This window comes from Tamandua tetradactyla, chromosome 2, assembly GCF_023851605.1.
Source record: "Tamandua tetradactyla isolate mTamTet1 chromosome 2, mTamTet1.pri, whole genome shotgun sequence".
Taxonomy (NCBI): Eukaryota; Metazoa; Chordata; class Mammalia; order Pilosa; family Myrmecophagidae; genus Tamandua; species Tamandua tetradactyla.
The window spans coordinates 19,764,159-19,836,247 of NC_135328.1; positions in this window are offsets into that span (position 1 = coordinate 19,764,159).

Sequence of the window (72,089 nt, forward strand, 5' to 3'; positions counted from 1 at the left end):
CACATTGCAAAATGTGAAGGACTGTGCAGTTGTATTTATCTATGTTAAAACTAGCCACACAGGAGTGGTTTATAGTTTGAGCTCTCTGAGGGAAGGTAGAGGAGTTAAGAGCTAGCCAGAGAAAAGTAAAAGAAAATGGGGCCTTCTGAAGAAGCTTTTGTGTACTGATGTGAGTGCTCTCCACTTCTTCGAGGATGGTTCTGACCCCTGCTTGTGACTTCCCAAATGCCCTTGGCTTCCCACCTCATGCCCATGACTCAGGGCCTTGCCTCTGTGTGTTTATCCTCAATCTCATTCTTCATGCACCTCGTCTCTTCTCAGCCTTGCTTAAAAGAAAACTTCTAGGTGAAGTCTTCCTGACCAGTCTAAAATAAGGCCCTCCTTCCCATTGTTCTGAAATTTCTAACCTTATTTTTTTTTTTAACTTAATAGCATCACTTACAAATACAGAAATTTCAAGTAAATTTTAACTTCTTTACTCTCTCTCCCTCAATAAAATTCAAGCTGTATTTTGAACATGTCTGCCATGTTGAAGTTTACATCCTCAGAATAATGTCTCTCACAAAAGTGCATCTTACATTTTTTTACTGAACAAATGAATAATAGAGTTTCTGGGTAAATTTGTGCAATGGCAAATTATCTATGATTTTTGATGACCTATGTATAGAGTCACCACAATCTTCCTTTCTAAAATGAAATGTCATAACTATATTGACTATGGCAAGAAATATTTGCATCTCTTTTGTCTCTTAAGACACTTATCCTTTGCTGTTCATTACTGTGTTTTAGTTTCCTTGGCTGTTCAAGCAGCTACCATGCAATGGGTTGGTTTAAGCAATGGGAATTCATTGGCTCATGTTTTTAAAGCTAATAGAAGTCCAAATCAAAGCATCATCAAGGTGATGCTTTCCTTCTGAAGACTGGCATTCTTGAGCTGGCTGCTGATGATCCTGCATCCTGTACTCTTCTATCAGATGGTAGCCCGCCTTTCCTGGCCTCTTCCTTCCCTTCTGGATTCTGTTGGATTTCAGGTTCTGGCTGCTCTGTCTATGACTTTCTCTCTCCCTGAATTTCATTCTGCTTTTAAAGGACTAGCCTCTAGTACTGGTTTTAAGACTCTTCCTGATTGAGGTGGGCCACACCTTAACTGAAGTAACCTCATCAAAAATCTCACAATATGTTCATGCCCACAGCTATGGATTAAGTTAAAGAACTTATTTTTATCTAGGGTACATAGATCCAAAGAACCCTACACTGTGTAAAGAATTAAAAAGTATGAAAAGAGGGTGAGGAAGAATAAAATGGATGCAGAGAAGCATAGACTGGAAAATTGCTGGAAATTTTGACATGGAATCAGCCAGTAATTTAATATGTATGTTGCAGTAATCATTTGACTCCCATGGACTAATATTTATTTGAGTGTCAACAAATCCTAATTTTCTTCCATCCTAAGAATTAGTAAAACTAAACAAAAATGCTAATTTTGAATTTTAGATTCAGAGGTGTGTGTTTATGTGTGTTTGAAAGTGGTATGATCTGTATGTGTAAATGCATTTATCTGCCTAAGAAAAATATGCTTACACTTACAAAGTACATTTTTGTAGGTATTCTATAAGTTTGGAATGGTGCAGTAAAGTTATAGTAAATACATATCATTTAAATAGCTTGTGATATACTAGAGAAAAAGGTGTCAATAAAAATCACATTATAGAGCACATAAAGTAATACTACAAAAATATTCGTAATTTAAAAGTATAACAATTTTTTCAAGATGTTTTATTTTCTTATTCTGACTTGCTGTCTTCTATTGGTTGGTTTGTTAATTCTAACCAAGAAACCAAGAAGTTTTTAATGGGCTGATATGAAACGGATTTTATTAGTTCAGCCCTCTGTAAGTATTCTCATGCATCATTAACATTATACACTGCAAGGAACTGCTTTCCTTAAATTGTAGATCTTTGGATACAAATTCAAGATCGTAGTAAATAACTGACTAGTGAATGAATACTTGTATGTGCACCGATGAGTTAGGTGAAGTGTGTAATTAGGATACACATCTTAGAATGGTTTATTAAATCACAGAACACAAAAGAGCCATTGGAATTTGAATGATTCTAAGGAGTGTGATCAGAATTTGATGGAACTAATGTAAAATATCATTTAATTTTGATATTTCAAGTTCATTAAAATTGTACTGTATTGAGTATTCTAAATGTCCTACACACATAAGCAAATATAATAGCATTTAGTTAAGAAGTTCTATACTTTTGTGATATCCTTTAGAACAGCAAAGAATGTGACTAACAAAGTTGAATGAACATTTCTATTTTGTGTATGTGTGTTTGTTATACGTGTGTGTGTATGTACACATTTATACATGTGTAGACTGCATGAGATACAAAGGAACACTTTCTTTTCTTTTGTCTATAAACCTTAACTTTCTTTACTTCTGAAAGATAATCTCTCCAAAAGGAATCTTCTCCTTTCTCCTGCCCCTCCAAGTCTAACTCATATTGATGCTATGTTTATCAAAATAGCTCTAATCTGTCCACTTCTTTCCAACTGCACTGCTTCCCCTATCCCAATGCCCTTCCAAGTCTAACATCTCTTACTTGTCTCATATATTATATTAACTCCCCCATTATTTAATCAGAAATAAATATGATCTTAATATAGCTTCAAAATGGCTCTTCCTAACTTTCCTGTGTAAGGATTTATGTTTAGCATCTTGGACTAAAATATTACAATTTTGAGAACAACAAATGGAGACTATGTAGAACTCCCCTAGCTCTGTGGTAAATGGCACATCAGGCAGTGTAGCGTGTAGCTTAATTTGCACAGCAATTTTGTGAGGTTGATGTTGTTAGCCCCATTGTGTAGATGAGGAAATTGAAGTTCAGAAAGCTGATGTCTCATGCTTAGTCTCATTGAGATAATGACAAAGCTGAGATCCAAGCCTAGGAAGGTGGTGTCCCCAAAGCACACATGAGCCCCCCCCCCCCCAGTAAATCAGAAGAGGGAGGTTTCTCTTCCTTCAACCTCCAATACTCATCCATGTCAGCTTATTTGAGAATCTGTGGCTCTAGGCAGTAGGTAATAAATCACAGACGAAATGGAAATCCAATAGATAGCAAAGTAGGTCATTGCCCCTTTTATCTCACCCTTGCTTACCATCCTGTGATGGCATCCTTATCTTAAGACAGAACACAAAGCTTGTTGCGCCATCAAAATCATGGGGACATTGGGGATTTATTACTGCAAAATTTGCTAAAACAGGGGAATAGACCTTCATTTCTCTTTGATATTTGGTGGTATATGCCATTGTTTTAGAGTTGTGATTGAGAGTAGTAAGTCTCCAGCACTTAGAATCCCACTAGTCTGCTGGAGAACCTGGAGGGCCCATATCCGGTTTCCAGTGGCCATACTAAGCCTCCCAAGAATAGTGAGTTGGCTCCCTGACAGAACCTCTCTTTGGGCTATAGTAATATTAGTATGTTAGGAATGCTGTTCTCAGACCATTGTGATAACTGAAGGCTAGAGAGCTAAGTATTTACTCAGCCCCTTCCAAGTGCCCAGCAAGAGTGACATACAGAAAAAGACCGCTTCTTGCTTTCAAATGCCTACCAGTTGTAGAGTATCAAAAACACAAGGCATTTGTGATTTTTGTGGCCCATGTGACCAAAAAGTGTTGAATTGAATTGAACTCTGGGAAGACTTGCTCCTTGTTTGGTTTAGGAAAGTGGATACTTAGGTTGTGCCATGATTGTCAGTCTTTTCTCCCCTTTTGGGGATGGAATCATGTATGCTACAAAAGAAATGTTAAAATCTTCTCTGTGTTCCTGAGGGTGTAAACCCATCTGTTAATAGGGACTTTGAAGATGTTATTACTAGTTAAGGAATGGATTCAATTGTGGTTAGATATTTGAAGATCCTATTTAGAAGAGGCCTAATTGATTCATACAGGTCTTAATCCATATGATAGCAGACCTTATAAGACAGAGTAAATTTGGACTCAGCCAATCAGTAGAAGCCAGAAGTCAGAGAAAGCCACAGGAGGAGACCAGTGAGACAGATTGCCAGGCAGGGCAGAGATGCAAGCCAAGGAAGCCCAAGGATTGCAATAAAGTAGAATGAGTACCTGAACATTACAGATTCCAGAAGAAAGCATGGTCTGGCGGGACTTTGATTTTGGACTTCTCACCTCCAAAATCATGAGATAGTAAATTCCCATTGCTTAGGCCAAGCAGTATTTGGTTTTTGTTATAGGAGGCCTGGCAAACTAAGATATTCCCAACGAGTTTCCAGGCCCATCCTTTGGGACTTTTGTGTATGCTAATCATATCATAGATCAAAGATAACAATATGTTCTGTAGACTGAATTAGGGGAAATAGCCTTGCAGGGCAGACTATGATGAAGAATCAAGAAATGCACTTAGGTGACACCTATGGAAGCATCTTCCCTTGTTGCAGAGGAAATGCTCTTAGTTTGAGTAAGATTCTAATGTCAGGGGCATAAATGCCACAAAGCTTATGATAGTTTGGGGCCATTCCGTTGAGTTGCAGTATTGAAGCAAGAATCTCCACAGTTCATGCCCAGATCATAGAATATCTTAAAGACTCCATCCCATGGACTCCATGATCCAACTTTGCCAGATCACGGTCTTCCAAAAGGGAATGTTTGACTTCTGATGCAACCTGTCAACTTGTCCCAACCCTAAGGCTTTCCTTTGGGCACTCACTATGTTCAGACTTTCCACCTTACTTTATGCTTCTGTCCTCTATTTCAAAGTAAGCCTTTTTGTCTCCATTTAGGGGCTGGATTAGGGTAGGGATGCTAAACCTCTGTTGCTACTGTGGAGGAAACACACAAACTGTGGACACAGTTACAGGGTATAGTCTTTTTAGATTATGTAGTTTGTGGGTATCAGCTGCAGTAGAGATGTGACACTTTTTGCTAATAGGCAACACTTCAGATTACTTTATACATACACGAGCTGTAAGGCACAGTCACTGTTTCAGATTTCAAATTTTTACTATGTTTGTTTGGTCCAGAAACAGACAATCACATAACAGTCACCATGAAGAAAAAAATTAAATAAATAAAGAAAAACAAAAACCAAAAGCCTATTTTGTCCTAATATAGTGCCATAGATAATAGCCTTAGTTTCATGATCTTTAAAAAATGTTAAAAGAGGGTGATCTCACCAAGCTTCAAGCTTATTGCAACAGCAAAAGAAATTTTAGTGGAGATAGCATATCCATATTTCATATTAGTTTATATCTGTTTACTCTTTTCTCCAGTGTAATTAACAGTAGTATTACTTTTCAGTTTCAAAAATATGATGATAAGTCATGGTCACATTATCTACAACCCACTTCGAGATACTAGACCCTTTTTTACCAGTCTCTGGGTACAATGGATTCTGTAACAAGATATTCTCATCATCCCTTTCTTTTTATAGAACAAAATTAAAGACTTCTGATTATATATATAGGCACTTAACATACACCCTTGTTTTAGTTTCTCAGCTACTAAAATAAACACCTCACAGTGAGTTCACTTAATAACAGAACTGTATTGGCTCATGGTTTCAGAGGCTAGAAGGCTTACTTTCTCTTAGAATCAGTATCTTCTGGCTGGCTGGCAATCTTTTGGGTTCTTCAGCTTTTCCAAAACATGGTGGCATCTTCTTTCTCTCTGGGATTCTGTTGACTTCCACTTCTGGCTATTCTCCATAACTGCTTTTGTGTCCAATTTTCTTTGCTTACAAGGACTTCAGCCATACTGGGTTAGGGCTTACTCTCATTAAGTTTGTGCACACCTTAACCAAAAACATCTTCAAAGGTCCTATCCCTGCTTACAAATGGGTTCATTCTTGCAGGACCAGGGGTTGGGAGCTGAACATGCTTTTTGTAGGAAACATGATTCAATGCTCAACGACCATCAGCATACAGGAAAATATTGATCATTGATGTTTCCTTTTATTTCAAAAACATTTATGATGTATGTATATTTAATTAAGAAGAAGGAGTGATATGGACTCTTTCTCTCTCTCCTTCTCTCTCTCTCTCTCTCTCTCTTTCTATCTATCTATCTATCTATCTATCTATCTATCTATCTATATATATATATATATATATTTTTTTTTTTTTACATGGGCAGTTAGACAGAATTGAACCTGGATCTCTGGTGTGATAGGTGAGAATTCTGCCACTGAGCCACCATTGCACTGCCCTAACTATCATTTTAGACTATTGACTTAACCACTAGATATTTTTTTCTTTCACTTTTTCAAATAAAAAGACTGAATTGTAAATTCAAGATTTATTGTAGGAAAAAACAGCCTGGATCTAGTCCCCTTGCACAAAACCCTTTATGGCTGCCCATGGCACCCAGTCTGAAACCAGTCCACCTAGTTCTACATAATCTGGCTCTTACCCACTTCTCAAATCTCATTTTATGAAATCCGTGTCTTCAGTCTGCTCCAGCAGCAATGGTTCTTTCAGTTTCTTCTTGCATTGGGCTCTTTTCTACCTCAGAAAAATTGTTTCTCTCCTACTCAAGATTCTATTTCCTTGGGTCTTTTGCCTAGAAGGCTATTCAGAGAAGCCTCATCATTCTCCTTTATCATTAATGATTCTCGCTTTTCCTCTTAATTCTTCTAAAGCTTTCTTTCTTCCTGGTATCTAAACTGGGTTTCCAGAAAGGTGGAGAGAAGGGCCCTGAATAATGAGGGTTCTTCAGAAAAATAAAACCCACAGCATATGTAGTTGTATGCATGCATGTGTGTGTATGGTTGTATATAACGTACATATTATAGGAACTTACATTACCATTGAGATTAGCAAGTCAGAATTCCTTAGGGCAGGCCACAAGTTTGGAACTCAATAGTGACAATGAATTCCCCAGGAAAAGCTGGCCAGGGAGAGAAATTATTCTTTGTGACTGCTGTAATCATTAGTTCTCCCTTTAAAGCCTTCAACTGATTGGATGTGGAAACTTTTCTCATTGAAAGCAATTTCCTTTGTTGATTATAGATGTAATCAATCATAGATGTAATAAACTGATCAATGATTTGAATCTGTCTGTAAATTCCTTCACTGTGGCCATCAAGTCAGTGCTTGCTTGATGTAAATAACTCAACATCGTAGCTCAGCTAAGTTGACAAATGAAATTAATTATCACAGGCCTGCTTGAAAACTGTTGCTTTTCAAATCCTGAGTGTTATAGTAGGAATATTGTCCCCCTAATCTCATGAGGTCCTTTTTGAACAGTACTAATAATTTTTGGCTCTCAGCCAATAGGGCTCAAACGAAGTCCACATGGCAGGAATGAAAATAAATGCCACATCGCTTTCTATATCATCCTCATTTCTTCCCTCCATGTGAATTCTCCCACTGAAAGCACACCCTCCCAAATCTGGCTATAAAGTGAAAGCTTCAGTGCATATGAATGGAATTCCCTAATTTCTGTGTGGAATGTGGAACTCTCTGTGGTTGATTATTGAACACTATTATTTCTAATAGTGTTTTGGATTTTTCTGATTCTGATCATCTCACCACTACCCACTCTCATTTGAAAAGACAACATTGACAACTTATTGGAATTGATTTTTCTGAGTTAGAAGAGTTTCTCTTTCCTCTTTCCTCTCTCAGGTTTACAGTTGAACCACTAGGACAGAGATACAGACATATAATTAAGTTATCTCCCTTAACTTAATTCTTTAGAAGAAGTAAGAGGAGGGCAGGCCACGGTGGCTCAGCAGGTAAGAGTGCTTGCCTGCCATGCCCGAGGACCCGGGTTCGATTCCCAGTGCCTGCCCATGTTTAAAAAAAAAAGAAGAAGAATTAAGAGGAAAAGCGAGAATCATTGATGATAAAGGAGAATGATGAGGCTTCTCTGAATAGCCTTCTAGGCAAAAGACCCAAGGAAATGTGTTCAGTGGATGGTGGTTTATATGTGGCAAAAATGTTTAAAGAAGGATGCTTTGAGTCTTCTAAAAAGCCATACAAAATTACACCATTAGAATTTTTTCCTCTGCTAAGTATATATACCATGTACCAATCCCTTTGGTCTTTTGGTAATTCCTGGTCTTTGATCTTGAAGTTGCATGTGCTTTTATATCTCCTTGATAGGAGTTGAAGTCTCCTTATGTTTCACACAGACCTCATCTCTGTCTCATTAACTAGATCTTAACTTTGCCAATCTTCTTAGGAAGCTGTTCAATGGTCTCATTTTCATGCTGACAGCTCACATAGATCCTGGCTTGGTGCATGATAAAGAAGGATACCTGTAATGCACCAAGGTGGTTTTATTTAACTTTGAATTCAATTAAATATTAAGGTTATTTCCTGTAATGTGAGTCTGATTATTAACTGCTAAGCACCTTCATGTGAGCAGAGATCAATAAATTATTACTGTTTTCCACTTAAAGTTTCAAATTAGAATCACATTTGAGTGATAAAATAAGCTGTTTTACAAGGTTGACTGCTATTATTAGATTGATGAGTTTTAAGATGTAGATATTTGTGAGAGGCTTAAACAACAGACTTCCCTGAATTTAAGGCAAGAAATGACTGTTAAATAGGGAAACGGCATTATTTAAAATGCATTCGTTATGTTGGCTCTCATTTTGTGTTCCAAAATAGTTTCAGGCTTTTTACTCAATGTTTCTGTAAAATAATTTATTAAATGCAGAATGATTAAAATAAGATGAGATCATATGCTCAGTATTGCCATGAACTATCAAAATTTTGTAATTATAAATCTTAGCCCTACCCATTTTCATTTTGGTTTCTAGTTTAATGATCAGACAGTGTACCTTAACCTATTCTGAGAGAGACAAATCCACGCAAAGATGCATAATTTAGAAAGGTAATCTGCTTTAGCAAGTACTGGTTAACATCAATATGCAAGATAACTTAAAAACAAAGTTCTTCTTTCATAGAAGAAATCAATTCTTATTTAAATTGGAGCAAAATATTGCATTTTAGCATCAGCTTTAATTGTTACCCATAGTGCATTGACAATAAAATGAAACACAATGTTTGCATTCATTTATTTTATTATCATGTCATTTTTTTTTTTTTACATAGGCAAACACTGGGAATCAAACCCAGGTCTTTGGCATGGCAGGTAAGAACTCTGCCTGCTGAGCCTCCATGGCCTGCCCTCATGTTAATAGTCCTTCGAAGAAATCCTCTATTACTCATGTAGAAATGATTCTTAGAATTTTTATTTTTTTGTTTTAATTTATCCATTATCCATTAAATACTAACAGATTATGGTTGGGTTATAAGAAAGTTAAAAATTTTTTTTAACAACATCTTTATTGGATTATAATTTACCTTCAATAAAATGTATGCATTGTGAGTGAAATGTTGGATGAGTTTGACAAATGTATATACTCATATATCCACAACCAAAAACAATTTATATAAAGTGTTTCTGTCATTCAAAATGATTCATTGGGCATCTCTGCAGTTCATTTTCCCTCCTCACATTCCAGGAAATCACCGATCTAACTTCTATCAATATAGGTTAGCTTTTCCTTTTAATAATGGAATAATTCAGTATATGTGGTGTGTGTCTTTGTCTTTCACTCAGTCCATTTAACTTTAGAATTGCCCATATCACATTTATTAATAGTTAATCCTAAGTAGAATTCCACTGTATGGCTATACCACAAATTGTTTGCCCATTCACCTTTCAATGGAAGTTGAGACTATTATAAAATAAAACTATTATAAACTATTATAAAATAAAGTATCTATGAACATTCATAGTCAAGTATTTATGCAAAAATATTTCAGTTGTCTTCATTAAATAGCTAAGGGTGAACATGTGGATTACACGGTAAATATAGATTTAACATTGTTAAGATGCCAAAACATTTTCCAAAATTATATATCATTTCATACTTAACGCAGATGTGTATTGGGGGTTCTGGTTGCTTTACATCCTTGTTGGTATTTAGAGTTATCTTTATATTTTTTGCCATTCTTGTAGGTATGAAATTGTATCATTTTTTGGTCTTAATTCGCATTTCTTCCCCATGTCTAAAGATGATGATCATCTGCTAATGTGCTTGGTCATCAAGGTAGTGTTTGTCCAAATCTGCTACTGATTTTAAAATTATGTTGTTCATCTTATAAATGAGGTTTTTAATATTCTGGATATGTCCTTCCAGTGATATATGTCTTGAAATCATTTTCTCTCAATATGACTTACATAAAAATCATGTATTTTAAAGAGCAGACAGTTTTAATTTTGAAGAAGCCTCATTTATTATTATTATTACTGCTTTTTGTGCCTTTTCTAAGAAATCTTTGTCTACATATAAGTCATTGTTTTGGTTTGCTAAAGCTGAAGAAATGCAATATGTAAGAAATGGACTGGCTTTTAATAATGGGAATTTATTAGCTTGCAAGTTTACAAATATAATGTCAACTGAAAATGTCCAAATTAAGGCAACAACAGGAGGTTAACTTCACTCAAGAAAGATTGATGCTATTTGGAACACCTCTGTCAGCCGGGAAGTCATGTGATTGGCATCTATTCATCCTTGCTCCTAGTTCCATTGCCATCAAGTTCTGATGCCAGCGGTTTCCTTTCTAAGTATCTGTGGGCCTTCACTTAGTTCCTCTGAGATGAAATTCTGGATTCCAGCTTGCTTAGCATCTCATGGGAAGGCACATGACAATGTCTTCTGGTCCTCTTCTCTGGGTAGTTGCTTCCAGTTTCTGGCTTTAGTGGCTTCCTCTCTCAGCTTCTGTGGGTGTGTCCTTGTTTCTCAGCTTCTCTGGTACTTTTTTCCTTGAGCTTCTCTTAATTTTATCTCTTTTATCCTCTCATAAAGGACTCCAATAAGGGAATTAAGACCCACCTTGAATAGGCTGGGTCACATCTTGACTGATATAACCTAATCAAAAAGTCCCACCTACAATAGGTCTGCACTTACAGGAGTAGATTAAAAGAACTTGATGCTTTCTGAGGTACATACAGCCTCCACACTACCACAGGCTAGAAAACATTTTCCTAAGTTTTTTTTATTAGAAGTATTAGTAGTCTACAGCTCCTTTTAGATTCATAATAATTTTGAGTTACTTTTTGTGTATGGTGTGGAGGGACTAGGGTTCTTTTTTTCTCAAAGATATCCAATTGTCTTGGCGCTACTTGGTGAAAAGGTTACCCTTTCTACCATTGAATTACCTGATATCTTTATTGTAAATATAATGCATGAGTCTAGTTCTAGACACTTTATTTTGCTTCATTAACCTACACATCTATTCTTACTGCACTGTTTAATGGGCTTTGTAGTAAACTTTGGAATAGACAGTATAATTCTCTATCTTTGTTTCTTTGAAACTTTTGAAATGCTAGGCCTAGTGTATTTCCATATATGTTTTAGAAACAGCTTCTCAGTTTCTATAAAAAACAGTCTGCTGAGAATTTGGATGACAGTGTGTTTGTTGAGAACTGACATTTTAACAATATTGAATTATCTAATCCATTTATGTAGGACAGTTCTCAATTTGTTTTCTTGATTGTTTTAGCAATGCTTTGTCGTTTTTAGTGTACAAGGTTTGCACATTGTTTTTTAAAATTCATCCCTTTGCAGCTTAGTATTGATGCACTTGTTTTTATTTCCATTTAGTTTTAAAATGCCAGTTTTCCAACTTTTTTACTTGTTGGTGTATAAACATACAACTTGTAGTTTTGTGTCCTGTGACCTTGCTAAATTCTCTTATTAATTTTAGTCATTTTTAAATTCCAGTCTGATAATCTCTGTCACCTAATTGATCCATTTACATCTAACATAACTGCACATATTTAGATTTGGTTTATCACCTTGCTGTCTGTTTACTTTTTCATTTATTCTTTTTTTTTTAAACTTTTTCCCTACCATATTTTAGATGATGTAATTTTTTTATTATTCTATTTTATCTTTTCTATCGGTTCAATAGTCATTCCTCTCTTTCATTTCATTATGAGATATTCATGATCTATGTTTCAATTATCATGGCAAAGCTTCAAATAATATTATGAAACTTTTAGATAAGAACTTAACAACAATATGCTTCTATTTTCCTCATTTTTCTTTGTTTCTCTTTGGAGGGGGGTGAAGTGCATGGACTGGGAATCAAACCTGGGTCTCCCACATGGCATGGGAGATGTGGACATTGTGACACACTGGTATTATTTTTGCTTTAAGCAGTTGATTATATTTTAAAGAAATTAGGAGAAAAACTATTATATATTTACTCACATATTTTTTATTTTGACACTCTTCATTCTTCTGTGTTATCTGAGTTTGTACCTTGCATCATTTACCTTCAGCCTAATGATGTAATGTTTCTTATGGTGCATTAGAAACCATTAGAAACCAATTCCGCTGGCAACGACTTCCCAGCTTTTGCTTGCTTTCTTTCAAATGACACTTTCAAGATTGCTTTTATTGCATATAGAATTCTAGGTTGAGTTTTTAATTTTCTTTCAGCACATTGAAGATGTATTCCATTGTGTTATGGCTTGAATTTTTCCTTCAAGAAGTCAGAACTTGTTTATTTTTGTTCCCCTGTATGTACTGTTTTTCCCTCATGGCTGCTCATAATAGTCGTCTCTTCGCCCGTGATTTTCAGCAATTTACTTACGATGTACCTTAGTGTGCTTTTCTGTATATGTATTCTGCTTTCTATACACTATGCTTGAGGTTAATTGAGTGTTTCAGATCTGTGGGTTTATAACTTTCATCATATTTCAAAGTTATCACTATTAATTTTTAAATATCTTCTTGTTTTTGAGACTCCAATTAAGCTTTTTAAACCACTTGATATTGTGCCATAGGTCAATGAGTTTATGTTAATTTTTCAGTGCATTTACTCTATGAATCAATTTTTTTTTTTACTTCTGAAGGGTTCATATTGCTGTAAAGCAATTAAGCAAATATATTGCTTATTTTAACCATAGAAATTCAATTTGTATTTTATGATTTTAGTTTCCAGCTCTTTTCTATTTATTTTTATGTTGTACTGTAATTCCTTGATAAAATTTGTAATAACTGCCTCAAATCTTTGCCTCTAATTCCATTGTCTGAGGTATTTCTGGGTCTTTTTCTAGTGGTTGATTTTTCTGTTGTTTGGGTCATAATTTCCTACTCCATTGTATGTCTAATATATTATTATTATTGGATACCGGAAATTTTGAACAATACATTGTTGCCAGTTCAAATGCTATCTTCTTTTAAGGAATGTGTTTTGTTCAGTGAAGAAGATAAGCTTGACATTTTGAGGCTTGTTTTGATTCTTTTGAATATTTTTAAAAAAGTCTTGTTAGGCATGTCTAGAGTAGACTTGAAACTAGGGTTGTTCTAACCATATTCCCAACGCGTGGCTTTTCAGGGTGATCCATTGAATGCTGCTGTTGTTTAAAGAAGTCTGCCCAACATGGCAGACCATAACTCTACATCTCCCACACCTGAGCTTTTAAGTGCAAGATAATTTTTTTTTCTTAATAGTTGTTTCATGCCTAGCCCCATGGAATTTCACACTTTGCAACTGAAGCATATTATTCAGACAACTGAATCATTAAGGGGCTACCTTGAAGATTTCAGAAGCTGTTCTCCAAAGTTTTACTTTTTCTGATATTTTCTCTACACATTCTAGCATCTTCAACTGCCCTTCCCAAACTCCATGGTCTCTGTCTCTTCAGCTCAGCAAAACTGTGAATCTCTGTTTGTCCTCACTATGTTGATACCTGGAAAGTGTTTATAAGTAGAAAGCCTAAGAGATTGTAAGGCTTTTTTGTTTGTTCCCTTGCCCACAACTGTTATCTGCCTTTCAATGCCTGAAAAGAAATGTTTCATATACTTTATCCAGTGTTCTAGTTATTTACAGTGAGAGGACTTGAATTATAACCAGAAACAAAAGACCATAGCTATTAATTTTTAAATTCTCAATTTGTGTAAAACTATGGTATTAAACTTCTTTATTGCCTCCAATAAACTAAATGATTGTCTTTACAAATTGGATGAACTTGCCTTTTAAAGTAAATAATTAAGTCATCCCAAAGTAATGACAATATTAAATTTTCTTTTCCCCTTAAGAATTGAACATAGTAAATATTTTAAAAATATTGTATCATCAGTAAGTTGGAAAGTTATGTGAAATAACTGGTATCTTTGTTCAATTCTGAACTTTAAAGTGAATAGCTATAGTATTTTGCTTTTACATGATTCCTAGACTATTTAATTGAGACTGGAATTTGTTTTCCTGGAGAAAATATTCTAAGAATATCAGAAGAAACTTATTTTTTCAAATTTCTTCTCAGCATCAACCACACTTATTTATTTTTTCCCTATTAAACTTATTGTTATCCTGAATCATTCTTGTATTCCTGACATAAATTCTCCTTGACTTTGATCCATTCCTTATTTTTAATAACTGATTAAGTGCTAGTATTGCATTTTGGATTTTTTTATATCTGTTTTCACAAGTCAAACGAGCATATATTTTTATAATGATACATGTTTTAGGAATAGAGTTGTAAAACTTTGTAAAATGAATAATGGAGCTGTCCCATAGTGGAATTGTCTATCCTTTACATTAAAAAAGTTTATATGGGGATGAAATTAGTTTTGGAAATTTTATGTAGTTTATTTTTTACCACTTGAATGAGGCATATTTGATATACAATATATTCCACATATATAAAATGCACAATTTAAGGGTTTTGAACTAGCTATACACCTGTGATAACATTGCCACAATTAAATAACATCCTTACATCATCTCCCAATAGTCTCATCTCACCTCTTTGCAGACCTTCCTTTCTGCCTCTATTCCCCTTCTCCATTAACCTGCTCTCATTAAAGATCTGATTGCATTGTCTTGAATTTTATATAAATCCATGTACTTTCGTTTGTCCAGCTTCTTTCACAGAATAGAACTATTTTGAGATTCATCCATGTTACTATCCATATTCTATTATTTTATATTTCAGAATAGCAGTATTCCATTATATAGAGATACCACAATAGGTTTATCTCTTCATTTATTGAAGGAATTTTTGAAGGGTTTTTTTTGGCTCTTACATATAAGCTGTTATGAACATTCACATGTAAATCTTTGTGAGGAAATATGCTTGCATTCCTCCCAGATGAACACTTAAGAGTAGAATGCTGGGTCACATAGTCAGTATATGTTTAACTTTTTTTTTCTGAGAATTATTGTTACGTTAGCATGGTAACTCCCCTAAATCATGATGGGAATTATATATTAGCAAATATTTTACAAGACATTTTTAAATGAAGATTAGATACCCAAATTTGGGTTTAAATCCACGTGCATGTGTTACTAGTGTAACATCACAAATGGAACTATCACACTGAAAAAGCCAGACCGTATTCTTCCCATTTCCTCCCTCTGCTACCCACTCCCCCCTACACACACACACACACACACACACACACACACACACACTGGGGCTAATGCTGACCTCCCTTTTAAATAGAATCTAGGGCAATTCCCGTGACTTTTATGAATAATTTTAAGGTAATACAAACATTTATAATCACAAAGTGTCTCAATTCAGAAAAACATGCATTCCAATTCATAGTGCAAATTCAAAATACATTTAAAATTACTTTCCCCTCCTGCCTAAGGTCTACTTTAAGAAGGCCTCTTGAGATGGAAAGGGAGTATAACAAGCTGTTATTCCATGTCCTCCATGCACATGTCTCTTAGTGATACTTTAAGAGTGTTGAAACCGGGCAAAAAGAAGCATGTAATGGCAGGCAGGATTGTTCCAAGGAAGGCAAAGGACTGTGTAGAAAGACAATCTTCCACCAAGCTGTGAGGGAGGCAACAGACCAAAGGATGAATGACTCAGATGAGGCCAGCCTGGTGAGTAGGATAGAGTATTGACTAGCAGGGAAGGCAGGGTTTTATGGTGGGAATGGACAGAGGAGGCAGGGAGCCAAGAGCAGACATATGCATAATTGCTGACAAGGCTAATTGTTTCCTAATGTTTGTCCCTCTGGGCAGGACTTCCAACAAAGTTAGCCTTGGGGAGAGATAATGAAGGCACAGAGCTAGCAGAGTAAATGCAGGAATGTGCATAGTTGCTGACAATGTTGGAAGAGTTGTGAGGATATTGGAATATATGAAAGTACTGCTGTTACAAGGATCCTACTCCATTCTGTTAAGGTGGTCTAGGCATTGACTTCTCTATGTTTGGCATGTGATTAAAGTTAGATCTGTCTATGCTGGATACATTCAATGGGTTGTTTTGCACCCTCTCCTCCACTCACTGTGAGGTGAATGCATTCTGTTGCTCCTATGACAAAAATCATTGCTGATTTGCTTAAACTACAGGAATTAATTGTCTCATGGTTTTGGAAGCTAACACCCAGAAAGCATGGTGTGTCAAATTGTTTTGACAGGGCATGCTTTCTCCTGGAGTCTGAGTTACCCTGGTGGTGGCTTGGCTTGCCACAATTCTTGGGGTTCCTTAGTTTACATCTTTGTCACATAGCCATTTGTCTCATTCTCTGGCTTCTTCTGCCTTTGGGATTCTCTCTGTTTCTTTGATTTCCTTTACTCATAATTTGCTTTAGTTATACTAGATAAATGTCTGCCCTCCTTCACTTTGGCCTCATCTTAAACAAACAATTTCCAAGTTACTCTTTGCAAATGGGTTTACACCCACAACACTAGGAGTAGGACTTGAATATGTCTTTCTGTGGGACATGATTCAATTCCCAACACATCTCCTCCAGTTGGTCTCCTAAGCAGCATTCTTAGCCTATAGCACTGGTAGTTTGCCTCCAGCTTTTCTCACCAGGCAGCCTCATCCCCCCAAGAAGTTCCACTGAACAACATTTAAGACAATCACAGGCTGATTCTTTCTTATATGGTCATATGTGGCTAAAGAACACTCAAATATCCTTTGGCCAAGAGAACTCTTGACTCTCCAGTTTGCCTCAGTTTAGAAATAAGCATGTATTTCCTCTATTATCAAAATAGCTAGTTAGACACAGTTTATATCCTCTAGATTTCTCAGACACACATCAGAAATCAGTTTATTGTGATTCCCACACTTCTATCCCAGTCTCCAGAAGGAAACATATTAAGTTCTGAGACTTATTTCTCTGAATTAGAGGCAAGAGGAAGTGCATTCCCTAACCCAGACCAAGGACATTTCATGCACCCTGGCAGTCCCTTGAGAATCTCCCCTGCAGTATTTGCTTCTTTCATAAACTGGATATCAGTGGTTAGTTAAGACTCATAAAACTAGTTTTCAGAATCTTCTTTTTAACATCATATTCATTACTATTATACACTGTAAATTGAAGAGACAACCATGTTAAGAATTATATAAATATATACATATATATGTGTGTGTATATATATATATATATATATATATATATTTTTTTTTTTTTTTTTTTTTTGCATGGACAGGCACCAGGAATTGAACCCAGGTCTCTGGCATGGCTGGCAAGAACTCTGCAACTGAGCCACCATTGCACCACCCTAGAGTTATATTTTTTAATCTATTTAAAGAGCTTTATTAATAACTAAATTAAACACTTAATGGGTGGAATGCACAGATAAGCAGAATTGACAACAACATTATAATTGCTACTCTATGTGAAAATTATATCTACTTTTCAGTGATTAAGACTTAATTTTGAGTGTTTTAAATTGTGAAAAATTGTAAAGTTTAGGATTGAGAAAATATAGTCATTTCATTTTTTATTATACTTCAGTTAGATACTACAGCCTGAATAATTGCTCTTTTGGAATTTACTTAAAGTTCACAATTTTATTTCCTCCAAATTCTCACATTGTGGCATACATAATAAATTATGACTGTGCGCCTTACCAAGAAAAAGAGATGAGACTATTCACCTCCCTTACTGGATGGTTTATAAAATCAACATTTGGACACATCTGTAACCCATTTGAAGTATCAGCAGTCACTGTTCTAATGTGTGATCAATATTTGGAACACATAGCATAGTCAATCTTCAGAATTTAATATGCATGTCTTAAAGTGACTTATATGTAATCCTTTATATACATAATTTATGCATACATTTACATTCCCTATATCTCTTTTGCCTATTTAATTCTTCAAAGAGGGAGATATGTTAGAGATTCCCATAGATCTTGAGTATTGGCCAAATTATTCATGTATGCTGAAGTATATTTTTCATCAGAGTCATGAATTTTATAATGTGCATGTAAATATTTTCATTTTAACATAGATTCTTGGACCCTACAGGATTACCACTTAAAGCTAATTGGAAAAAAAAAAAAAACACAATTAGAAATTTTTCTAGTTTGCTATCTGCTGGAATGCAATATACCAGAAACAGAATGGCTTTTAAAAAGGGGAATTTAATAAGTCACCAGTTTACAGTTCTAAGGCCGAGAAAATGTCCCAATTAAAACAGGTCCATAGAAATGTCCAATCAAAGGCATCCATCCAGGGAAAGATACCTTGGTTCAAGAAGACCAATGAAGCTCAGGGTTTCTCTCTCAAGTGAGAAGACACATGGCGAACACAATCAGGGTTGCTCTCTCAGCTGGAAGGACACATGGTGAATATGGCATCATCTGCTAGCTTTCTTTCCTGGCTTCCTGTTTCATTAAGCTCCCTGGAATGCATTTTCCTTCTTCATCTCCAAAGGTCACTGGCTCACAGACTCTCTGCTTCATGATGCTGCAGCATTCTCTGCTCTCTCTGAATCTCTTTCATTCTCTAAAATGTTTCCTCTTTTATAGGACTCCAGAAACTTATCAAGACCCACCCCAATGGGCAGAGACATGTCATCACCTAATCCAGTTTAACAACCACTCTTGACTAAATCACATCTCCAGGGAGATGATCTGATTTCAGTTTCAAACATACAGTATTAACTAGGGATTATTCTACCTTCACAAAATGGGATTTTGATTAAAACATGGCTTTTCTAGGGTCCATACATCCTTTCAAACCAGCACAGAAATATACAGCTGCTCAATTAGAGTTCTAAAACTTGAAACTGGTACAATAAATGGATGACCTTTGAGTCACTTACTTTAAGGAGGGCAGATGGTATTTGTGGCTGTATTTGGGATAGAAATATTAAGTTATTTGGGGGGCATTTTGTTATTTTTATGTAAAGGGAAGAGGATATAAATAGTAGTTGTTTGCTATTATTGCCTGCCAATCATCAATCCTTCAAATAACAAGACCCTTCTTTTCTGAGAGGAAACTCTACCAGGCATTTGATAATATCTTTGTTCTGTTTGATGAATTTTTATTTATTGCACTTTGTATGCTTCTGGTTTGGAAGCTATGCACTTGTGGCTATTTGTGGACATCATAATGGTACTTTTTAAAAAATTTTTGGCTCATTTTGTTTTTTTTTAATTAAATAACTTTACAAGGAAGAAAGTTAACCCAATTTCTCTATTATTTCTGAAAATGAAATTTTCAATTTTCTGTATTACTTTTATCTAGCATTTTACATACTTTTAAACCTAGTAATTATTTTAATTTACTTTACACCCATTATTTATTGAGTTAATACAAATATGCAAATGCCTCTATTCAATTGTTCCTATTTGCATCAACTTCTTTCTTGATTAACTTTCCTGGAGTATAATCTGTAGAGTGGTAAATTATTTCAGTCAGAAATATCTTTTTATTTCACACATACTCATGCAAGAAGTTTAGCCAAGCATAGAATTTTAGGTTGATGGGTATTCATCATTTCTTTGAAGACATTCACAGTTTTCAGCTTCTTTATCATTTCTTTATCATTTATCAGATGCTAATTGTGAGATGGCACATGGATACTATGGCTAGGGGGAGTGGGAGGATAAGTTTAAGAAGCCAGAGTACCTAGATGATGTCACAGCATCTGACTGAACTTGTTAAAACCATATGAGAAGGAGGGCAATGGTGGCTCAGTGGCAGAGTTCCTGCCTTTGGTTCCCAGTGCCTGCCCATGTAAAAAAAAAAAAAAACAACCATATGAGATGCTCATACTTAGTCAAAAGGATCTAGATGGAAATTTAAACCTGTGCAGAAAAGAGTTTGCAAGCCTGAGATGCTGTCCTTAGAAAAGCCTGCTTGCAAGGTGGGCCCATGGCTGTCCTCTGGCAACATCATATGTGAACAGGTCTGGACACTCACTGATATAAAACTTTTCTTGATAAGGGTGGGTTGCTGGGCCTGAATGGTTTGTACCAATAGTATGGTTTATGTAAAACTTGCTTTCTTCCTAAGAGCCTGGGATTTGGGTACATAATAGGCAGAAGGTACCCAGAAGGTACCTATGTGGCCAGCTTCCTATAAAGACCCTTGACACTGAGTCTTCAGTGGACTTCTCAGGGCAGAAACATCCTATACATGTTGCTGCATTTTTATTGCCAAGATGAATGTGCTCTCTTTGTCCTCTCATGGGAGGGAGAAGTCCCAAGGAGGTCTGCAGAGGGATTCCTGCACATATTGCCTGTGTCATTTTCCCTTATGAGGTGGCTATGTAATTTACTACTTTGCTATAATGAATCTTAGCCAGGAGTGAGTCCCATATGTTTCAATTCTTTTGGGCATATACCTAGAAGTGATATTGCTGGATCATTTGCTAGACCTGTGTTTAACTTTGTGTGGAACCGCCAAACTGTTTTCCATCATAACACTTGCACCATTTTGCTTTCCCACCATCAAGTTACCAAGGTCCCTATTTCCCCATATCCTCATCAGCACTTATCATTTTCCCATTTTTTACATAATAGCCTTTTTAATAGGCATGAGGAGGCATTTTGTGGTATTGATTTGCATTTCCCTGATGGCTAATTATGTTCAGCATCATTTCATATGTTTTTTGTCCATTTGTAAGTCTTTTTTTGGAAAATGTCTATTTAAATCCTTACCTGTCTTTATTATATTGTTTATCTTTTTGTGTTGCTGAGTTGTAGGAATTCTTTTCAGATTTTAAGTATTTTAACCTTATCAGATACATGGTTTCTAAATATTTTCTATTATGTGGTAGGTTGTATTTTTGCTTTCTTAATAATATCCTTTGATGCACAAAAGTATCACTTATTAATTTTAACATTTAATATGGCCCCTTAATTGTGGACAGTAATGACTTGGCTTGCACACCCGGTCCCATTTTCATTAAGCATTCATTTAAAAATAATTATATCACAATTTTGGTTAAATCTATGTTCTCTCATTATGATACTGTGATTTTGTAATTGCTTTTTCTGAGTTACCTGGATTTGTCTAATTACATTTGTTGGTCCAACTCTTTAAGTATTTTATATGAATCCTGGTATCCTGAAATGTCATATGAAAGCATATTATTTAAATCAATTAATTAAACAAAATAAACACAATGATTTATGGAGGGACTTTTCAAAGCATGGAATTTTCCTGAAACAAAGGGTAAGAATAGAAGGACATGTCTTAAAGTTTAAGTTCTCTGGGTTAAAAAGACAGTGGATGAAACCATAATGCAGGACAAAATAAGCACAGAAGTGAGCCTTCAGTTTTAGTGAATTCTGATCATTTGAGTGCAAAAGATTTGGATTTCTTGGGTCAAGGTTAATCCATTAGAATTAGCAATAGCCTAGGTGAAAATAAGAAAATGCTGCAGTGCTTCAATTCCCCATTTCAAATGTTTAATAAAGCAACTGTAGGCCTATTGGAACTGTGACATGACTGCCTCACATGGGGAGATAATATGCACAGATATACATAGAAAGGCATACTCACAGAGATCAACTCAAATAATACCATTCATTTTTATAATTATCGAGAGCCAGCAGTTTTGTATTAAATCAATAATTCTGAAGTAGTGTGATTTTGCTCCCCAAGGAACATTTGACAACAGAGCCTTGGTTGTTGCAATGTGGCAAGCAGGAAGTACTACTGTCATCTAATGGGCAGGGACCAAGTATGACCTTAAACGTACTAGATTCTATAAAATAGCCCTACACCAAAACTATATGCTTGACACAAGATGTCAACAGTGACAATATTGATGAATTCTAAGTTAAGGTTGACAATAAAGCAAAACAGAACAGCAAATAAATATTGCATGGAGAAGAGGTTCCAGGTGTACCTCAATAATTTTAGCAAAATTTCCTAGTAGAAATTCACACTTTGAAAGAGTTGAATTGATTAATCAGTGGAGTAGCTAACAGGTATTTCTGCCCTAGAGTAAAATGAACAGAAAATGTAGCTAAAACTGCACTTGTGATGCAAATAAAGGATGGAGTCAGAAGATAAGAAGGCACAGAAAATAAGAGGCTAGAAGCAGAGGTGTCAATAGAGGGAAATGGCAGAGTCTGGCTGTGGGGACGCCTTCCTCTAGGCATCCTATCCCAGACCCTGTTGCCATTTGTGACCATTCAAAGCCCTGCAGTGTCAGCCCTGCAGTGTCAGAAAGTGGGCTGGAGCACACTTTCTCAACAACCAGTTGCCTGAGGCAGCCCTTCCGTTTGGATCATGGAGATGTTTCTCTATAATCTAAGTTGCATCACAGCCCCATGTCTGAGCTCAAGCTCAAGTCTGTGGGGCCTGGATTCTTTCTACTTTCCCTTGTCTACAGTGGGGCTCTTCATTCCCTTGTTCCATGATAGACAGAGGAATCAAACAGTTCAGATAGTTGAGAAATATCTAGACTTCAGTGATGTGAGAGAGCCTGGCACCAGCCCAGAATAGAGATTCACTGTTTTCTCCTCTCCTACATCCCATTTTTCTAAATCAATTATATTGTCACATGGGATTTTATCCCATAATACAAAATTCTCAGAGAGAAAGACTGTCATTGAAGGAACAGGAAGGGAAGGAGAGTTATTGGAGTATGGCTATTGCTTCAATCCAAATCTCACAGACTGCCCATGTGGATGTGGCAGAGGGCTCCAGAATAAATCCTCAAATGTATTTTATTGGCTATGAACGGAAATAGTCAGGGAATTCAGGACACCCACAGTTGTTCCCCAGTCCTTCCCATATTAGATATCCCTGGGGAAGCCTTGTCTTTCAGTAAAGGCTGAAGATAGGAAAGCAATACCAGGCTTCTGGAAGGCTCTGAGAAGATGCTCTTGTACAAGCTCTGAAGTCAGGGAGGAGCATCTTATTGTACAGGGCACACGTGCTCCTGGAGGATTGAGATTCTATGCTCTGTTTATCAGAGGAGTCCTAACCAAAAAAAAAAAAAGTGACTGCAAGTCAAAGGAGTAACCCCAGAGAAAATTCTTTTTGTTATTCTAAGCTGAAAAAAACATAGAAAGTAATGATCTCTCTTTAAACATGCAAAAACAGGCAAATTACAAAGGATTTATTATTCATGGATGAAATTTTCTTAGAGAGACCAAGAAGTGGGTCCTTTGCCTTCCTTATTTTTGTTTCTCAGCATCAGAATAGAGATAAAGTGGAGGCACAGAGTGCTGTGACAGCAAAGACCTCAAAAGCGGGATCATAGGAAAGACACCCAAATCTTGGGTGACACTCACATTCCATATCTGCCCATCCTTGGAATGAAAGAAAAAAAGAGTTGGGAATGGGAAAATGTGTGAGATGTGGTGGAAAAAGTTTTGGTTTGTTTTTGAAATCAGGAATTTTGGGCTGCTATGGACAATGAGTTTAATTACATTAAACTGAGATTCCTCCTAAGAAATAACATTTGTTCAGCTTAGTTCACATGGCATATGTGAGATAATGGGGGGGAAATTAGTGTTGGAACCATTGATAAGTAATAAAACATTAAACTTTTATGAGCTTCCCCATTGTTTCTAATGACCATTTGACACTGTGTCCTGGTTCTTGGAGTTCATAGACTATATGTTTATGAGTATCCATTAAAGGACTGTGACAGGTAGCTCCATAGAAGGTGTTTTGACTCCTGCCTGGATCACATGAATCCCAGCCTTCTGTTTCCCCAGCTTGGAGAACTTGTGAAATATGAGCTGGATGTATGTCCTCCTCAAATAAGGTGACCCATCTCTTCTACTTCTTTCCTCTTCACCTTTTTGAGCATGGCTTGCATGAACCCACAGACCCTGAGCTATCTAGGGTGCATAAGGCAGAGGACCATGTAGGAATAAAAATTTTAGGAAAATCATGGGATGCAGGTTAAATGTATACTGGAAAGTCAAGGATGCAGGGAATAGGTTGGGAAATGGTATGCCAGGAGCCCCTGCCCAGCCAGGCCTGCCAGAGCTTCTCATTCTGCTTCTACCTCTGGATGCAGTTTCTATTCTCTGTTTCCTGCAGCCCACTGTGAAATCTCCCTAGGCTGGCCAGAATATTTTGAAGATAGCTCCCGTCATACTTGGGCATTTCCATCTTCCAGGAATCAGCATCTGCTGGAGAGGAACCATGTGGAGGATGGTGCTCCCTGTGCTTCTGTTCTAGCGTCTTAGTGTCTGACCTCCAGAGACTTCTTCACATGTTCACAGAGACCTATAAGAAACATTTACAGCTGAGTCATCTGTAAGGCTTATCTCTGTTGGTTCATTCTTTCTCCTCAGGGCTGAACCACCTGCACCTCTGTGGTGGGCCCCTGGAAAACTGCTGTGTTTGGTAACCTCCCACCAGGTGGTGCGTGGGGAAGCCCATTGTTCCTTATTGGGCACCATCTTGGTTGCCTCCTGCTCTCCCTCATTCTTTCCCTTTTCTACTTCCCCTCTTTCCTCCTATCATTGCTGTCACCTCCACCCCTGGCCTTATCCCTGACTCTACAGCCCTACCCCACATAGGCCAGTGTATGCTCACCCAGAGATGCCTCTTGTTGATTCCAATGTCAGGATGGACCTAAAGCCCTAGTCCTAAGCTTGTCTGATTGAATTGGCCCTAAGGTCACATAGGTTGATTTCTTAGACCTCTAACTGCCATCACCAGAATGGGACCAGTGGGGGCCTGGTAGCTTCTCAGCTGATGGGAGACTTTAAGGAGGCCAGAAGGAACAGTTTGTGGTGGCAAGAGACAACTAAAAGCTTCCTTATAAAGAGGCATTCTAATAAACCCATATAGCCACATTCCATATATCCCTCAAAGAGGAGGTCAATTTGTATCCTATCTCAGAGCATGTCCACATGGGCAAAGGCTGATGCCTCCCAAGACCAAAGGTAGAGCTCTCCCTTCCCTGGCCCAGGCCAGAGCTTTCCTTGACATCCTTCATTCCATGATGCTACCACCCTTGGAAGAGAACACCCACTATTCTTCAAAGAGAAAATGGGTTATAACCCAAGGAAGGTTCTCCTTTGACTTTGGACAAAAAGAAATATCAAGGGGCAGAAAGGAGCTCTGAAACCAAGGAAAAATCAGTCCCCAAGATAAGCCCAATCTGGGCGAAATGCTTCCTAAAATCATGGGTTCCCTGGCTCCATCCTCCTTAATGTGGAACAGCAGACAGGCATGGAGGCACAGGACAGTCCTAGCAGGGGCAGGGAGTCAAGAACCATTAAAGACATTTCTAAAATGTGTGCTTTTTTGAAGGCAACTCCACTGGCCCCCTCTATCTCCCTCCACACCCACCAGTGAGCAGCTGCCAGGATCTGTCCGTTTTCACCTTGAAGTAAAAACATCTCAGTCCTCAGGGAGATTTCTTACATGAGCACGACTGTGCTGTGGACAGTGCAAAACCAGAAGGCATTTTCCTTCCTTCCAAGGAGAACAAAGAAAATATGTTCTTGTTTGAAACCACTGACTCTTGTGGTAATTTGTGATTCACCAAATAGCTAATACATTGAAGACCCAAACAAAAAGTAAGAAACCAACACCCTATTCCTGTCCACCCCACAACTCCCTCACCTCCATGATTGCAAATATAATTAGAGAATTTCTCCCTATTTGCAATTATTAAATATTGCTTTTTGAGTGACTAACAAGTCAACCTTTGGGCATTCCCTAAAATTATATCCAGTGTGAACAGTATTTAGCAGCAATTTTGCAAAGTTTTGACAGGTTATGTCACTGTATTTTTGAAATCCTTTTCTTACATTTTATTTCAATTTTTTTCAAATGTTGAAAATATTTTGCAATGTTTGGCCTTATTTATTAAAGGACAGTTGCACAGTGTACTAAAGAGATATTTATTCATATAATGACATTATGCTAGGTACAAGCAGATGTACAAACACATAAGCAATTAAAAATTAAAAAAAAATTAAAACCAAGTAAAAATTTCTATATCCCTTTCTGAACACTGTAAGCCCATTTATTTAAAATATTAAAGTTCTTATGCTTTCGGATCTAGTGAATTTCTCATAAATTCTTAATACACTAAACCACCAGCATTTTCCTACTATTTGTTAATGGAATAATTCATGATTTGAAATTTTTCCATCCATTTAAAGCTTTGGTATATGTTTTTCTATATGGATTTAACTGTGTTTTAGTAATTTTGTACTTACTAATAAAGTGCAAAACAAATGAGTAAGATCATACATGCGTTTTTGGAAGCCAAAACTAAGTGATATCCACCTCATATCCTAGAATCCAAAATATTCCTGTTACCTAATCAATATATGGCTTAATAATGATAAAAGCAAGGTTCTATGGCTCTAACAACCATGTGTGTGTTCTTCCTTTCATTGACTAAAGCCATTATCTACAAACTATTAGCATCGTACATGGATGTTGCTGTCTATAGAAACTTCGCCAAAAAAGTAGAAAAGATTTCCTGCTGTAACCCCGATTGTGATTATTATGAGATATCATACCCATAATTATATTGTTACATGGAAAACAGGGATGTTTGCCAAAGTAATTTAGGTTACTCACCAATTGATATTGTCCTAATTAGAAGGGAGATTATCTGGGTGGTCCAAACCTCATGAGCCTTTTAAAATCAGAAAATTGACTCCAACTGTAGCTGAAGAGGAAGCCAGAGACAGGGAAGGCTGGAGGGACTTTCCTTCAAACAAGGTCACTGCTTGTTTGAAGATGGAGGAGGAGATGTGTTCAGGAACGTGGACAACCCACAGGACCACTGAGTGGGCCCTTGCTGACAGCCAGCAAGGAAATGGGGAGGGAAACCTACAGTAGCACAGAACTGGATTCTGCAAATAATCTGAATGAGTTTGGAAGTAGCTGCCTGAAGTCCAGCTAAGAGCCCAAGTGAGCTAACACCTTGATTTTTGACTTGTGAGACCCTAAGCATAAAACCTGTTCTAGCCTGACCAGTCTTCTGGCTTACAGAATTGTGAGCTAATGGAAAACTAATACAGCATGATTTCTCTTTCCTAATAGAATCTGAATGATGTATAAAGATTGAGTAAAGGCAGCAACCAGCTGAAATGAAATGTTTGCCTTGAGAAGTCAAATTGATAAGGAATGCATAATCTTGAAAATATGAATGTATGAATTAAATGTTAAAAATTAATGAAAGAATATTTAGTTGCCTTAGTTTGTGGGCTGGTTAGAAATAATTTTTGTTAATAACGCCTTAAAGAAGGATATTCTTTAAATGCTTATGTCTTTATCTTGGGAGTCAGAAGTTGATCCTAATAAGTTTACTGAGTGTAGGAGAAGATAGGGAGATAAAGGAACATCCAAAGGCCTTAGAATAGTTGATACACTGTCCAGGGATGACTAATTGGTAGCAGAGACATGTCTGCAACAGTAAGTGTCATGTAAAGGAGATTGCAAACTCTCACCTGAATTCAGGAAAATAGTCAGCATCATGTCATAATGATTAGGGTTATAGAAATTGGAAAAGTAAGTTACCACAAACCACATACCTGAAGAACTATCCTAATACAAGATGGCACAAGCTTGAGTTTTAAACCAGGACACATATTTTTCAGGGAAAACTGAATAACAGTGATGGAATGAGTTTAGAGAAAGGATTTACTCAATAATTCACTACAAACAAACACAGAATGAGGGCCTTAACAAAGAAAGAAACCTCATTTAAGAACAGTAATCACATGGTAGGGACTGAACAGAGAGCATCCCCCAAGATGCACCCTTAAAACATGAGCCTGGTAACCAGAAGCATGAACAGTCCACCCTTCCAGAAGGAGTGAGTGCCTAGAAAGAGAGCCCTCCATGTGGTGGAGGCTTCCAGTGACAGCTGAACACTGAGGGTAGTAATTTACACTGTGGAACATTCCCATTGACACATTCAGAGGGATTATGGCAACAAAAATCCCAAATCCAGATACAGCTGCCAACCAGATTAATTCAATCACCATGTGAACTACCTGCAAAGAGGCCTGTCCATTTCCAGTAAATGGGAACAACCATACTTCGGAGGATGCAAGAACTAAATGTATCGATACTTCATCCCCTCCAAGGAAAACAATAAAAATAGGCCCTTGTTTGAAGCCACTAACTTTTGCGGTAATTTGTTATTCATCAAATAACAAATGCACCAGATGCCCAAACAACGGGGTCGGGGGGAGCCGAAACCAACACCCCAACTGTCTCCATTTCCAATTTCCCTATTGGAATTTTTGTTAATATAATCAGACACTTTTGCTCAATCTCTAATTGTTAAATGGTACTTTTAGAGTGGATGAAAAGTCAATTTTCAGTCATTTCCTTAAATCATATCCAATGTGAGCCACATTTGGCAACAGTTTCTCAAAGTCTTGATAGGTTACTAATATTTTTACATAGTATTTATGAAATCTTTTGTATGTGTTTTTGTTCAATTTTTTTCAAGTGATTATAAAAGTTTTTGACATTGTTTTGTTTTAAAAATGAGAAGACAAGTAGACAATGTGTGAAAGGGATATTTGATTGACTAGCCAGCAGAATGTCATTCTTCATTTCATCCATACAGTTAGAAGTTGGATTACTAGTTCATGTAATAATATCATGCTAAATGTAAGCAGTCAATTAGATAAGTGAAAAAAGAAATCAATCAAAAATTAAAACCCAGTCAAACATAAATGCCTCTAATTACCCTTCTAAATACTGTAGATACTTTGATTTTATGCTCATGGATCTCTCTACTTGCTTATTGCAAGTGCTTTATAATTCTATGCACAAATCATCCTGAATTTTCTTACTACTTGGCACTGGGATAAGTCATAATCTGAAAAATCCCTTGTTCAAAGCTTTTATCTGGTAAAGATATCTGTGTGTGTGTGTGTGTGTGTGAAGGCAAAACCAGTTTTGTGGTATTTGTGATAACAACTCAGGTAAATCAATACAAACATTCTCCATTTTCCAGGGATGGTACAACAAATTTCACATAGTACAACAACAACAACAAAAAACCAGAAATTTATTTGCTCATGGTTTTGGGCATTGGAAATCCAAATTTAAGGCTTTGGATGAGCCATGTTTTCTCCAAGTCTGTCCTGTTCCAGTGATAGCTTTCTGTCAATTCTCTGTCATATGGCACTCTGTCTTTCCTTCTCTCTTGCTTCCCATACTCCTGGGGTTTCCTCTGACTCTGCCTCCAAATGTCCTCTACATGTAAGGCATCCAGCCATGTTGGACCAAGGCCCACCCTCATTACATTTGGTCACACCTTAAGTGACAACATTTTTAAGCATGCTCTTTATAAGTGGGCTCACAGCCACAAGACCAGGGCTTAGAGCTTGAATATGTCACATAATTTTTACGCCCTATTTTAATTCCCTTGTTTCTTCTTTTAGTGTTTTCTTCATATTTATTTTCATAGTGTTATCCCTGGGATTATAATTAACATCTTAACTTTGAACAATCTTGTTCAGATTAATGCTATCATTTTCAGTACAAAAACTTTGCTTCAGCAATTGCTTACTTACCCTTACTCTGTGCTGTTATTGTCATACAGATTACTGTTATGATTTATAAACACATGAGCACAGGTCTATAATTATTTCTTTATGTAGTTGTGCCTTAAATCAAATTGGAAAAGTATTACAAACAAAAATACATTTACACTGTTTTTATATTTATATTTATATTCTATATTTTATAGTTACTGGTAGTAACCTTTACCAGTACCTGTTATTTCCTTGTGATTATTTTACTTACTCTCTACTGTTTTTTTTAAATTTCTGCCTAAAAACTCCCTTTAGTATTTTTTTATTACAAAAGTTGTGAGTTACAGAACAATGATGCATAAAATATAGGATTTCTATTTACCATTCTGTTGTTAACATATTGTATTGGTGTGGAACATTTGTTAAATTTATGGTAAGACTTTTTATAGTCATACTATTGGCTACAGTCCATGGTTTAGCTTAGGATTCACTGCTTGTATAGTGCATAGGGTTTCTTTTTAAAATTTTCAAGTTTTTCAAACCTTTCAAGTTTTTTCTTTTTAATCTGGTGTGCTGGTTTGAAAGGATATATGTCCCCTAGAAAAGCCATGTTTTAATCTAAATCCCATTTCAAAAAGGCAGAATAATCCCTATTCAACACTGTATGTTTGAATCTGTAATTAAATAATCTCCCTGGAGATGTGATTAAATCAAGAGTGGTTGTTAAGCTAGAATAGGTGACGACATGTCTCCACCCATTTGGGTGGGTCTTGGTAAGTTTCTGGAGTCCTATAAAAGAGGAAACATTTTAGAGAATGAAAGAGATTCAGCAAGAGCAGAGCAGAATGACATAGCCATGAGAAGCAGAGTCCACCAGCCAGTGACCTTTGGAGATGAAGAAGGAAAACACCTCCCAGGGAGCTTCATGAAACAGGAAGCCAGGTGAAGAAGCTAGCAAATGATGCCGTGTTCGCCATGTGCCCTTCCAGATGAGAGAGGAACCGTGACTGTGTTCACCATGTATCTTTCCAGATGAGAGAGAAACTGACTGTGTTGGCCATGCGCCCTTTCACTTGAGAAAGAAACCATGAACTTCAATGGCCCTCTTGAACCAAGGTATATTTCCCTGGATGCCTTAGATTGGACACTTCTATAGACTTGTTTTAATTGGGACATTTTCTCAGCCTTAGAACTATAAACTAGCAACTTATTAAATTCCCCTTTTTAAAAGCCATTCCATTTCTGGTATATTGCATTCCAGAAGCTAGCAAACTAGAACATCTGGGAATGTCTAACTTCTTCATTTTGGATGAATAGTTTTGTTGGTATACTATTCTTGGTTGAAAGACTTTTATTTCTGCACAATGAAGATTTCAGCCCACTGTGAGCAGCCACAACAGTCTGTGGTGAGAAATCTGCTGTTAATCATAATGAATTTCCCTTTTATGTTATGAGTAGTTTTTTCTTGTGCAGCTTTCAACATTCCATATTTGGACATATAAGGCATGTCCTTAGAGCTCTAGCAATTTACAACTCTGTCTTAACCTTTATTACTAATTTTCTAGGTTTCCAAAGTCCCTGAATATGTGCCTGCCAGGTTTCCAGGAATATGGAAGAGAATTTCAAAGCTTCCTGTGGTCATCTCATTCCTTAGAGACTGTCTTTGTCTTTCAACAGTTTGGATTTTACGTGACTAGATGTGGATCCTTTAAATTTATCCTAATAGATTTGGTTGAGCTTCTTGTATATATAATTATTTTTTCATCAAATTTGGGAAATATTTGGCTATTAATTCTTCACATATTTTCTTCCTCTTCCTCTCTCTCTTCCCCTTCTATTTCTACCATTATGAATATATTGCATGTTTGATGGTTTCCATATGGTCTTTGAAACTCTGTTTACCTTTTCTTTCCTTTTTCATGGTGTACCTCATATTGGATAATCGCAAATGATCCATATTCAAGTTTCCTGATTCTTTGTTCTGTGAGATCAAGTCAGCTGTTGAATTCTTCTAGTGAATCTTGAAAATTTTAATTTATTATACTTTTAAGCCTAGGATTTCTATTTGGTTAAGTTTTTATAGTTTCTTTTTGTTGATATTTTATATCTTATGGGACATTTTGGGTCATTGTCTAGGTATCCCACCATCCAGGCTTTCCTGATTCTTTGTTGTCTTGTAGTTTTTTCATTGAAAACTGGATATTTTAAAGGATGCAATCTGACAACTATCAAAATCGGAACCCAGCACCTTAGAGTTTGTGATTGTTGCTTTTTGTTGTCATCATTGCTGCTGTTGGTCTTGTGACTGCCCGGCACTGTTGCAGAATTTTTGTGTTCTTTGTCATATTGGCCTCTGCAGCCTCTGCCCAGTTAATTCGCCAGGTAAAGATTAGACAGAGATTCCTGAAATGATTTGAACAACCAAATCTCACAACATCTGCCCAGGGTCTGTGTGGGTAAGTTGGGGCATGTCCTTAAAGCTGCAGCAATTTACAACTGTCTTAACCTTTATTACTCCTTTTTTAGGTTTCCAAGGTCCCTGAATATGTGCCTGCTAGGTTCCTGGGAATATGGAAGAGAATTTCAAAGCTTCCTGTGGTCATCTCATTCCTTAGATTTTCATTCCAAGTGTTTGACCTGATTATTCTGACTCAACTAGTATCAAAACCTAAAGCAATTGTGATGTTAAACATTTGCTGTTGACTTCTTTTCACTATCTTTCTGGGTGCAGGGATTTTAACACTGTATGAACTCTCCCTGGTGTGAAATAACAACAAGCCCAGTGAACCGAACTTTTTCAGAGAACTAACAGGCTTACCAAGTAGTGGTACTTATCCACAGATGGCGACTCTGGGGCGTGTGAAAACTATTTGCCCCCTCCTGTGGCTGTTGTGCTGCTGTTTTTCATAGCTGTTTTGATTGGTAGAGTCCTTACTGGTTTTCAAGGCTGCCTGGGAACTTGGTGGGGAAAATGGGAATAGGGCAAGTTAAAATACCACAAAGGTTCTTACTGAGATTCAGGTATTTTTCTGTATAAACATTCCCTGGATTATAAAATCTTGGATTAACTTCCTGAGTTATGAAGTGCTCATGTTGACATTTTTCTCCCATTTTGTCATTGTTTTTATGGGGGAGTGGATTTTTGGAGGTTCTTACACTGACATCTCTGAAGTACTTACAATAAATGCTTTTTGAAGCATTTATGGTAGTTAATTACTATGTTAATTAATATGTGGCAACTCATTCTAATAAACTAGTCATTCTAAATATATTTACATTTCTATTTTTGAGTGTTGGAGAGCGGGAATGTGAATTGACATATGATAATTAAAAGGTCACTAGTATACATTATTTTCTATAAATTTTTGAGCAAACCTACTTAGCTCCTCACTCAGATCATTCATTTTATATAGTCAATTTGTTTGAAATTTCTATAGATATGTATTTTCCAAATACGTTATAGTAATAGATATAATTTATGCCAAAATATTCTTATTGAACTAATTGAAACATTTTAAAGAAATAAAGACTTGTTTTGTGATCTCAAGTATGTAACCTCACATGACATGTTTCACAAAAATATCAAAATTCTAAATCTCTCAACTTTTTCATCTCTAAATTGTGCATAGCTTAGAATAACAGAATGGAGGGGACTGTGAGCAAGCATAAAACTTTCTCATTTCTGTTTTACTTTTATACTTTGTAGGTTTCAGATTTCTAGTCTCATGAATTATAGAGATTATATTCTTCTTAAAGTGCAATATTTCCATTACGGAAGCAGAAGTAAAGCAACGATCCTTTTTTTTTTTTTCTTCTCTCTTTATATGTGCTCACATATAGCCAGAGTTGATCTATATCATAAATCGTCCAAATTCAATGAAACAATCCACCATTGTCCCTACTATGGTCAATCTGTTTCATTCAGTTTTAGGAGATTTAGTTTTCAACTCTCTCTGAGTGAGAGGTTGTCCAAGCATCTGTTTGGTTTTTTGTTTGTTTGTTTTTCTGCAATTGCTTAAACTTACCAGAAGGTATGTGGAGACATGATACCTAGGCAGGACACCAAATTTGCCTGCTGTTGCCACAGTCTCTGCCATACCCAGTAAGCTAGAGTAGTCAGCAGACAGCTCTTCATAAAACTGAGACTCATATTACCCATATAACTTGGCTTCAAGCCTGATACTCATTTTCTTTGAAAATGACAATCAAGATGACCCCTGATGTTTGTCCTCTGTCATTCAAGATACATAGTCTATGAATCTCTTTTTATTCTTCTGTGATTATCTATTTTATATCCCAGTCCTAGAGAGTTCAATTTTGGGGTCTTGGGTTGACTTTTCCTTTTACATTTCTTTTGCATGTAGTGTCTCATTTATTTTATTTCACAAATATTCTGCCATCTTGGAGGTGTTCTTATAGCTGCTATACTGATCACAATGTCTCAGAGTTGAGAAACCCAGTGCCATTTCTAAGGCAACAGAGGTCATTATTTTACTGTTGAAGGATGAGTCTTGTAATTCTAAATTCAGTGTGTGTGTATGTACCTGTGTGTGTGTTTCCTGGTGCAGCAGAGATTTCTACCCCTTCTGTGTTGGCAGCTCCCCTTGAAACTGGAATATTAGCCCACATACTTGAAAGGATTTAGAAAAGGACTCAAAGCAACAATAAACAAGTCAGCATAATTGCTAGGCAATAACAACCACAGTAAAACAGTGTTTCATGTTGTCTTTAGAAACATCTGCACTTACTACTAACTGTGTGGCCTTTTAAAACCAAATTACATTTGAGTGGAACTGTTAATGACCCTTATATATTCACAAGACAACCATCTTGCCTGCTGTAAGGAAAAGTATGGTTTTTGCAACAGGTTTACTGTTTCAGCAAACCCACATGTCTTACTAGCAGCGTATTATACCCTGCTCAGCTCTGTGTCTGATAATTGTTTAATGTGTGTTTCCTGTTCCATAACACATACACACACATACATATTTTCCTCCTACCCAAAATTGTGTGCATGGATGAAAATTTGGTGGCTAATCTTTGATAGGTCTGAGGAAAACCAGATACCAAAAAGACCAGCTGAAAACCACTGCAGCATGTCATGGTTCAGTTATGTGTTCTCTCAGAAAGCTTGCAAGTGATTAGAATATAGGATACCAGGGGATGGGCTGAAGGAAGGGAATGGGAGGTTAAGGCTTAAAATATACAGAGTTCTTAGCATGCCTACCTTCTATGCAGGAGACCCTTGTTCAATTCCCAGACCATGCACCACTCCCACCCCCAAAAATGTACAGTTTTTATTTGGAATGATGGAATGTTTTGGTGATGGATGTGGGTGATGGTAGCAAAACATTGTGACTGTAATTTACAGCTCTGAAATATATATTTGAATGTGATTAAAAAGGGGAAATGCTAGATTGCATATACGACAACAGAATAAAAAAATTTTAAACCATGGAACTTCACTACACAACCAGTGAGCCCTAAATTAAACCATGGATTATAATTAATAACACAGTTATAAAAATGTGCTATCATCAGTTATAACAAATAGTCCACAGCAGTGCAAAGTGTTTATAATAGGGTGGTGTATGGAAATGCTGCATTTTATGAATGATTGTTCTATAAAACTACAACTGCTTTGATAAAGAAGAGTTAGGGAGGAAAAGGGAAGATTTTGAGTTTTGTATATGTTACCCCACAAAGTTTTTTTTCTTTTTACAGCAATCGGAAAATTGAGATAGCTATTTTTCTTTAACTGCATAAATATTGGCAATCTGCTTAATGTGATACTAGATTTAGGTTGTTCTGATAAGAAATTTGTAATTTATCTAGCTGCTTCTTGTTTAGCTTTAGAAATACTCCCTCTGGAACTTTTGCAACTCAACCATTTGAGATTTGTACTTGAACAGATTAAGACCCTCTCTTTATAATATTTCTTCCCAAACTACCTCCACTGTCAGCATTTCAGAGGTTAGAAATTCTTCCATCCTATAAAATTTTTTCATGATTATTAAATGTGCTTGCTGCCTGATGTTAAATAAAAGGAAAATCACAAATAAAATGCCACCAAAAATACAGAATAATAACAGTAGTGAGTTATATGGACACATTATGTACCAGAAACTGTTTTGAGTGAATTTAAATATATTAGATACTTTAATCCTCACCCCAACCTTGTGGTGGATGCCCTATTAGAATGCATTTTCTATATGGAAAAACTGATGTGCAGGGGGATTTTGCAATTGATCAAAGTCAAACAGCTAAAAAAGAAGTGAAACCAAAGTTTGAGTCCAGGCATTAAAGATCCAGAATCTTAGTATGTAGACTTTATGAAAAAAGAGAAGGATAAGAAAAAATGAAATTCAAGAAAGTTGAAAAGGAGTTTTGTCTCTACACTGTACGATGGTGACTCTATCTTGCTCTAGTTTTTACTAGAACTAAATCCATTCTACTTTCCTTATGGGGTACTCACTAAAAAAAAAAAGCTATAGTTTGGGGATCTGAGTTGGTAGATTTTCTGATAGAGAAAAATGAAGAAATATGTCTGTCATATCTTAAATATTCTTCAGGATTAAAAGTAAAAATGCAAACATTAAAACATCATCATTCTCTTTCTCATGCATAACATGAAGGTTCTGGCTTATTTTTTCACAGGTGAATCAGAGCACCTTTCTGGATGATAACCTACCTACTCGACTTGTAGTAGGAGGCTGGATCCTGAGTGGGAAATATAGAAATGACGGACCTACTACTGGTTATTAAGTCAAAGGGGCCCTATAGGATGCCACATATGCCCTCGTATAAATCTGCCATTTATTTTATGAACTTCACTAATGAAGTTCATTAGTGACATGGACCAGAGCCTATGTACTACATAGATGAGGCATTACAGAAAGGGTTTAATTCTGTAATTAAACACTGAATAGCTTTCATTCTCTTGCCAAGTTACCAAGGCTCATGTGAGCTGTTGAATCTCAGCCAGCAACCTGGAGGGTTAGCCCTAGCTGTAATCTTAACAGCTGTTCAAAGTTCATGTGTAATTAATTGCCTTTAAAACAGAAATCCAACTCAAAAAAGGTTATTCAGAAATCTGGAACATATATGGATTTCTCTTGCATAAGGTGAAGGAAAATATCAATAATTATTCAGTGAATTTACAATGGTAGAAAGACAAATCAGTAATTGGAACCAAATATCTTCTTTTTAGGGTATGAGCAGCCTTGAGAGGCTATCTATATTCATCAAATAAAAGCAAAATATTTCAATTGCCTGCACCTCTTCACTGTACATTATGATGACAGACCTAAAATTCCTTTAACCCTAAATAATCCTTGTTTCAGTGGACTGCAAAGGCTCTGCTTAATAGTGCTATAATTTATGACCTGGATCCATACTTTAAAGCAGTTCCTTCTTTTATTAGAGGAACATAACTGAATTATGTTTAGGAAATATTCAATTCACATGATGATTATAATTTTTCCATTAAGATTCTTCTCTCTTTAGCCTATATTTGGGTTGCTTTTAAAATGTCACATTATTTTCATGAATAGTAGTGGCTCTTTTTCTCAGGGGCCATTTATCATAGTTAAATCTTTCAGCGGTTCCATAGTTTGCCCCCTCAAGTGCCAAAAGAAATAAGAACATGTTTTTATTTTAGACTCTTTATTAAAAGCTTCTTCATTGCTTGGGCAAATCAGATTATGTTTAACTCCTTGTGTCAGTAAAAATGGGCTCTGTGGGTCTAGAATATTTAACTTGAAAGATCAGTTAACATGAACTCACACATTAAGCAAAAGCAATTCTTCTAAGAATTGTTAGAAGCTCTGAGTGGATGTTCTTTCTTGAAAAGGCTAATAATTTTGAAATAATTTGGTAAAAAACTTATTAAATGTGTATACAGAGCTATTTCTAAATGGGAAAAAAATTGAGGCTCAAATTCCCCACACCAAATATATTAGACTAAGTATCATGTCTGTTGTTTTAAAATAAAAAAGATTTGAAAAGAGTATTTCAAATACTCCAAAGGAAAAATGAACCTCTTTGCATAAAGATGTTTTTGCAGGGTATCTGATTACCACAGTTCCACCGTTTTACATGCTAAGATGATATAAATAAAATAAGAGGAATGATTTGAATGGAATAGTGTACATCAACAAAATGTACGCATATAATGTTGCAGCACAAAATATAATAAACAGAAATATTAAAAAGAAAGTAGAATTGGAAGTTGTTGTCAAACTAAGCTTACAACTAAATGCTATGTGTCCTTCATGTAGACAGCATCTTAAAGGGAACACGATGAAATGAACACAACTTGAATGGCAGATAATTAAATATTCCATGATACACACACACATACGTGGGTTATTTGTTATCCTATCATCTGCAACAGTTTGTATATCGATAAAATTTGGTGACTTTCCTTATGTAGCATTTCATTAATGTTATAATTTTTATTATATCCTGTTATATAAAGGAAATACCATAATTACATGAAACTTTACCTTGTTTTCTCTCTCATATTACTAATTCCTTGAAAAGTGTGTTTCAGAAATAATTTCATTTGTGAAAAGCAAGATCGTGTTGAAATTATTAATTTGATGAGAAAAATACAGATAAAATAGGTATATCTATAAAGAGATCTAAAATATAGGTACATATATAAGTATATAGATAACTATCAATAAAGCTGGGAATGAGTTCAATGCAATTACTTTCCAAGTAATTTTTATCTGTTTGAGTTGCATTATTTTGTTTTCCACTGAATTTTATTAGGAAAATACTATTATCTTTAAATAATTTAGAGAAAAGTCATTTTGTTTAAATCCCAACTTCTATACTGTATTTCACAAATTACTTTTAATGAACTTGAAGGTTTTGGAAAAATATCTTTTATCTCCACTAGTTATAAAGTCTTCTGGCTGATTTTGGGACAAAGCCAACAATTTAAACAGAAAAAGAAACTATCATGGTTAGAAAAGGCAGAATTATTCTCCAAGTGCTCACCCAAGAACAATTCTGAAATGTACATTTATGAAAGATTATTAAAAACTTTTCTAGACAGGGTCATGACACAGTGGCATAGCTTTGATATAAAGATTCCAACTCTGCCAAACATTAAATTTAAGTTCATTAAACTAAGCACACTATATTAAATACAGATCAACTCATTACTGAACACCAACTCAATCACTAATAAGAGCTCTTTGAAAGGCCCATCATTATAATATTAAATGTCATTTTATTACCAGATAGTAACAGCCTGATTAAAATATTAAATGGATGAGGATCATTGAGAAGCCATATGAAATATCTTCCAGCTGATTATGAAAGTAAAGTCTGCAGTAAAGGGAAATATTAATGAAAATGAATGTTTTCTCACCTCAATGTCTTTCATGTGTGTCCTCTCCTTTCCATATCCACTTATAAATCCCTTATTTAAGATGTAATCTTCTCTCTTGGAATATAGCAATAACTTTTTTTATGCCAGGTCTTTCTACTGTCATACCTGGACTTCCTTCAAGTAAATTCTGAAAAACACAACAAAAATCTCCACAAGGTGCACTGTTTAAATACGTCCATTCCTTGATCAAAACCTTTTAATAGGTTTCTAATGATAAAATAATATTCCACCTTATCCTTACATTCGGTGCCTCCCCTAATCTACATACAATTTCCTAGTTTTAATTCCAGAGCATTCTGCTAAAAAATAATGTCATATAACTATGATGAATTATTTTTGCTTGATGTTACCACCCCATCTATCCATTGCTTATACATCTTCTGATGCTTCAAATATTTTTCTGCCCATTACCAAATGTCATAGCCATCATTTGGCCTTGTATTTGACTATAACAACTTGCCCCTTTTTTCTCTCTAGAATGAATCACTTCTTCTATTTCCCCCTGCAGTAATCTCTATGATCACAAGTGTTACCCACAATTTTCTAATCATTCAGAAAATTTGTACATGGGCTTTACCTACTAGATTTTAAATCCTGCAGGACAGAGTCCACCATGTATCGTCCCAAACACCTTGAAGCATGCCTCACAGTGGAATATCAGCTTATCGACTATGTTAGAGAATTATGATTTTACTTAAGGCCACCTTAGTTCCCTTAAAGCTCTTTGTCTATCAGCCACCACCTTGTGCAGTGCAAAGTTAAGGCCAGAGTAATAGTCCAGGCCTGAATTCAAATTTCAGTTCTATTTCTTACTATCTGCAAGATTTAGAACAAATTTCTAATTTCTTGTATCTCTGCTTCTTCATCTCACAATGGAATGTGAATATTGTAGTTGTGAAGATTCAGTGAGATGATATAAGTTAAGTACAACATTGAACCCAATTAAAATCTAATTATGTTTTCTCTTCTATTTCCTTTCCTCATTTTACCAGATAAAGGTGCCAAAATTTCTCTTGAAGTGATATCACTATTTTGTAGTTCATCAACAACATTGTGAGCTATGGTGTGCTGCTAACAGCTCTGGATAGAACCAGAAATGTGTTTCATGAAGCAAACCCCATAGTGCATTATTTCAGTGAATGCCTAAGTGTATTCAGTACTGGGTGTGGTGGGTTAATGCTGTATGTACTCCAGAAAAACATATTCTTAAATAAAATCCATTCCTTTGGGTGTGAATCCATTGTAAATAAGACCTTTTGATGAGGTGACTTCAGCTAAGGCATGCTTCATCTCAACCAGGATCAGTCTTAACCCTATTTGCTGAAGTACTTTATAAATGGAATGAGAAAGAGAAAGTCACAGGAAGGGAAAAGCTGAAATGGGATCCAGAAGAGAAGAGAAGGACCAGGATACATAGCTAACTGCCTTGCCAATGTGGCAGAGGAACCAAGGATTACTGGCAGCTGGTCTTCCAGAAGAAAGCATGGCCTTGATGATGTGCTGATTTGCACATTTCCCAAACCTAAAAACTATAAGTAAATAAATTACCATTGTTTAAAACTGAATCGTTTCATGACATTTGGTTTAAGCAGTCTAGGAAAGTAAACACTGGGCCATGTTTTTGTTGGTGTGTACTGCACCCACAAAATCAAAACTCTTTTCCTCTGTCAGGTATGACCACATGACTGGAGAGAATCACAAAAGATAACAAAACAATTAGGAGATGGTAAAAATCAGAATGAAACTCTTGTTTAAGAACTGGAGATATTAAAACATTATTGAGTGAGTTTTCTCCTCTGTAGACTCACAATATAATGAAAACATCTTATTTTAACCCAGGGTTATTTCCTTCTCTTTTCCCTGGTCCCTACCATCACCAAGGAGATACAAAATTTTAGTTCTAAGAATAGACTATTGTCCCTAGGGATATTAAAAAAGATTCTTAGCAGAAAACAAAGGTTTTTAAAAAACAGCATGTGGCTAAATAACCTCAAATAGGCCTTTTGTTTAAAATTAATTATGGACTATGAGTCAGAGGTGATGAAGCTTATCTTGAAGGGGGAGAGTGGAAAGATTCAGTCATGGGGAGAGTAGAATTCTCAAAACTAGGAAAAAAGGATAGCTGATTCTATCAGTGGTGGACATTTAAAAATTATTTCTATCCAGAGCCACTGGAAATTCAGGATTGTATGAGGAATACCTCTTTGAAATTGTGGGAACTCAGCCCCTGCCCTGCCTTTGGGAGATTAAGCAAATATACTTCCCTTCACACCCCCTACCAACTTATGTGCTATCTTAGAACTCTTAGAACTAAGTGCCTCCTGGCTGCTCATTTCCCATGCTAGGTTTAGTTATGATCTCTTTATGGAGATTCCCCAAACACAAGCTTAGTACCCTTTTTATAGTTGGCCAGAGGCATCCCTCTCACTAATTGATGGATTATAAAGACTGATAATGGGTAAGCATTTCAGTTTACTAATGCTACTGGAATGTAGTACACTGGAAATGGATTGGCTTTTACAAAGGGGATTTATTAAATTATGAGTTACAGTTCTAAGGCCACAAAAATGTCAACATTAAGGCATCAACAAGAGGATACCTTCACTCAAAAAGAGCCAATTGCATTCAGGGTTTCTGTCACATGGGAAAGCACATGGTGACTTCTGCTGTCCTTCTCTCCCAGCTTCTGGGTTCAGATGGCTCTCTCAGCTCCTTCTGCATCTCCAAACGTGTCCTGGCTTCATATTTCTGCTCTCTGTGTCAGGCCTCCAACATTTCTTAACATCTGTGTCTGGTTTCACTGTTCTGCTCTCTGTGTTGTCTCTCTAAGCATCCATATTGGAACTTTTTCCAAAATGTTTCCCTCTTAAAGGACTCCAATGAGCTAAGTAAGATCTAACTTGAATGGGCAGGCTCACATCCCCAGGGAAACAACCTAATCAAGAGGCCCCACCCATAATAAGTCTGTACCTTTAAGATTGGATAAGAAGAACATAGCTTTTCTGGGGTAAATAACAGTATCAAACCAGCACATTTCACCATTTGAACTCCCAAAAGACGTGCTCTTCTGAAATGCAAAATGCATGAATTCCATCACAATATCACAAAAGCTGTACTCAATTTCAGTAACAATACAAATATAATACCAAGTCAAAAACAGTACAAAAAATCATCAAAATCAGTTGCAAGCATGGTTTGTTTTAAGGCAAAAATCTCCACTGGCTATGAACCTGTGAAACTTAGAACAAGTTATCTGTTGCTGATATGAAAAGGAAGGAAGGATAATCATAGGATAAACATTCCCATTGCCATTGGGAGAATGGAAAGTAAAACAGGGATCACCAGCACCAAACAGTTCTGAATACCAGGAGGGTAAACTCCATTAGATTTTAAGTTCTGAGAATCATTTATCTTCAGGGCTTGGGAAAGCAGCAGTCCCATCATTTCGAAGGGCTTATGCAGTGGTCCCTCTCTCTCCAAACATGGGAATAAGCATTCTATCATATTCAAGCATTGGGGAGACAACCTTGTTCTCAACCCCACTCTCTTCAAGCATTTGAGTGGCACCCGGACTGTCTCCCACCTCCAGGGGACATGCTAAACCCCTTTAGAACAAGGGGTTAGTGGCCAGGTTTTCCCAAATCCTCAGGGAATGTGCTCCACCCTCTCTGAGGCCTAAGGTGGCAAAACTCTTCCTTAACATTGAGGAAAAAAGCCCACCCTCTGCCTCCAGCTTGAATTCACCATTTCCATATGCATGGGTGGATCTGCTCTCCTGGCCTGAGATTCCCAGACTCCAGACCTTAGCTTCCATGGTTCTGCTTTTGTTTTTTCAACTTTTTTATTGTATAATATAACACATATACAAAACAAAGAAAGAAAAAAGCAATAATTTTCAAAGCACTCTTCAACAAGTAGCTGTAGGACAGACCCCAGAGTTGTCATCTCAGATTTTTCCATCTAGCTGCTCCATAACATTGGAGGATAGGAAGAATATATTTTTTAATCATCATAATTGACTTTCCCCCCTTTTTTGTGAAAAATAACCTATATTCAAAACAGCAATAAATTTTAAAGCACACAGCAACAATTAGTTGTAAAACAGATTTCAGAGTTTATTACAGGTTACAATTTCACAATTTTAGGTTTTTATTTCTAGCTGTTCTAAGATACTGGAGACTAAAAGAAATTCCAATTTACTAATTCAGAAGTCATACTAATTTGTTAAACCTTACCTTCTCTGTATAATTCCACCATCACCTTTGATCTTTCTCCCACTCTTTAGGGGTAATTGGGCTATGCTCATTCTAACTTTTTCATGTTGGGAATGGTTGTTAATAATATGGGATGGGGGGTGAAACTAGTTGATGTTCTGGAGAGGCTGTTGCCTCTGCATTTCAGATCTTAACTGTTCCAGGGACCTATCTGGAGGTTGTAGGTTTTGGGAAATTTATCCTAGTTGTATGGAACCTTGATAGAATCTTATATATTGCCCTAGGTATTCTTTAAGATTGGCAGGAATGGGTTTGGCTGGGCTATGGCAAGTTATGAGAGGTAGCAATATCTAACTGAAGCTTCTGTAAGAGTGATCTCCAGAGTAGCCTCTTGATTCTGTTTTAATTCATTCAGCCACTGACACCTTATTGGTCAGGATGGCATTGTTGATCCCATGGTACCAGGGCCATACTCATCCTAGTGAGTCATTTCCCATGTTGCCAGGCAGATTTTCACCCCTGGATGTCATGTCCCATGTAGGGGGGAGGGCAATGATTTTGCTTGCAGAGTTGGGCTTAGAGAGAATGAGACCATGTCTGAGCAACAAAAGAGTTCCTCCAGAAGTAATGCTTAGGCATAGCTATAGGTAGGCCAAACTTCTCTGATAAACACATAAGATCCCAAGCACAAGCCTCAAGATCAAGGGCTTAACCTAATGATTTAGGTATCCCTAATGTTTGACACAGTATCAGGGGTTCCCCTGGAGGTAAAAATTAAAGTTCCATATTTTTTTCTCATCCCTTAAGAGACTTTGCCAATACTTTTTGATTATCTGCTTAATATACTCTGGGATATATCTGGTCATTACATTAAGCTATAAAGGATTAAAGGCTCATATTCTTATTCTGGGCTCCCTGTGTTTGGGTTATTTAAATGAACTATCCTGACAGGTTGAGTTAGATAATACACTACAGAAAATTTAGGTTCTAGATATAATAAAACTTTCTTCCTTTGGTCTCAAAGAGTAGGTGAAGTTCTAAAATACAGGCAATGTCTCCCTTACTCCTATATTCTGAATTACCTTAATCTTGATCAAAATCTGCATCATTCTTATCTCTAAATACCAGGTCATACATATATAAAACAGCCTCTCAAAATCCAAAAATAATAATTACCACTTCAGACTAAATGTGACTGCTATAAGAACTTACAATCTAGGCCCTTGTTTTCTTAAAAAGAATTTTCCAGAATGAGACCATACAATATTTGCTCTTTTGTTTCTGGCTTATTTTGCCTCACCACATGTTCCACAGGTTCATTCACAATGTTTCTTGCCTCACAACTTCATTCCTTTTCATTGTAGCACAATATATGGTCATATGTTTATACCAATGTATGTCAATCAACTTCTCATCAGTGCATCCTTCAGCTACCTCCATTCATTAGGCATCATGTATAATGTCCAAAGTAAACAGTCCATCAACACTCAATTTTAGATAATTTCATTGCTTCCAAGAGAAGTATAACCAATAAACCCACCTTCTACCAAATAGAAAATCTAAACCTCCTCTTAACTCTTGTCCTTCCCCCCATTATTTACCACTGTTATTGCTGTGGTATGGCTGATGTGTTTCTGTTAAACATAGTCCATAGCCTACAATAGCTTTCACCCTATACCCCCAAATTATTCACTCTTTGTACAAGATTCATACTTTGAAGTAGTTTATGCCAGAACTTCTTTATAACTATCGTGTTAGTCAGTGAGACACATGTGTCTATACAACCCCTTTCAATCATGTTTACCTTCAATATAGTAATATTACTTATAGACCCACTAGAGAACCACCTTCAATTCTGTCTATTACATTTTGATTTCAACCTTATTAGATAACTGCTTACCCATCTCTCGCTACCAGGTATCTCTAGGTACCTTATATTCTGTGTTATATGCCTCTGGCTTTACTTTTACCATGGTAATAAAAGTAGAATCATACAGTATCTATCCTTTTGTGTATGGCTTTGTGTCACTGCTTTCAGCTTTTCTGGGTTTATGCTGAGTAGTGGTATTGCCAGGTCATAGGGCAACTGAATATTTAGTTTCCTGAGGAACAGCCAGACTGTCTTCTATAGCAGCCATACCATTGTAGATTCCCACCAGCAGTGCACAACTGTCTCAATTTCTCCACATCTTCTCCAACATTTGTAGTTTCCTTAGGAACAACCAGATTGTCTTCCATAGTGGCCATACCATTATACATTCCCACCAGCAGTGCATAAGTGTTCCAATTTCTCCATATCCTGGCCAACATTTGCAGTTCCCTGTTTGCTTAATAGCAGCCATTCTTAAAGGTGTGAGGTGGCATCTCATTGTAGTCTTGATCTGCATTTCTCTTATAGCTAATAAAATGAGCATCTCTTCATGTGATTTTGAGTCATCTGTATTTGTTCTTCAGAAAAATACCTATCTTTAGTCCTTTTTTATAATTGGTTTTTTTTTCTTTTGTTGTTGAATTTTATGATTTCTTTCTTTATACAGGATATCAAACCTTTATCCAATGTGTGATTTCCAAATATTTTCTCCCATTGAGTTTGCTGACTCTTCACCCTTTCTTTTTCTTTTTGCATGGGCAGGCACCAGAAAAAGCAGTCTTGGGTCTCTGGCATGGCGGGCTAGAACTCTGCCTACTCAGTCACCATGGCATGCCCCTCTTCACCTTTTTGACAGAGACTTTTGAGATGCAGAAAGATTTGATTTTGAGGAAATCCCATTTATCTATTTCTTCTTTTGTTGCTTGTGCATTGGATTTGATATCCTGTATACATAAATAAACTTTATACCCAAAACATTGAATGTGTAGATCGATTTCGGTAGAATTTATATCTTAACTATATTTAACTTTTCTATCCATGAACAAGGAATGTCTTTCCACCTATTTAGATCGCCTTTGATTTTTTTTTTTAGCAATGTTATATAGTTTTCTGTGTACAAGTCCTTTATGTCCTTAGTTAAGTTCCTTTCTAGGTACTTATTCTTTTAGTTGCTATTTTGAATGGAATTTTTCCTTAAGTAACTCCAGAGTTAGGGCATTGCTTGTGTATAGAAATGTGGCTGATATTTTACATTAATTTTATAAACTCCCACCTCTCTGAATTTGTTTATTACCTCAAGTAACTTTTAAATTTATTTCTCAGGATTTTCCAAGTATAGTATAATGTCATCTGTAAATAATGAAGTTTCGCTTCTTCCTTTCCAATGTGGATGCCTTTTATTACTTTTTACCTGTATGATTACTCTAGCTAAAATATTTAGAATAATGTTGAATAATAATGGTGACAGACAGCATCCTTGTCTTGTTCCTGAACTTAGGGGGGGAAGCTTTCAGTCTCTCTCCATTGCGTACAATGCTTGCTATCAATTTATCATGTATACCCTTCACCATATTGAATATGTTACCTTTGATTTCTACCTGCTGAATTACTTTTATCAGGACAGGATGTTGAATTTTGTCGAATGCTTTTTCAGCATCATTCGAGATGATGTGTGATTTTTCCAATTCAATTTGTTAAAGTGCTGTATTAAATTAATTGATTTTCTTGTGTTGAACCATCCTTGCATTCCTGGCTTAAACCCCACTTTGTTGTGTGTATGATTGTTTTATTGTGTTGTTAGATGTGATTTTCTAGTGCTTTCTTGATAATTTTTGCATCTATGATCATTAGGGAGATTATTCTGTAGTTTTCCTTTCTTATAGCCTCTTTACCTGGTTTTGGTATTAAAGTGATAGCTTTATAAAATGAGTTAGGTAGTTTCCCTTTTCCCTCAATTTTTTGGAAAAGTTTGAGCAGGATTCGTGTGAGTTGATAAAGTTCCACTGTGAAGCCATCTGGCCCTGGGCCTTTCTTTGTAGGAAGATTTTTGATGACTGCTTGAATCTCTTTATTTGTGATTGGTTTCTTGAGATCTTCTATTTCTTCCTGAGCTAGTGTAGCTTGTTTGTTTGTTTCCAGAGATTTGTCCATTTCATCTAAATTGTCTGGGTTGTTGGCATATAGTTGCTCATAGTAGCTTCTTATGATACTTTTTATTTCTTCAGGGTCTGTGGTAACACATCCTGCTCTTATTTCTGATTTTATTTGCATCCTCTCTCTTTTTTGCCTTGTCAGCATTGCTAGTGGTACATTGATTTTATTAATTTTCTCAAAGAACCAACTTTTGGTGTTATTGTTTTTTTTATTGCTCTATTGTTCTCTCATTCATTTAACTCTGCTTTTATCTTTGTTATTTCTCTTCTATTTTCTTTGGGTTTTGTTTGCTGTTCTTTCTCCAGTTCCTCCAGGTGAGCATAAGTCCTCAATTTTTTCTCTTTCTTCTTTTTTAATAAAGGCATTTAACAGTAAATTTCCCCCTTAGCACAGCCTTTTTCACATCCCATAAATTCTGATATGTTGTACTCTCATTTTCATTCATCTCCAGATAGCTACCAATTTCTCTAGCAATTTCTTCTTTGACCCACTGATTGGTTAAGAGTGTGTTATTTAAAATCTCCATATGTTTGTGAAAGTTCTCATTCTTTGGGGATTATTGATTTCCAGCTTCATTTCATTATATGAAGCACTTTCAGAGAAAGTGCTTTGAATAATTTCATTGTTTTTATATTAATAAAGTGCATATGCACTATCCTGGAGAATGTTCCATAAGCACTAGAGAAGAATGTATTTTCTGGTTTGGGGTTGAAATGATTTATACATGTCTGTTAGGTCTAATTAATTGATCAAATTGTTTAACTTCTCTATTTCCTTGTTAATCTCCTGTCTGGTTGTTCTGTCTGTAGAGGAGAGTGGTGTATTGAAGTCTTCTACTATTATTATTGAAACATCTATTGCTCCCTTCAGTGTGGCTGATGTTTGTCTCATGTACTTTGGAGCTCCTTAGTTGGAAGCATAAACATTTATGCTGCTATTTATTTTTGCTAAATTTTACCTTTTATTAATATGTGTCCTTTGTCTTTTTGATGTCTTTCCATTTAAAGTCTGTTTTGTATGATATTGGTAGAACTACACTTGCTTTCTTTTGGTTACAGCTTGCATGGAACATCTTTTTCTATCCTTTTACTTTTGATCTATTTGCATCTTTGTGTCTTAGATGAGTCTCTTGTAAGCAGCATATAGCTCAACTATATTTCCTAATCCATTCTGACAATCTGCATCATTTAATTTGTAAATTCAGTCTGTTAACGTTCTAAGCTATTGCTTTAAAGGTGTTTCTTGAATCCACCATCTTTTCCTTTGGATTTTATTTGTCAGATCTATATATTCTTCCCCCCCTTTCTCTTTTTATCCTTTAACTTAACCTTAATGGTACTCTTCAATTCTGTGCCCTTCTCCATACCTCCTTATCCTGTCTTTTTCTTTTTCTTTCTTTCTTTTTTTTTTAAGCTGGCAGAACCCCTTTAATATTTCTTGTAGGGCCAGTCTCTTGTTGATAAATTCTTTTAGCATTTGTTTGTGAAAATTTTAATCTCTCCTTCAGTTTCAGTTTTCATGTTTTCTCCTTCAGGCTTTTTTTTTTTTTTTGGCATGGGCAGACTCTGGGAAATGAACCCCAGCTTTCTGGCATGGCAGGTGAGAATTCTGCCACTGAGCCACCATTGTACCGCCCTCCTTCAGTCTTAAAGGACAATTTGATTTGGTACAGAATTCTTTCTGTACCAAAGTCTGAAGTCTTTCTCTTTCAGGATCTTAAAGATATCATAGCATTGCCTTCTCACCTCCATAGTGCCAGCTGACTAGTCAGTATTCTGTGGTTTCCCTTGTATATATTAGATTGTTTTTCTCTTGCTGCTTTCAGGATTTTCTGCTTCTCTTAAACAATTGCTAGACTGATTAGTATGTGTCTTGGCAATAGCTTATTTGGATTTATTCTGTTTGGAGTTTGTTGGGCTTCTTTGATTTGCATGTTTATGTCCTTTATAAGGCTTGGGAAAATTTCTCCCATTTATCAACTCATCTTCCTAGCTGTTTACTCTTCTTTTCTCCTTCTGGGATACCAGTGGTTCTTACACTTGTGCACCTTATTTTGCCCATCATTTCCCTGAGAACCAGTTCAAAATGTCACCATCTTTTTTGCCATTTGCTCTTTTATGTGTTTGAAATCATTTGTCCTGTGGTCTAGTTCACTTATTCTTTTTCTGCTTCTTCAAATCTGCTGTTGCGTGTCTCTATAACATTTTTTATTTGGTCTACAGCATCTTTAATCTCTGTGATATCTACTATTTTTCTATTTATTCTTTCATATTCCTCTTTATATTCTTCTAGTGCCTTCTTGAGCTCCTTTATGTCATTACCCATCCCATTGATTTTATTTAGATGTGTTACATCAATATCTTTGAATAGTTGTTCCAAAGTCTATGTCCCCACTAATGTTCTAATTTGGTCATTAGGCTGAGCTATATCTGTCTGCATCTTGATATCTTCGTGACCTTCTATTGCCTTAGAGGTACATAAATATCTTGATAGGGTACTTTGGAAGCTGATTTCCTTCAATAGTCTAAAGCCTTGTAGTTGTGGGATGGATTGGAGCAGGATGCAGGGCACATCCTGCTCCACGGGGGACAGGGTAGAGCACAACTGCATGGTAATGGGTTGCAGTCCAGGTATAGGCACAGCTTGGAGATTCTATGGTGGTGCTTGTGAGCATGGGGTGCATGATGTGGGGTTGAGGAGGTCTGGTGTAGGGGTTATGGGACAGGGTACAGCTCAGGCAGGCCTTGGAGTGTTGGAGCAAGGTACACTGTGGGGGTACTTAGAGGTAGGGCATAGTGGGAGGTGGATGGTGGGGCTGTGTGGATGCCCGGGGGCTGGTGTGCAGGTAGGATGTGGGTGGGCACATGGAGCATGGGGGTTGTGGGTATCAGGGTGTACGATAGGTGTCACAGTTTTGGGGCATGGGAGGACCAGGCATGGGTGTGTCCTTATGGAGGGGTAGGGGTCCAGGGGACCTGGAACACAGATGTGGGAGTGGGTAAGGGTGGGGCACAGGTTGTGGGAGTTGTGGGACACAGATCAGAGGTGGGTGATGTTGGGTAGGCAGGGTCTTGGTGTGGGTGCACAGGTTCGGGGTGGCTGGAGTAGGTATGCACGCATGTATAGGATGGGGCTCTGAAGTACAGAGGCACACATGAACACCCACCAGGTGTGGGAGCAGAAAGCTTGTGCCGGGGGTTGAGGAAAGGGTGCAAAACATGTGCCAGGCAGGGGGTTGTGGTGCAGGGGCCAAGAGGTCAGTGCATGTATGCAGGGGTGCTCAGTGGCGGGGATAATGTGGCTGTGTGGGTGTCTGGGTCTGGGGGTTGGGACCCTGTTGTGTGCTGGTCTAGGAAACAGGACACTGGTGTGCATGTGGGCAGAAATCAGGGGCAGTGGGATGGGGTTACACCAGCATGAGCTGGGGCAGATGTCCTCCTGATGCACAGGTCTTCACTTGCCAAGACTTGGAGTGCATGACAGGGGTGCACACATGCATGTGCGCAGATCTGGTAGGGTCATAGGCTGATGTCCACCTGTGCAGAGCTCAGGAGGGATGGGGTGGAGGCCTGTGACTGTGTAGGCTGGGGGTGGACATAGCCTGGGTATGAAGGTAAGCACATACAGCCTTGAAGCAGAAATGACTGCCTGCAGGGAGCAGGGAGGGGTAGGTGGGAGGTCTAGGGGCTGGGTGTGTGATATGTGTGCTTGCACAGGAAGGTGGGTTGGGCTGGGGCAGGCATGCATGCACTTGGGGTGGGGGTGTGGGGCGTGGATGTGTGAGGGAGGGGGTTCAGGGCAGGGGCGCTTGGAGTGCAATGGGGGTGGCAGGTGATGGGGTTCAGGTGTATGGGGTGTAGGCTGAGTTGTGGGTCATGGGACATGGGCCATGTGGCTGAGGGTAGCACTTCCAAGGAATGTGGCTTAGCTTACTTCCTTGTCCCTGTCTCCCTATCTGTGTACTCCAGAGGCTCCCAGCTTCTGTTTGGAAAGGGGTGCAATAGGCTGTTTGCTGGAAAGTCTCTGGTTCTCTGCATTTCAATTCTTCAACTTTTGCAACCAGGACCTCCCTATGTGGTCTAGAAGACCCTCCCAGGTCACTTATACCCTGGAATCCCTATCTCAGTCACCTTTCTGTCCCTTCTCTAGTTGTTCCTTCAAGCAGGGGTGACCTCAACTATCCTTATCTCAACATCTTCCCGGAACTCAGGTCACTATGGTTCTGCCTTTGAAGTAAATTTTCCTTCATTCTGTTCCTTTCCTATATATTTTGGTCCAGAACTGGCAGTGGTGTCATTTATACAGATCTCAAAAAAAAACTTGTTGGCTTGTCATGCAGCAGATGAGGGTCAAAACTGTCAGACAATAGGACTTTCCATAGATCCTTTCTGGATAATTCCATCTCCAATCCTGGTTTTTACTGAAATGGCTGACCAGTGCCATATTTGGTTAAGTCCTCATACGGGGCAATATTTTCTGTGGTCTCATTTTCCAAAAGCTCAGAATTTTCCAAACTATCAGTTTCTGGTTTCTTTGTACTCAAGAGTTCAGTTCTCAGTTTATCCCTTTCTTGTAGCATTTTACTGTAAGTTATAAAGAGAAATCAGATTGCATTTTTTCCAGATCTCCAAACTAAATGTTTGGAAATTTCCTCACCTAGATATCCACATTTCTTGCCTTCAAATTGTACCTTTCATGCAACACCAGAACATAATTTTACCAAATTCTCACCCATTTTAAAACAAGGTTCACCTTTTTTCTACTCTGCAATAACACATTTATCATTCTGTCTAAGGCCTTATTGGAAGAACCTTTAGCATCCATATTTCTTCAAAGCAATCCAGGCCTTTCTTATTCATCTCCTCATAGTTCTTCCAGAATCTTCCCCTTATCCATGAAAAAAAAGCTGTTCCAATATGTTTGATATTTGCAAACTGCAGCACTCCACTTTCAGTACCAAAATCTGTTTTGGTATGCTAATGCTACCAGAAAGCAATATACCAGAAATATATTGGCTTTTATAAAGAGGATTTATTAAGTTATAAGCTACAATTTTAAGGCCATGAAAATGTCCAAATTAAGGCATCAAGAAGAGGATATCTTCACTCAAGAAGGGCTGATTGTGCCTGGAGTTTCTTTGTCACATGGAAAGGCACATGGTGAAGTCTGCTGTCCTCTCTGAGCTTCTGGTTTCAAATAGTTTTCTCAGCATCTCCAATCATCTGTATCTGAGCTTTCTCCAAAATATTCCTCTCTTAAAGGACTCCAGTAAGCTATTTAAGACCCACCTTGGATAGGCAGGGTCACATCTCTATGGAAATAACCTGATCAAAAGGTCCCACCTACAATATACCTGCACCGACAAGACTGGATTAGAAGAACATGACCTTTTCAGGGACACATAACCATTTCAAACCAGCACAGTAACCGTTTAAGAGAACTATATGCACTGCCAGACAAGCATTTATTTATTTAATATTGTTAAGCTCTAGTACGTGACTAACTATAATGAGCAAACTCTGACAGTTAAATTTGGAGTATAGGTTATCAAGAGATAGAAAGAAGGAAGATGGGCAACTGATGCTTAAGGAGTACAGAATGTTTAATAAAGTTGATTGTAAGAGTTTGGAAATGGATAACACAATACTGTGTGACGGTAACACAATACAGTAAATATAACTTAAGAAGGTAAGGATTCCTGGTGCCTGCCCATGCAAAAAAAAAAAAAAAAAAGAAAGAAAGAAAGAAAATTGGTGAATGTGAATATGGCTAAAAGAAGAATAGGGTCAGGTATATCACCAAAAGTAAAGCTAGGGTGGTGCAGTGGTGTTTCAGTGGCAGAATTCTCGCCTGCCATGCTGGGGACCTGGGTTTGATTCCTGCTGCCTGCCCATGCAAAAAAACAAAAAACAAAAAAAAAACTGTAAAGCTAAAGGATAAAAACTGGGACTGTATAACTTAGAGAAATTTAGAGTGGATGATGATGATGGTTTATTGTACAAATATAAGAAAGTTTTACATGGACTGGAACAAATATATGTCACTATTACAAGGTGTAATGGGTTGGCATAAGGGAAAACAATACAAACTAAGGTCTATAGATAACAAGAATATTGTAAATATTTAAAAAGAACATTGTAATATTCTTTCATTATTTGTAATAAAGGCATTATACCAAAGCTAAATGTCAATTATAGGGGGATATGAGAATTTGGGGGGGAATAAATAGGAATCTTATCATATAGACTGTGATGGTGAATATATAACTATGTGGTTATACCAGCAGTCATTGATTGTATACTCAGGGTGGATTGTATGGTATGTGAATAAAATTTAAAAAAATAAAATAAAAACAGAAAACTAAAAGTGCTGTAAAAAAAGAGAGAGAAGCAGTTATTTGAATTTCAAAATCTGTGGGTAAAATCAATAAAGGTCTGAAATTATGCACCCCTCCCAAAAAAGGTCAGTTACGTGACATCCACAATAAAAATATTTCAAACTTAGTATAATATTAACAGCGTTTAACTATTGTATGGATTTCTGAACTATTCATTTGACAGTATTAGCTTAAAGCTTCTAAAGCCTATTGAGTCTTGGGAGTAATTCTATGGAGCTTTCTTAAGATAAAGACAATTGGATGACATTAGTTTATTATACCTGAGAAGAGTGAGATTACTTGTGTTATTATGAAACTATATAAATATCTCATGGGTTTAAAATATTGAATTATTGATGTGATCTTTCATTTTTGTATTTTGTGGCACATTTTCTTTGCTTTGATTACCTGGGATTACCCATCTGCTACAGTGTGGGGAAATGTCACATCATTTTTTAATGAGTAAATGGCCAAGGTTGGCTTTCCTAAAAGCTAATACTGGTCTCAGAGGAACAAAGTAGAGGTTGCGGAAGTTGAGTTGGACTATGTGGAGAAGCTGATGGGAGAAGGTGTCACCAGAGGGGGACTGGATGCTGAGTTTGTAGGAATAATCCTTTGTAGGAATAAACTTTGTAGGAGAATTCTTGAGCCAAATGGAGGTATAACCAATTCTAAGTGGGTTCTGTGATGTCAGGAGGTCAAAAAAGTGACTAAGTCATCTGGGGAGAATTATGGGGTCCTGTCCAAAGCTTAAAATACCAGATTGCAGAGCAAGTATATGCTGTAAAACTTCAGAGGTGAAAATCAAGTGACTCAAAGTCATCATCCAGAAATAAGAAGTGTTAGAGGACACAGTGCCTAGGCTGGATGCCGTGAAGACTTAAAAGCCATGTCCTCTAAAACATGTACCCCGTACCATGACAGTGAGAGACTGTGGAGAGGACTTGGACTCAGAAGAACGTTGTGCTGGGTGAGGAGAAACACTACGTCAAGAGACTGTATTTCAGGTTCTAAGCTTTAATAGAAAAGGGGAGTCTAGTTTGTTTTTTCCCACCAGAAATTATATATTTTTTTCTTCATGGCTGATATTCATTGTGAATTATTCATGACCCCAACATACATGAGTAAAATATGTGACTATTTTATTAAAGCCAAGTTCCACGAGATATTAGATACTGATTTTTTGTTTTGATCTTTAATATTAACCCTTTTATTTTTATTGTTCCCATGAAAGTATTTTTAACACCCCTGTTCATTACTCTTGCAACATATTGGCATAACTATATACTGCCTGGGACAAAACAATGAGCACCTCGACAGAAAAATAAAAACAGATAAATTTGCTGATAATTGACTAATGATCAATACAAATAAATGAAAGAATATTCAAATGTAAACTACTCATTAGTAAATAAAGCATTCAATTAAAACTCATTACTACATAGTACTATGTAATACTGTGAGTATGGATAATAAAATTCAGTCTCATATTAAAGGATGTGGTATAAACCAGTTCAGCATTTCTAGAGAACAATTTGGAAATATGTTTCAAAAGCGTTTTGAAATTGCATTCACTTTCTTCCAATAGTTGCACTTCAAATTTATTCTAGGAAAATATTAGATACTTATTAAGATAATGGTCATCATAGGGTTACTTATTTTTTAAACAATACAAATATCTGATAGTAGGAGATAGGTATATTAGTAGTTCATATGCTTTACGCAAAACATTTCAACCATTCAAATTGCAAGATGATAAAAATATAAAATGAATTGAAAGTGATTTAAAGTAGGTCATAAAAATTATGTGCTGCGTGAAACTTTGTGCACTTTTTACAGTTTAAATATTGGACCACAATACAGAAAATGTGGAAGGTGAAAATGCTTAAAAAGTCAAGATTCCTATTTTAGCTAGGAAGTGGTAAAGTTACTAATTCAAGGTAGAAATCTGGTATCTTAAGGATATATACTCTCTCCAATAATCATTAGAAAATAATGAATAAAGGCATAATTAACAAACTAATAAGGAAGAGAGATAGTTAGGCAATTAAATTTGCTCCAAATTCATGTGCTCTACCTGTGAACAACAATTGAACTGGATAATGTGACATTCCAAGAATTCCATAGTCTTACACCATGGTATCATGTCCTTGTGTGTATTATATGCTTTGGAGGATCCGTCTCTATTTTCCTGCTATTTTAAATACTTCTATCTTATTTCCAGTTTTCATGTACCCTAACTATCCTATAATTCTCAAATATTTGTATCACCCAGGTGACTTTAATAAATTTGATTTGCCTCCATGATTACTCTACTCAATTATTTCAGATTTTACCTCTCACATCTATTATTAATCTGTGCTCACTGTGTGGGAAATATTAATACGAATCAAAAGCAAGAAAATGAACTTGAGAGCGGGGTTTAAACCAATATGCTATAAATCATTGGTATACAAAGTTAACACCAGAAGAAGGGACCAATGTAAGTGGTCTAAAATCTCAAAAATGTTGAGTGCATTGTTTGGAATGGAACATTTTGTTTTTCTGAAAGTGAATATTGAGAGCAACAGTTGGTTAGTACTAATATTAACTATTAATATTGGTTGAATGTAAGGATTTTTTGACAGGAGGAGATGGTTTGGTTAATGCTTATTTTCCAGTAGAATTATTATTATATGTTTGGTTTGCTCATCACTGGATTACAACGGATATGATTGTATTCTAAGCAGAAGGTAGTCTCTCTGGCTAGTCTTCTTGTCTCCTTCCAATGTAAGTTTCCCCTCCTCAAGCATCTTGCTCCTCTAATTTCTATATTATTGCAGCATATATGGATTAGTTTGATGAATTGGCTGCACAGTCCAATAATTCTGATTTTGGTTTAGCCCAGAATATAGCTCTTGAATCCTTGCTCGTAGTTCCACACAATGGAACTAAGATTGGGCAAGATATGGCCCATAACCTGGCCCAATCTAGGATCCTGGCATACACACACACACACACACACACACACACACACACACACACACACACATCTGGTGCCTGTGTCCTTAAAACACATTCACATCTGCTATCATGAAGTCTCTGGCCAGGCCCTACCACATGCTAGGTCTTGGTTTATAATTTTTTTAATGAATGAATATATAAAAGAGGAAAAATGGTTCTTATGAACATGAGTTCTGAATGCAGCTCTGTAACCATATTGCATAACATCCAAGTGCACCATCCTGGTCTGTCTGCTCCATGGGCCACCATACACATAAGTGACGTGAAGCATGTCCCCTGGAGTTATGCAATTGTGCAGCCCTGAGTAGCCTGGTGGTGGAAAACATGGGATAGGGTTCTTCGAAAAGAAGCAACAATGTGAGTGAAGATAAAGACATGAAATGCCCTTTTTACTGCAATAGAATGAGCATTATTGTGCAACTGGAATATACCACATGATATTGAACAAGTTAGAAAGATGATCTAGCTTCATTCATATTACCTACAAATGCCATAATAATAAGTTTGAATTCTGTCTTTTGGTGTCATTGTAGTTATCAAAGATATTAAAACATGGAAATTAAGCAATTGTATACATTTAAATAAAAAATAATAGGGTGACATATGAACAGTAAAAGCAACGGATATAGGAGCTCCAATAAGAGATGCTTGCAACTATTTAAGTGAAATATGGTGAAGATTTTAATTAGAACAGTGTAAGTAGAAATAGAGAAGGAATTAATTCAAGACCTATTTCACCTCTGGATGAAAATCTGATGTCAGATTTTAGGTAAAGGATTAAAAGGGGTTCCTTGCTGGGGTGGGGATGAAGCATATTATAATGCAGTTCACTGTATTTTCACAAAGTTCTTAGAGAGGACTGTAATGAATTCTGCTTTTCTTTCTGTATGCTGAGTTTGAAGGTGTAGATACAGAGGAGACAGCTGGAAAGCAATATCTAGAAAGAAAGAGTGTGTTTTAAGACAGATTTTGGAGTCAACCAGTACAAGTCATTTATCAAGAAACATAACCTAATAAAACAAAATAAAGGTTCAACAGTCCATACCTTAACTTTATGAATTTTACATTTCATACACATAATCTAATATAAATATAAAATCACTTTGAAATTTAACCTAGTTTTTCTCACAGTTCTATGCTGTATACCAGCAACATTGCTTATAAAGGGAAGTATTAGAACAGTCAATACTACATTTCCTGCAGTGTTAAGGAAACAGAAAAGATACATGAACTAGGATCATTTCCAAACTCCTGAGTGTGTTTTGATGTAGGGAGAAGTGAGACATATTTTATGCACTACTACTATGCCTTCTCTTTGAAGTTTTTGCTGTAAGCTGATCAGTCCTTCCCAAGCAAAGACTGAAGATTTTCTCAAGCAACATTGTGATAGTGGTGGAGCTGAATTAGTTTCTGGGTCAGTTCCTAGATAAATGTAGGCATCTCACCCAGGAAGAAGGAGCCATATGACTGAGTAAACTTACCCAGATGAACGATGAGTTCCAGACTTTAGTGAGTTTTCGTCTTTTACTTTTAAATCTTTTTCCTGCCAAAATATTTTATATTTTGAAGTGTCATAGGTATAAAAGATTGAGAAATACTGACTTACAAATGTGATGTGAGCATATTCATTATAACACATTTCACATACACAAAAAAATTAGCATCATACATGGAAGAGAGGAGAGGAGAGGAAACAGCATTTTAAGACAATATCCTTTCGGAACTGTATGCTATCTCATTGAATTTTGACAAGAATCTGTAACATATACTTTAGTGTCTTTATTCTATCAAAGATGGGTCAATTAAGAAATGGAGTTGCTGGAATTGTAACTCAGTTTCTAGCTCATTAAAAATTCAAGTACTTTCTGATATCACATGCTGCTTTGCTGCCCATAAACACTAACCATATATGGTTAGTTTGGGAATGTATGAATCTATAAGTTTGCATATCTGTATCTTATAATCATGATGTATAAGATTAAATTGATTATGACTATAATTTACTCAATTATATTTTTAGAATAAAACCACAGTATGTTTTACGATATTCCAAGCTGTTACATAAGTGTTATATGTTCTGCAATTCAAATTCACTTGATGGATTTTAAGTGAAGTTTATGTGTTACATGCTACAAATTCAGAAAAAAATAGCTTTTAAAATGGGAATTGGCATCAGAAATGTGTTGTCAGTTATATGTCTAGCTTGAAGATGTAGAAAAAAACATGTTTTGCTTAATATGGTTGTCTAAGCCATCATTTTCATAGTGCTAAGATATTTAAACATAATACAGTGACTATAGAAGCAATCTGGGATTGTCACTTTTCACTGGTTTGGGAAACTTGCTCATCCCACCATATCTCTATCTTGATACAGCTTTTTTAGTGAGACTTTCCATAGAGCTAATGTTTGTGATAAACAGATGTCTTTCACAGTGTTACTTTTTTTGAAAATTGGGATTTTTTCCTGAAAGTTTTCTGTGAATAAATTTGTGAAATCTATGGGGATTGAAAAATCTCTGGTTTCTTCTAAAATTGGATATCCCCATATGGTAGAGAAATGATCTATAGAACTCATGGCCTACTATGATGTGATAGAAATGAGTATGGATAACAACTACATAAATGCTTGCTAAACCTCTGAAAATTAAATATTACCATTATTTGTAACTTAATAGTTGTCCTTGGGGAAACCATCACACCCTTTAGATAAGGATAGGCAGCTCTGAGCACCATCTGTTCATTTTCTAATTTTGCTATGTTAATTTACTGACATATAGACTCTAGGAGAAAACTTGTAATTTTGAATCTATTCACCAGAAAAATAACAGACTGTTTCTTTTTTTCCCCTCTTCTTGGGTTGTATTTATCATTTCAATAATATTCTACCCTCCAATCTTCTAGCCACCTCCTGCCTTTGTCTCTTTCATGTCATTTTAATCATTAATTTTCCATTAGAATAAAAATTATGCATACTGTTGTCTTGTTCTTATTCTTGCTTCGTGAACCTGAAAACTGGGCCAATCCAACTTACCCATCTTTACAATCAATACATGATGAATACTGAGACATACTAAAGAAAAATCCCACCAGTAAAGAGATAAACAAATTCTTGACTGATAAGTTCTGAAACTGCACCATGCCCTAATGATTATTTTGCACTTCTTATGTTCAGTCAACCCATCTCTAGTTATCTATAACAGATATTGCATATCTTACCAATATCTCCAAAATTCTATCCAATATATCTGAAGATGAGAAACTCACCCTTCTCAGGATCAGCAAAGATCATGTCTCTTCCTAGTGCACTGAGCAAATAAATCACAAGGGAACTTCTTAACTATCCTCCACAAAAATGAATGCACCAGCCTTTCCTTCTTTTGTCACTCAATTTATAATTAATAAGCTATCTACACTCTTTATATAGTTCTTCTAGATGTGGTTGTGATTCCCACTAAGGTACCTTCCTTGTGTTTGCTAATACTCTTATTCTCCATATCTTATTTGGTCTTCATCAACAGCTCCTTACTCTCAATCTTTGAATGTGCATAACTTTCATCTTAATCTAAAAACAGACTAAATTTACTCAACTCCAAATGCCATTCCAGTTGCCTTTATATTGCTTTCCTCACTTTCAGAGCCAAACTCCTTAAAGGGTCTGTGCTTGATACATCCACTTAATATCCCCTTTCCTTTCAAAACTCAATCTTATTTTGGTTCCTAATAATCCACTGATACTGCTCATACAAGAATTCCAACAACCTCTACGTTGCTAAATTCAAGAGACACTTCTCTGGCCTTCTGCAGATTAATTGCAATTTCCTGTGTACCTCTGTACCCTGAGAGAGTGTTAATTCCTGTGATAGCCTAAATTCTGGCTTTTCAACAACTGTGTCCCCAATTATACCCAGTGCTTAAAACTATTTGTTAACAACAAGTAAATGAATTATGGAAGGTGTATATAGCTTCAGATGAATATACTGCAATGCTAAACATAAACTCTGCTTTGCACAGGGCTTATATTTTCTGCTAACTCTAAATATACATTTAAACACAAAAAACCATGAATGTGTAGCACAAGATGGATAAAAAAAATTCCAGATAGATGATATTAAGAAACATTGACTAAGGAATTCATATAAAATGAATATAATCAATGTCTTAAGACTTAGTTCTTGAATTCTTTTTATAATAATTTCTGTAAAGGTATAATTTTTCTTTGGCAAAATGCATAGTTCTGTGAGCTTTGCAAAATGAACAAGCCCAAGTAAACAACACCTGAATTAAGATAAAGAACATTTTCCACATCTCAGAATGTTTCTTCACGCCCTGTTACAATCAATTCCCCTGAAAGAGAAGCAATTACTGTTCTGATTTCTATCACCACAGATTAGTTTTACCTGTTGTTGAGCTTCATAAAAATGGACTCAGACAGCATGGGTGATTTTTGTGTTTGGCTTTCTTCATTAAATTTTTTTTGAGACTTTTCCATGTTATTGGGTGTGTCAGTTCCTTATATCTGTTTATTCCACTATAAGAATGTTACACTTGCCTCTTTATAGACATTTGGTTTGCTTCTATTTTTTTTTGGTGATTATAAATAAAGTTGCTAAGAACATTCTTTTATAAGTCCCTTTGTGGATATACGTCTTCATTTCTCTAGGATAAATACTGAAGAGAGAAAGTAGTGGGCCATTGGCTATGCATTACTTCTAACTTTTATTTTTTTAATGTTATAAAATTGCTCAAAGATATTTTATTATTTCAGAATTTTAAAAAATTCCAGGTGTCCACATCCTCACCAACATTTGATATCATCACACTTTTAAACTTTAGTCACTCTAGTTGATGTAAGGCATCAACTCTGACTTTTATTTACATTTTCTTGGTGGTTAATGCCATTTACCACCTTATTTTGTGATTATTGGCCATTTTTATCTTATTTTGTGAAGTTCGTTCAAGTGTTTTGCACATTTTTATTGCATTAGTTCATTTACTTTCAAATCAAGTTGTAGAAAGTTCTCTCTGTATATACATAGATAGATTCTCTATATAGATAGATCAACAGTTGGATAGATAGGTACACCCACTATAATGGATCTTAGAGGGGAAATATTCAATATTTCACTTTTAAGTAAGATGAAAAGTGCTGAGTTTTCATGGACACTTTTTTCAGATTGATGAAATTCACTTCTATTCATAGTTTGCAGATATTTTATTATTGTTTCTGTCATTGTTTTATTTTATTTTGTATGTAATCATGAAGATTGCTTTTGAAATGATTGCATAATTTTCTCTTTTATTTGGTTAATGTTTTATTACTCATCATCAATGATTAGATATTTTGTCTAATTTTTTTTCAGTTACTGTGAGATAATTATCAAAATCTATTAATACTTACCTATTAATTCCTTTAGATCTGGACATATTTGCTTCAAGCAATTTGAAATAGGTGCAGCACCTTTAAATGTGTTTATGTCTTTTGATGAAATTGCATTTATATCATCATGTAATATTCCTTCTTTGACTATGGTAATATTCCTTTTCTTGAGGTTCTCTTTGTCTGATATTAATATAATCACGCTCTTCTGCATATCTTGTGTTTGCATGTCTTTATATAATTATAATACATGTCTGTGGTCAGTACGTATTTGAGCCTTGTTTTGTAATGCAATCTGACAAGCTCTCTCTCTTAATTGAACCGTTTAGTCCCTTTACATTTAAAATAAGTGTTTATGTGATTGGACTTAAATCTGTCCACTGGTATTTTGTTTTCTCTTTGTCCCAGCAGCTTTTTGCCTTTGGATTCTTTATTACCTACCTTTGTTTAGATTAATCAAGTATTTATTAATATGATATTTTATTTTGTCTATTGAGAGTTTAAGCTATAATTCTTCATCTTATTTGTTCGGTAGTTTCTCTAGGATTAAAATTGGTTTCCTAAACTTTTTACAGCCTTTCTTCACTTAACAATATACATTTCATGCATAATATAAGAATCTTATAATAGTATACTTATATTTACCTATTCCAATTGGCTTCTAAAGAATTTCATAGGAGAAAAATGAATTTTTATATTCACTTAAATTTCCAGTGCTCTTCATTCCTCTTGTAGACTCACATTTCCAACTGATAAAATTTTCCTTCTTCTAAAAGATCTTCCCTTAGCATGTTTTATTAGATAACAAATTATTTCAGCTTTTAAAAAATTATAAAAATTCATTCATATCACCATTCTTTCTTTTCCCTTTTCTTTTCCCCAACACCAAATACACACTGACCTCTTAAAGGTCATCAAAGCCTGACACCACCCTACCTCCACCTGGCTCTGCTCTGAGCCTTAATTTGAACTCCAGATTGACCCTGGGTCCTTGACAAAGCTATCCCCTACACCTGGCCAATTGAAGCCCAGCACAGACCTTCTCACCAAAGCATTTGGCTCTGAAGATGAGTGTAGAAAAGAGGGAAGATGGCTCCCCTCAGCCCATATCACTGTCGGGGGACTCCAATCTCTGGGCTAAAGGTATCCCCATCCCCTACCTCCCCATAACTCTTGGTCTCAGAATTGCCATCTGGCCAGGAGAGGCCCTGTCCCAGTGAGTGTCCATGAAAAGAACACTGGCTGGACAGATGGATGGGATGGACAGAGAGGCAGGCAATAGTACTTACAAGGGTAGCAGACTTGGGAAAGCTACACATAATGCTTGCCTCATAGGATGGGCTTTTAGGACAGGCATGACCACTACCCAGCACCACATAGCAGGGCCAGCATCAGGAAAGTGGCAGCAAACCTGGTTCTGGGGCAGTGGCTAGTGATGGCCAGCAGGGAGGCCTGGAGCTCTTCAATGCATGGGCCAAGTCACCATGTGGCACAAGGCACTTCGGGGCATCCAGGTGTTCCCTCATTGCAGGAGATTCCTGTCCTCAGGATTCACCTCCTTCCTGCCAGCTCCTCTGGCTCCCTCACCAGTTCAGAGTCTAGCATTCAACCAAGGTACTTCATCATCAGCTCAGGGCCCACCTGCAATCTCCCCTTAAACATCTGGACCATTTTTGTGATTTGCTATATTATCTGGATAACTTCTTTAACACTTTTTCTTGAATTTTTTACTTAAATGAGGGTTTCTAAGAATCAACTTCATCTCTTACTTGCCTTAAATAAAAATGAGGCCAAAAGGATAGCAATAAAACAAAGACAGTCAATTCTTTTTTAAAAAAAGTTTTGAATTGTTTATTACAAATCTTTATAAATAACCTCCTTTCCCCCTGCCTCATTCCCCCCACCTCTTATCTACTTCCTATCTCTGTGAATTTGTTATTTCTATTCATCTAAGTGACATCATACAGTATCTGTCCATATGTGCATTGCTTGCTTCACTGAGGGTGTTCCATATTGTAGCTGGTCTCATGACTTCATTCTTTCTTAGGATGGGATAATGCTCCATTGTGTTTATGTAATATATATTGTTTATCATCCACTTGTTGTTGGACACATGGGTCACTTCCACTTTTATATATTGTGAATAATACTGCTATAGAATTTGGTATTCAAATATCTATTTGAGACCCTATTTTCATTTTGGCAGGGGAGGGGTATATCTAGAAATGTAATTTCTGGGTAATTTGGTAATTCTACATTTAACTTTTTAAGGGTCCACCCTTACATTTGTTTTCCATAGTGGCTGTACCATTTTACATTTCCACCAACAAGGTACCTGAGTTCCAATTTCTCTACATTCTCTCCAACACTTGTTATTTTCTGTTTTCATTTTTTTAATAATAATCCTTGTGGGTGTGAAATGGGATCTCATTTCCACCAGTATTCCTGAATGATTTTGTTCTTGTTGGATTCTAGATTTGAAGATTTTTTTTCCTCTCTGCAGCTTAGAAATGTCACTGTTTGTTGTTTCTGTGTTTCACTTTAAATAACTGCTGTTGACATGTCTTCATGTTTACTTTTCTTTTCTTTTCATTTATCAAATTGAAATATTTTTCTTATATTTCCTCATGTCCACTACATTTTCATTCTTCTTTAATTTATGTTGCATATTTGTCATAATTATTTTAAAATCCTAGTTTCCTAAATCCAAAATCTCGATCATCTATGCAACCAAGTCTGTTGACTTATTCTTTCTCTTGATTAAAATTAAATGTGTTGCTTCTTCAAATGTCTTTCACATATCTGGTAGTTTTCAATCAAATACTGGACATTATGGATTCCACTGCATTTCTCTAAAGAGTGTAGATCTTTGTTCCAATGCATGGTAAATTAACAGAAAATTATGTGGACTCTAGGCTTCAAATTGGTGTGTTGTTGGAACCCAGACTCAGGCACAACAGAAACTTCCAGCAAATGACCACTTTATTACTTACATAGCATGCAGGGTCCCAATGCCCCACTTTGCATCAGCGAGAGACCCTGTGCTTTTAAGTACTAAGTATTAATATGCCCCACAGTGAATCTCTGCCCTGTTGAATATCTGGGGTTGTTTTTTTCTGTTTTCCAGTTTAAGGTCTGGTTGGGCCTTTTCCTTAGACATAGCATCTCCCCCAGGCTGTAGGATGGAAACAGACTGAAACATCATTTCACACAATATGAAAGCAGGCAGGGTGGGGGTGCGGGTGAACGCTGGGAGGTGACCACTGAGTGCGTGTGAGGGACTATGGAAACTTTAGTCTTAATTGTAGGCTATAACCTTAGCATTTGGTTCTTATTCCTCAACTTTGGTCCCATAGGGCTTTCAAGTAGAGAACATGAAAAGTTTAATAACCTGGGAGAATTTAAACTTCACGTTCTGCCTCCCTAGCAGCTGATGATCTCAGGGCTTTAGCTTCCCAGGTGCTTCTCAGTTCTTTGAAAATTGGTTCATTGCTTTTACAGTTTAGGAGACTTACAAGGACTTGAGGAGAATCTGGGTTGTCACTTTGTGTTCCTTTCTTTCTAAGACCCCCACCCTCCACCCTGCACCCAATTTACAGGTGTGCTGACAGCCCTAGACTCTGACCTTTGGTTACTCATCCCAGTAAGACTGCTGCTCCTTGAGCTGTCCTTAGTGTTCCATGCATATGAGAAGCACCTTTGGGAAAAGATGGTTATGTTTGGATATCACCTAATATGCACACTTTTGCATTACCTTTATAACATTTTTTTAAAATATTGCATCCAAAGTTAAATAAGCTAATGGTAACAAGTTAGGCCAAAATACACTACTTTACTATTACCAGAACAAGAACTTCCTCTGCTTTTAATTTTTGTCTTTAGGTTAACTGCTGAATGAATTTTAATTTTCTTACTACTTCTTTTAACAGTTCTGAGGATTTGATCATTCTGTAAATATAAATTTTGAAAACACTCAAAATTAATTTATATTGCAAATAATCATAATAATGACTTCTTCAAAGGTGGAGGGGAGAGGGAGGGCTTGACCAGAAAGAGATATAAGGGAACTTTCTGGGATGGTGATAAATATTTTATGCCTTAATAGGGATTTGGCATGCACAAGTGTGTGCGTTTGTCAAAACTAATGGCATAGCACTTAAGATTTGTGAATTTCTTTATATGTGAATTTTTCCCTAAAAGTAAACAAAGCAGAATTGTGAAGAAATACTGGACTCTGTTTAACAATGAAAAGGTACTGATATTTGCATTGAACTTGACCATGGAAAGCTGGGTTGCTTTCCATTTGCATTCTTCCTATTTCCCTCAACTGTAATGGCATAGTCCATCAGTTCTCTTGTTCAGCATAGAGACCTCTAATCAGAGCCCTTACCCTTATGAAGCTCAGGTGTTTCACCTGTGCCCCCAGCCACATAAAGCAGACTCAGCTTTATAGCTGCTTCTCCATATTTGTCCTTAAGACAAAAGTATCTTTAATTAGCCAATCTTCCTTATCTGGGATCTCTTCCTAGAAATGTCTTCAGCAATTCTTTATTATGGCCTAGGTTGTTAATGGTGCCATCGGGGAAATGTAATTAAAAATGAAATCTCCTGACAACATAGAAAATCTCTTCACAAAAGTAGAAGAAAAGTAATAGTTTTATTGTCAAATAACATTACACTACAATGTGAGACTCGTCAATTCAATATGCTAAATATATTGGAAAAACAAAGATATTTTATATAGTCAGGCAGATACATATGAATTTTCAAGATAAATTATAACATGTCCTTGAGTTAGATGACATAACAGAACCACTCATCATACATAGCTCATCCTAAATTTACCTGATAATTGGGGTGACCATCTGTGTTTGCTAACTGACTCTATCTAAAGGAGAAATGAATTTCTCATATCTTTACAACAGAAAGTAGATTTGCAACTTGAATCCAGGCACCTGTTGAAGTTAGGTCCTACCCTACCAAGGAAACTGGGAGATAGGACCACTATCTTCCTTGATGATTTTGGAAAATCATGTAGGAAAAGATACCTAGGTTATCAAATTGGCAGGGGACTTTTTTAGCTGTTGAGAAAATTGATGTACACTTCACTGAGGCAGAGAAAGAGTTCACAGTTACAAGCTTTCTAATATAGGTGCTCTAAGAAGTGCCAGAAAGGAGGTTGAAAGAAGAGAGGAGTATCTTTCTTTTTTTCACCAGGGAATATGAATTTTGTTCTTCTTGAGATCTCTGTTTACCCTTGCAGTGTCAAGAAGACTTTATATTCATTTTATCCAGCTTCTTTATTCATTCAACTGTGGGTATAGTGGGGTGGGGTGTGCAAGGAGACCATGTTACCTAGCATGGACTCATAGACTCATGTGCAAGGAGACTTGTGATGGTTAGGTTCATATGCCAACTTGACCAGGTAATGAGAATAAAAATGTCTTGAGTGAAGCTAAGATTTTTTTTTTTTTGAGGAACCTGTTAATTAGCAACGAAAAGAAGAGAATATGCTGTTTGATGGAATGCTTGAGGTAAGTATTATTGGAAATAAAAATCAATCTCATATCTGTACCTTTTAAGAGAAATCTCCATTGGCAGAGTATCCACATGCATATACATGCACATACATATGCAGTCACGTGTGGAAAACATTCATATGAAACTTTAACATACTAACTGGATGAAAGCAGGAGTTCTTTATCTTATTCACCTTTGTATCACTACTACTTATAGCAAGGATGGACACATAATATTCTCCCAAAATTCATTTGAAGATTTGTGTTTGCTTAAATAAACACACAAGCACACACATTTTTCTTGATTTTTTAAAAATCTTTTCTTTCTCATATTTTTATTGTCTATTTTAATAGCTAATAGGACAGGTTCTGTCTTGTTACTCTTGATTTTCATTACTACCTCAGCTATTTTTGTCTAGTCACCAATGAACTAAGAAAACCTTAATTGAAATTTTTTTTAAAAAGCTAGGGTTTTGAATAGAATGCATGTGTCAACTTGATTACCCTCAGAAGTACATTTTCCAAAATACACTATCCTATTTGGTTCTGGAGTAGAGTTGGCCAAAATGCAATTGTGTGAGATATTGAAAGTTTTCAAAAGTAAGTGAAGTAGCAGTCACTAAGATCTGAAGGTCATTGTTGTTGAGAGGAAGTGAAAGGCATGTCCAGAGGGGTCCAAGGAGATTGCGGTCTCTCCTGGCTCTTCCCACAATCCTGGCCCATTTTTCCTTTCCTTCTGTCAGCCCTGCTAACCATCCATGACCCCTAGTACACCCCCAAACACTGTACTGCAAATCACCAGAAGTAGTAGTCAGAGAAAGCCATCAATCTTCAATGGGCTTCTATACAGTCCTACTTCATGGTCCCACTACATGTGGGTGGATGTACCTAATTTCGTGTTTTCCCTACAAGCTCTGGTACATCCACGCATGCCTGAACTGGTGAGTGCCTTGCATCAGAAACATCAACTACTTTTCTCAAACCATTATTTTTCCAGCTCCTCACACAATTGTGTAGATTCTAATTCTTCTAATATATTTCTTTTTCAGTTATAGTAGTTTCAGAACAGGTCCCAGAGTTTGTCTTGGGCTACCATTCCACTCTCTCAGATTCTTCCTTCTATCTACTCCAAAACACTGAAGGCTAGAAGGAATACTCATTTATTAAATCCTATTTTTTCTGTTATGCCTCTTACTTCTCTTTTGATCCTTCTCCTGATCAATGGAGATCTTTAGCCAATGCCCTTCTGACATTTTTATGTTGAGAAGTAGTGTCAACACTAAAGGATAGGGGAATGTAATTAATTGATAATCTTGGAGAGGCTGGTCCCTCCAGGTTTCAAGATTTATCTGACCTAGGAAATCTTTAGGAATTATAGGTTCCAGTAAAGAAAGTTCTGTGCATGAAACTTTTATAGGGTCTAAGTTTGAGCCCTAGGCGTTCTTGTTCTTAACAATTAACAGGAGTGTTGCTGATTGGGTTTTGGCAAACCATGACAATTAGCACTATCTGATGCAAGTTTGCATAAGAGTAGCCTCCAAAATAGCCTCTGGACTCTCTTTGATCTCTTAGTCACACTGAAACCTTATTATATTATATTTCTTTTTCCTTTTTGACCAGGAAGGCATTGTCAATCACACAGTGCCAGGGCCAGATGCATCCCTGGGAATTATGTCCCATATTGTTAGGGAGACTTTCACCCCTGAATGTCATGGCCCATATAGAAGGGAGAATAATGATTTTTTCTTGCAGAGTTGGACTTAGAGAGGAAGGGGCCACATATGAGCAGCAAACGATTTCCTGGAAGCCATGCTTAGGCCTTGTTATAGATAGTCTTAGCTTCTCCACTACAGAAATATGTTTCATATGGGCAAGACTCAAACTCAAGGCCTTGGGCTATTTTCTTAGAGTCCCCAATAGTTGAGTGGGTACCTGGGGTTTCCCAGATGGGAAAGTTTAATAGTTCCCTGTATATATTTTTTTCCTTTGAGCCCTCAAGGGACTCAACCAATACTATTTAATTTTCAGCCCACCCTGATGTGAGATGTATCCATTAAGGTATACAGAATTGCAAGGTCTTGTTCCTGTTCTAGACTCAAGGAATTTAAGTTGTTTAAATGAGCTGTCCAGACAGGTTGATTTAGATTATGTGTTGCAGGGAATTTAGATTTTAAACATAATAAACTTCTCTGACTCTGGTCTCATACAGTAGGTGAGGGTCTAGAGTACGTACACTATCTTCTTTCACCCTGTATTCTGATTTACCTTAGACCTAGCCAGACTGGTTTTATTTCTAACTCTAATTGAGGCCTGATCTCTTTTTCCATTACTTGAACTGTTTTTATTTGAATAGCTGTGCTACCTCCCAGGGCTGCAACACTCCATTTCTTGGTCTTAGGTATCACAGAGTTACTCAAAGTCCCAGGGAAATACCAGTTGATACACATATAGCTCAGCATTTCAGAATCCAGAAATACACACACAACTGCCGACTAAGTGGGGCTGCTATAAGGGCTTACAATCTAAGCTCCAATTTTCTCATAAATATTTTCTGAAAAAGACCCTAGCAAATTTGTTCTTTGATTTCTGCTTATTTTGCACAATACAGTGTGCTAAGATTTATTCAGTTTGTTGTGTGGCTCTGAACATCCTTCCTTTTTGTAGTCACACCATATTCCATCATATAAATGTATGACAGTTTACCCTTCAACTTCTCAGTCATTGTACCATGAGGCTCCCTCATTCTATTGGGCATCAAGGATAATGCCCAAAATAAATAAACCATGTCTTACAGCATCCTTGCTTGTTTGTAAAATCAGCAGCACTCTTAATTTTAGACAATTTTCACTGGTCCATAGCAACAAATAACCTACAAACACAGTGTCACCAGCTATCAAATCAAAATTCCCTTTTATTATTTGCCCCTTCCCCAATTAGTTGCCCCTGGTAGAGCTGTGATGTTATTGATGTCTTCCTGTTAATTACTGGCCATAGCATGCATTTTTAGTTTCTCTCTGTACCTCTCTACTGTTGACTCTTTGTCCAATATAGAAACTCTGAAATAGTTCATGCAAAAGTTTATTTATAGTTATAGATTTAATCAGTGGATACATAGCAGTATACATCCCTTTCAGTCATATTCACCTTCAATATGGCAATATTACTTACAACCCTATTAATTAGTTACCATCACTTCTATCCATTCCCTTGCATTTAGAGTCAACCTCTTTGGGTAGTCTTTCCTCTGTCTCTAGCTTTTGTGTCCCTTTAGGTATGCTACACTCTACATTGTAACCTCTGAGGTTACCTTTACTAGAGTCATAATAGCAAAATCATACAGTATCTATTCTTCTCTGTCTGACTTATTCACTCAGCATTATGTCCTCAAGTTTTACCCATGCTGTTAAATGCTTCAGGATCTCAATTTGTCTTACTGCTACATAATATTTCATCAAATGTCTATACCACATTTTGTTTATCCACTGGTCTGTTGATGGACAATTCAATTATTCCCATCTTTTCGCAAATGTGAAAAGTTCCACTATGAACATTGGTATGTAAGTGTCTGTTTGTGTCACTGCCTTCATCTCTTCTGGGTTTTAGTATTGCCAGTTTATAGCGCAACTCAATATTAATATTTTGGAGGGATCTCCAAACTGTTTTCCCTAGTGGCTGCGCCATTGTACATTCCCATCAACAGTGAATAAATGTTTCAATTTCTCCACATCCTCTCCAACATTTGTAGTTTTCTGTTTGTTTAATAGCAACCATTCTTATAGGTGTGTCATGATATCTCATTGATGTCTTGGTCTGCATTTCCCTTATAGCTGATGAAAATGAGCATCTCTTCCCAAGCTTTTTTAGCTATCTGCATTTGCTCTTCAGAAACGTGTCTATTTATATTCTCTTTCCATTATATAATTGGATTGTTTTTTCTTCTGTTATTGAGACATATTATTTCTTTATGTACACAGGATATCAAGCCTTTATTTGTTATGTGGCTTCCAAATATTTTCTCCCATTGTGTTGGCTTTCTCTCTACCTTTTTGAGAAAGTCCTTTGAGGCACAGAAGTTCTTGATCTTAAAGAGTTCTCATTTAGAATGGGGCAAATTATTTGATGAGAGAGGACAGTTTTCTGTGGGTGAAAGGGGAGAAGATAGTTGTAGATGGAAGCCAAATTTTTGCACAATATCATTACAAAAAAAAAATACAGATACTGTTGTCATGTTGAATACCAAATGCTAGGAATCAATGTGGTCAGTGAAGAATTTCTGAAAAACCCATTCATGGGAATTGACTTAGTGGCTTCATATATACTCTCAATAACATGCTAGCCTCAGGCTAATCTCACCTGAGACCTCAGAACTATCACTTTTTATACGCTATAAAAGATTGTAGGGTTTTCAGGATTGCATTTAGTCCAACAGTTCAATTTACAGATAACTGAATA